General features: G+C 40.7%; 3 protein-coding genes across 5 annotated transcripts in view; all 3 read right to left on the bottom strand.

The window, feature by feature from the left end:
- LOC139752045 (adenosine deaminase-like) overlaps nt 1-14,231 on the bottom strand; it is a 96,681-nt gene extending 82,450 nt beyond the window's left edge. Inside the window, exon 1 of the mRNA XM_071667860.1 lies at nt 14,112-14,231. Coding sequence (XP_071523961.1) covers nt 14,112-14,156 — 45 coding nt within the window. The 5' untranslated portion in view covers nt 14,157-14,231. The remainder of the gene's footprint in view (nt 1-14,111) is intronic.
- Nucleotides 14,232-32,087: 17,856 nt separating this feature from the next.
- Nucleotides 32,088-34,193, bottom strand: LOC139752047 (uncharacterized). Its single transcript, XM_071667861.1, has one exon. The coding sequence runs from the start codon at nt 34,191-34,193 to the stop codon at nt 32,901-32,903; it is 1,293 nt and encodes a 430-aa protein (XP_071523962.1). The 3' UTR covers nt 32,088-32,900.
- Nucleotides 32,088-55,589, bottom strand: PIG-F (phosphatidylinositol glycan anchor biosynthesis class F). 3 transcript variants are annotated; one of them, XM_071667864.1, is made up of 6 exons: nt 55,513-55,589; nt 55,283-55,376; nt 50,242-50,333; nt 45,563-45,667; nt 41,434-41,536; nt 32,088-35,409 (listed from the first exon to the last, which is right to left on the bottom strand). In XM_071667864.1, the coding sequence occupies exons 1-6, from the start codon at nt 55,572-55,574 to the stop codon at nt 35,272-35,274; spliced, it is 594 nt and encodes a 197-aa protein (XP_071523965.1). In that variant the 5' UTR covers nt 55,575-55,589; the 3' UTR covers nt 32,088-35,271. The 3 variants fall into 3 exon arrangements, with proteins under 3 accessions (XP_071523965.1, XP_071523963.1, XP_071523964.1); XM_071667862.1 differs by having other exon boundaries at nt 55,283-55,587; XM_071667863.1 differs by having other exon boundaries at nt 32,088-35,391; nt 55,283-55,585.
- Between the last annotated feature and the right edge of the window lie 5,359 nt (nt 55,590-60,948).

Below are 60,948 nucleotides of genomic sequence, written 5' to 3' on the forward strand. Positions count from 1 at the left end.
GGTCTACCCCCACCCCCTTCCTCCTTCACTCCTTTTTTATTCTATTTTTTGTTTTGATTACAGTGTGGTTATAAGAGAAAAATAAATTGGGGAGAGGGTTGAAAGGGGAAGATACAGGAGAGAAATTTGCTGTGGCAGGCAAAGATGTATGATTGGAGTTTACTCAAGTGTGGGTGTTTTGCTGAACATGTAAATTGCGCGCGCGCGCGTGAAGGGGAAGGGGGTAATTATCCTTTATGTGTTACGGGGACAAGAGTTTTAGACTTGTGTCATTCGTCTCTTAACCTTGAAGGAATGTATCGTGTGTGTGTGTGTGTGTGTGTGTGTGTGTGTGTTGGGCTAGCAAAGAATGTAGCAGCTTAGGTCTCACTCTCCCACACTAACTTCAGTATTCTCACACTTTCATCCTTGGTGGGAGTCTACGTATCTACAGCAGGTATCCGTTTCCGTCAGGGCAAACCAGTCTCTACCCTCCCACTTTCTCTTGTATTGCTCCTGTAGAGAACAGGTGTCTGACACTCTGGAGCAGAAGGCAGCAGATGCTGCAAATCTTCCAGTAAAGGTCTAGTGGGCAGATGATAAGATGTGGTCTCACACTGCATGTGGGAAGAAAAAAAAATCATATTCTGCAGGTGGCCCTCTCCATCACACACACACACACACACACACACACACACACACACATAGTTTACGTGTTGTGTGTTCATACATCGAAGTAATGTGTGCAAATTCATACATTGGAGTAAGATGTTTGCATACATAAGTTGGTGTGGACATATCTCCCCACCCCCCCATACGTGATCATCGCCAGAAACAGACGAAAAAAGGCCGCGTCCGCTCACATCCATTCTGTAGCTGTCATTTGTCAAGCACCGAAACTACAGCTTCCTATCCACAGCCAGGCCCCACAAAACTGTCTATGGTTTACTCCGAACGCTTCACATGCCCTACTTCAATCCAGTGACAGCACGTCGACCCTTCTATAACAAATCATTCTAACACTATCCCGTGCACGTCTTTCACCATCCTGCACGATCAAAGTCTAGTTCGCTCGAAATCTTTTTTTCACTCCATCCTTCCGTCTCCAATTTGATCTCCCTGTTCTCATTTCCTCCACTTCTGACATATATATCCTCTATTGTCAACCTTGCCCCACTCATTCATTTCATATGTCGAGACCATTTCAGCACTCTCTCGTCTGCTCTCTCAACCACACTTTTTATTACAACACATTTCTCTTACCCTTTCATTACTTGCTCGATCAAACCACCTCACACCAATATTGTCCTCAAGCATTTAATTTCAAACACATCCATATATATATACATATATATATATATATATATATATATATATATATATATATATATATATATATATATATATATATATATATATATATATAATATATATATATATATATATATATATATATATATATATATATATATATATATATATATATATATATATATTTTTTTTTTTTGCCGCTGTCTCCCGCGTTTTGCGAGGTAGCGCAAGGAAACAGACGAAAGAAATGGCCCAACCCACCCCCATACACATGTATATACATACGTCCACACACGCAAATATACATACCTACACAGCTTTCCATGGCCCACCCCAGACGCTTCACATGCCCTGATTCAATCCACTGACAGCACGTCAACCCCGGTATACCACATCGATCCAACTCACTATATATATATATATATATATATATATATATACACATATATAAGGTTGAGGCGGGGCAAAACAAGGGTAAAACCCTCTCCACGTAACATATAGATAGTAATCACATACCAGCACAAGGAAAACCGCTTCTCTTGTTTCATTTTTTACAAGATTCTCGCTCAAGTCCACTTCCAAACACCATGGTCGCCTGTCCTCCATCGCTGAAAATATTGCTAGGACACAAACAGGATGTCTTACCTACCTCTAACACCTTCATGTGTATTACTAATCCATTTTCCACGTTCTACAAGTTTAATCTTATCTAAAATGTTTCCTTTAACACTTGGCTACGCAAGGGACTCTGGTTCGTGACTGGAGCCTTTCAAATGAATAAAAAAAAAAAAAGCACGTTGGCATCGATGAAGACTTCTGTCCGTGACTTGAACTTTTATCACTTAAAAAAAACATCATCTATTGACAATCACTGATTCTTTCAGCTCTACTCCAGCAGGTTCGTCACGTCTGACGGCTACCATGACGGGACCAAGCCATCAATACCAAATTGCCTTTATTCTCCATCAGTCCCAGCTTTTATAACTTCACTCACACACTGCATTGCGAATCCTTATATTCTCTCTCTCTCTCTCTCTCTCTCTCTCTCTCTCTCTCTCTCTCTCTCTCTCTCTCTCTCTCTCTCTCTCGGCTTTTATAATCCAACTATTCACTTGCATTAGGACAACGTATGCTTTAAACCACTAATAAGATATCATACTCCTGTTTCACTTAACAAAAATTAGACATATATAAAATTCTTCTCGTTACTCAGTTCATGTTTAACGGGCACACATTACTTCTATATTTCACCGTCAATATATATATATATATATATAAACACTTCGTCAGAAGCTCAACATCAATAAAAGTAAAACATAAAATTTATGAATGTCACAAAAGGAGAGATGATACGAGGAAAATCAAGCCTAAAACTACCTCACTTCTGGACCAACTTGTAAATGAAAATGGCTACAAACAACGTCCGCCGGGTCAGCTACAGGAAGCTGCAGATACAGCTGCAGTTAAGCAACACCCTCCAGATACAGCCATGGGAGAACCATAGGGGAAGAGAAGGTTGTGTAGTGCACCGGGCGATAAACACTACCCTCCGGCACAGCCACGGGAGAGCCACACGGGCGGTGAGGGAGGGATGGAGGGAGGCTGTTGCCGGGTGTTGGGGCGGCTGCTGGCGGGTCAAGCCATGATACGAATGCCATTAACGTTGACTCATCTCCAGGAAGGTCACAATGCCGCCGGCGGGATGTGTGTGGGTGGGTAGGTGGCGCAGGTGGGTTTGAGTGGGTGATAGGGAGTGTGGGCAGGTGGGTGGTAAAGGAAGGAAGGAGTGTGGTGCAAGGTGGGGGGGGGGGGTGTGTGGTATGTGGATGGTGCAAGGAGTGACATAGGCAGACGGATGGCGTAGGGATTAGAGGGTGAGGGGAGACAGACAGTAAAGTAATAATACGACACAAGATGATGATAGGAATTTACTTTTCAACGTTTCGATAGTTGTCTTCTCTTCTTTTAAGAAGAGAACTGCTGAAACGTTGAGAAGCAATTCACAATTAACAGCTCTTGTCACACTGCACTTCACTATCCGACAAAATGAACAACATTCAGTATGGGCAAGTGGGCAGTGTAGGAAGTGGGGAGTATGGGTATACAGAGGGGGATGGTACAGGGAGTGTGGGTAGGTGGGTGGCGCAGGGAGTGTGTGGTAGGGAGGTGGTGCATGCCTTGTATGGGTGGCGTTGTTGAGTGTGTGGGCTGGCTCATAAGACAGGACGCAGACCATTAATAATGAATAACCGGGCCTAGGGTGATGTGCATACACACTCACACCCATCCACCACAATCCCTACAACTCACTCACTCCACCTCCGCCAACCCTCCACCTCCATGCCCCACCACTGACACATACATACCCACTTGCACCTAATGCCCACCCATAATCCTCCCTACCCTCCCTAGTGGGTTTTTGCTCTTTCCGTTGGTAGAGTGCGTGGGTAACTACGGATGACGCAAGTGGTGGGGTGTGCTGGTGGCTGTGGGGTATCTTAATTGGTCATGCGGGGTTGGGCGTTACCTGTCTCCACCGAGGACCTCCGGTCTGCCCATACAGCCCGAGCGCTCCCTCCCTGTACTAGATCTCCTCATGACACAGAGGCTGGGGCTTCTACAGGCCTTTTAAAGTACTCTGTATCTGTTGCTGAAGGTTTGTCTAGTCCACTGACGTGAAACTGGCAAGTCTACCACTTGTTTGTACCAGAAGGCTGGGCCAGGAAATTCCCGTGCATGGTCGGAATAAGAGTGCAAAACTGAAAATTGCATGATCTCTCTCTCTCTCTCTCTCTCTCTCTCTCTCTCTCTCTCTCTCTCTCTCTCTCTCTCTCTCTCAATAAGTTTCGTATCAACATCTTTCAGTACTCACTTTCCAGTATCCAGTAGTACCTGTTAATGAAAGCAGCTCCCGGACTACTCTCCTAGTATTTCACTTTTTGTTTGACGTTCCGATGTAAAGCGTTTTGACCGTCTTTCATCACTCTAAGTTTCGATGCTTAAGTTTCCTGTCTCGGAATTTCACTGGTCTTTTTTACGGTAAACAGAAATTTCCATTACAAAGTACTCTGATGCCGTCATCGGCTTCACCCCTTCTAAAGATCCCTCCTGTTACCATCTTCAAGGACACCATCATCGCTTTACATTAACTACCGGATGTCGTACACATTTCTCCGGCGATACCTACATATTACTATGTCTTACTTAGAAGCTTAATTCTAAGATTTTACGTGAGCAATGGATATGGCATTTCCGTAGAACATCATCATTTACGACAGTCTACTCATATCAACTCACTGCATTTTTATCTATGCCAAGGCGAGGAGTGTGAAACGTGCATGTATAGACGAAGTCATATTTTACGTGTGATACGTGTGTGCTGGTGAATGTGTCTGGGTGAGTGTTGGAGCGAGTAGAGATGAGGATGGAGGAGGGTGGGTGTAGGTGGTTTGATGTATATCTCGGTAGTGGAAATGGTAGGGGAGTGGTGGAGATGGATGTGGTTGCTTAGAAAAGGACCTTCCACCTATGACGTATGACTACTCATGTACATACACAAACTGTTGGACACGGGGATGCCATAATAACCTAAGAAACATCAATGAATGACACTTTCAAACGGTACATGATCGAAGAAATGGCGATGGAATGGAAGAGTGTAGCGTTGCTGTTAGTCTAAAACCATCCAAGGAACTGCAGTGAGCATGACCCACAGCACATATACATTAAGAACAATGAAAGAACGATCAAGATAGTGAGGGATGCGGCGAGACACTTCCTCCTCGGGGATGGGAACGTCCTGATAATGGTTGGATTTCAATTATGAGGGAGATAATTTAGGTTCTTATGTAAGGAAAAGGTCAGAAAGACGCGAGTTCCTAGAATGTATAGAGAAGAATTTCCTCTATCAGCACGTCTTGGATCGCACGAGAACTACGGGGAAAATGAACCACACCTGCAGCCAACCAGCATATGAAAGAAAAGAATGCACGAAACAAGTATTGCACGGTAAGGAATGAGGAGCAGAGGGAATTTGAGAAGAATACTGTGAACAAGGCAAGGCAATCCAAAAGCTTCCACCAGCTCATCTACGACAAATTATTGGTTAAAGCGAACCTAATGAGGCTAATACGATAACTTTTAAGGGTTTTCACAGTGATGGATAATTCTCCGGGGGAAGGAGTCTTGAAACGTATACAAAATGAATAAAAGTGACATAATCAGGCTATTATAAAACTGGACCCATATAAGGCTCATGGTCCAAATCAAGTCTCCCCATTTGCACTGAAGTAATAAGAGGAGGTTCTTGCTATGCCACTCAAAATATTGCTCTGCAGATTAAAAGAGGAAGGTGTAGTTCCAATAATATGGAAGAGGAGAAAAGTTCATTTATCAATGAGAGATGGTCAAGAAATCGCGCCGAATGACACATCAGTCTTACTGACTGTAAAACACTGAAAAAAATCATAATACAAACAGTAAAGGACATAATACCTAGATGGAAGAAAACGAGGATTGAGAGAGAGGCGGTAATGCAGTAAGAATTTCCTGGACTTCTATGACAAGGTGAGTTCCGTCATAGATCAAAGGCATTAAAAGACAGACTGTGTTACAAATAGTTTTCTGCATCGGTCGCATCACATCGACAGTGAACAGCTCTTTATAAGGTACAGTACCAGTCACCAGAAGCCCCGGTGAGAAGCTGGGCAAGAAGCCGGTCAGTGAGGATGTAGAGATGCAGTGAATGTCGTGCATGGTATGAGGGGATTAAACAAGAAAACGGTGAATCAGGGAAGTTTACAGATGTTTAAAAAGCACCTTAGTGAGATTAAAAGTTCAGATGTGGCCCCTCCCAGTAGTGTACAAATAGGCTGTTACAAATAATAATCACGTCTTATCATCCACACACACACACACACACACACATCACCACCATCCCTACACACAACCCACCTACACACGGACACACACTCACACACACATTGCCTCACCCATTAGACGCTTGCTCTGGAGGAAACCAGATAGGCAGTAAATTTATGACTAAATGGGCCGTGTTAGCTCAGTGGGCCGACCTGTATATGTTGCTCCTGAACAGACTCTCTCTGCTGGTTGGCGTCGCCTTTTCTCTACACTTCTCACTGTCCACAGTAACGCCTCAGGCATAGATTCTAACCATAACAAGGGAAAGCTGTCGAGCTCATGTTGGGTAAGATCGCCCGGGAATAACTTTCAAGTGTTCTGACTGGGTTCTAGTGGACCTGTTTATGATACGATCCTTTGGTATGATAGCCAGCCCATCATACCTGTGTTCAAGGGTCGTACAGTCGTGCTTATGGTGTTAAAAGGGAAACTCTTGGTGTTACATTGGCTACAGTGAGTTTGAACTAGGGTAACGGAGCAATACGAAGTTGAACTACGCTAACATAGTAATACAATGTTGAACTAGGCTAAAATAGTAAAACGAGGTTGAACTAAGCTAACATAGTAATACGAGGGTGAACTAAGCTAACATAGTAAGTAATATGATGATGTCCAGTTTGTGACTACGCAAACATAGTAATATGATGATGGCCAGTATGTGACTTGGCTAACATAGTTGGCTAACATGGCCAGTTTGTTGCTACTGAGGTTAGCTACTGGCTGGACATTGCCTTACTAATACTTAAACCCTTGGAATCAAGGAAAGTGAAAATACATAACTGCCACGAGCCTTACGTGCAGGACCTTCAACTGCAAATTGGACATCTGAGGAAAAGAGTACGGGATATGGAGTCTGCACGGAAAAAACACAAGAACAAGCATGGAAGAAGCATAAGAACTGTAAAAATTCATGAAGGAGGCATAAAAACTATGTAAACACGATGGAAGCATAAGAACTATGTAAGCATGGAGGAAGTATTAAGACCTGTGTAGGCATAAAGGAGCCACAAGAACTGTGTAAGCATGAAGGACAAGAAAGAAGCATAAGAATTGAGGAACGACCCTGAAAGATGGAAGTGCATCCAGTGACTTTCGAAACGGAGTACAACAGGCAAAATACCCTCCCAGCAATGTACGGAGATTGCACACACACACACACACACACACACACACACACACAATGACCAGTGTTAACATACTAGTATTTCGATTTTTATTACCGTCATCTGCCCGTCATGCCTCACGACAGGGTAATCACAGCCTACGCCTCCAGGGTCCCAGCTCTCTCTCGCAAGTTTTCGACATACCCTGAAAACAGCCCCTACAACACGAGAGTTACGCAGCGTCGTGATCAGAGGTTGTATCTAAATTTTCTCATGGGCCGTAGCGTCGTGCACAGGGGTTGTATGTGTATGCTCAAGGGTCATAGCGTCGTGTTCAGAGGTTGTATGTACATGCTCAATGGTCGCAGCGTCGTCCTCTGGGGTTATGTATATGCTCAACGGTCGTAGCGTCGTACTCAGGGGTTGTATGTACATATGCTCAAGCGTCGTAGCGTCTTGCTCAGGGTTTGTATGTATATATGCTCAAGGGTCGTAGGGTCGTGCTCAGGGGTTATATGTATATGCTCAAGAGCCGTAGCATCCTACTCTGGAGTTGTATGTTCTGGGGTTGTATCTATATGCTCAAGGATTGCACGAACACCCACAAGGGTTAAATCGGAGCATCTTTTTAATCATCTATTCCATCCCTGACGGATTTAAGTTAAATATATATATATATATATATATATATATATATATATATATATATATATATATATATATATATATATATATATATATATATTCATTTATTATACTTTGTCGCTGTCTCCCGCGTTAGCGAGGTAGCGCAAGGAAACAGACGAAAGAATGGCCCAACCCACCCACATACACATGTATATACATACATACACATCTACACACAGAACATATACATACCTATACATCTCAACGCATATATATATATATATATATATATATATATATATATATATATATATATATATATATATATATATATATACACACAGACATATACATAAATACACATGTACATAATTCATACTGTCTGCCCTTATTCATTCCCGTCGCCAACCCGCCACACATGAAATGACAACCCCCTCCTCCCGCATGTGCGCGAGGTAGCGCTAGGAAAAGACAACAAAGGCCACATTCGTTCACACTCAGTCTCTAGCTGTCATGTATAATGCACCGAAACCACAGCTCCCTTTCCACATCCAGGCCCCACTAAACTTTCCATGGTTTACCCCAGACGCTTCACATGCCCTGGTTCAATCCACTGACAGCAACGTCGATCCCGGTATACCACATCGTTCCAATTCACTCTATTCCTTGCACGCCTTTTACCCTCCTGCATGTTCACGCCCCGATCACTTAAAATCTTTTTCACTCCATCTTTCCACCTAAAATTTGGTCTCCCACTTCTCCTCGTTCCCTCCACCTCTGACACATATATCCTCTTGGTCAATCTTTCCTCACTCATTCTCTCCATGTGACCAGACCATTTCAGAACACCCTCTTCTGCTCTCTCAACCACACTCTTTTTATTACCACACATCTCCCTTACCCTTTCATTACTTACTCGATCAAACCGACTCACACTACATACTGTCCTCAAACATCTCATTTCCAGCACATCCACCCTCCTCCGCAAAACTCTATTTATAGCCCACACCTCCCAACCATATAACATTGTTAGAACCACTATTCCAGTGACGTTGAGAACGTAAATCATTATATCATTTTGTGGACAACTAATTATAAGAATGTCCCTGCACCTTTAGACGTAACGACAGGTTTCCCCGGTAACTTGAAACCCGCAAGACTTTTTTATAATCATTCGTCCACACACATGCGAATTACTGATTGAATCTTCAAATACTTACTTAACCTGAGTAAAACATTTTTACCGAGTGTTGACAGTCAAACTGGTTGCGTTTCGAGTTCTTCCTATTCTTTTGAAAAGGGGTTTCCAATTCTGTAATATGAATGGGTCAGTGACACAAGGGTAGGAACTGGTTTTGTACTCCCGCTTATTAACCCAGTCCAGTCCAGTCCAGCCTTGGACTGACAGCTGTATAAATGGATATATACATTACATTCGTAATAAAACGTAACGAAGATAATAAACGCAAAAACTTTAACACAATCTACTGTTGCAAATTCTAACTGATGAGATGACAGATGTTTCAACATTTTACCTCCAAACAGATGAAGGATATATGAAGGAGGAAAGAAACGCAATGAGGAAGGGGAGTCCCCACAGACGAGGTGAGGTCAGTGAACGCTAAAGGAGAGGAGGAGGAGGATGTTCGCCTATAATGAGTTCCAACAATGGACCCGAGACAAGAAGTGGAACTGTGAGTTGCTCGTCTGGATAAAAACACATGAATTTATATAACGCGATGAATATCCTCGGAGAACTGAGCGTGAGGGACATGACGTAGCGTCATATTCAGCAACTGAATTAATCACACCCACGGTTTAGTGCAATCGAGTTTTCATTTAATCAAAAGATATCAGTTCCGGGAACGATAATATTTCGTGCATGCATTTCGTCTGGTCGAGGCATGGGGGAGGGGGGGCTTTCTGCACTGGGACCTCGTGTCACATTAAGCCATATGGGACAGAGCATTTTTTTTCTTACGTCGCTAGTTCCATGTGATTTCATTAAGTCAGTAAAGCAATGCGACCGAAATACTTCCACTCCGATATATATCATCGGAATGTTTTCTAAGCCTGCTTACAGTGTTCGAGAAAGTGCACATGAGGATCTGTAACTGTCAAGGCTGTCCTGACCTGATGACAGTCCTCAATTCGCGGCCAGAACTGTATTGGGAGACGTGACTGTTACATAATACAGAGATGACATATACTGTTGCTGCTGTATATTTAAAGAAAATATATACAGCAGCCATTGTTAGTGGAGAGGTTAGTATTCTCGACAGAATTCTTACACCAGATCACTGGTGGAGAATACAATGGCGTATCATGCGTGTGCACACCTGGGGGCCAGTTATGAGGAGGCATCGGCGTGGTCTTGAGTAGATCCTAAACTATCATTGGCTACTCTAGATCTCCTGCTACGTTGCTGTCATGTGAATTCAAACACGGATACCGGAGAGAGGCTTGACGTAAGGGTATAGAAGGTCATTATTTAACCAAAGTGCTCAAGGTCTTTGCAAACTCCCTCACAGAGTGGATTTGTCGAATAGCGGTACTATAATGTCAAAAACTGACCAAGAACTCGTGGTATGTAAGATCACGTACGTGAATAAACTAACGTTGCGTAATGACCGTCGCTGACTATGTTCCTCTCCAATTCGAACGGAGAAGTTTGTGGTTATCTCTAAATACACATCGGCCGAGTGATGGAGTTATGACTTCCGGATGGTTGTAACTTAGACCTTGAAACATAGCGTGCTAAGGGGGAACTCTGCGACACGAGGTGTGAGGGTCGTCCTTGGCGAACAGCGCAGTTTCGTGACATTCCTCTCTCTTGTTGTGTGCAGCCTTGTGACGTTCCTCCTTGGTACGGCGCGAAACTAGCCAGGTGATATTCTTGAATACGTGTGGTATAATCATAGTTCCTGAGTTCTGCGTACTAGCTACGTGGCAAGTGAGGCCAAATACAATTTGCGTGTGACCATAATGAGAATGGTAGATTCAGGTTCTCATTTTTAAACCCCTTCCTTGACCAGGGCGATTCGACCCTTAGATATGATGGCCTGGCTTTTGCCCTGACACCTTAAGGGCCAGGTCAAAGGTCACACTTCTGCACGGGAAAATGTATAGTACTAAGCAACTGTTATAATATCCTTCGACGCAAGGGATAATACACAAGAATATACGTAACCAGCTCATATCAATCAAGCCATCAGTGATGTAATGCTTTGTTTGTGTTCATTGACTTTCCTTCAAAACCTCTGAAATACATATACCAAATACCGATGTAGGCTACTGCAGGACATCACAGTGTTTACATTTCTAAAAGATACCGTAAAGCCATGTTCAGTTCTACTGTTACTGTGACTATTTTACATGATGATTATTATATTGCGGGTGATAAATTTATACCAACAACTGCGACACACACACACACACACACACACACACACACACACACACGTACGCACACAGTGTAGTGGTTAGCGTTACTGACAATGAGTCACGGCCAATGAGAGGGAGGAGGTGAAGGGGTACATCGTACCCGGGCCTGGGGGTCTAATGGAGAACCCGGGAATTTCCTGGGATCTCAGAACATGTTTGCATATAATGAAGTCTACTAATCCACCCATTGCTCTCTCGTCTTCCATACCCTTTTTGGCCTAAGAGCTCATGGCATAAACCGTAATGGGTAAAAACAGGATGAATAATGGACAAGGGAAGGGGACCCGAAAGAAACTTTGTACCCCCTGATTAAGTTCCTCTCAGAGGCCTTGCCTGGAGCCACCAAGGGCCAGACGAGGGTGGGACTGGGTTCAAATCCTGGGCACGGCACTCGGCCTACACCCAAACCAGGTGGTCATCCTCTCCTCGGAACTGGTCAATAAACGAGTGACTGGTCTAGGTTGGTGTGTGTGTGTGTGTGTGTGTGTGTGTGTGTGTGTGTGTGTGTGTGTGCAACACGAAGGTAAATTTCTCTCCTCGTAACACACAAATAGTAACCACACACTGGAAACACAGACATTAGGAAGCATCTACCCAGTAGCCTTGCTCAGTCATATGCTATACTTGGTAAATTCTTCCTGGGCATCTACACGCTACAGACCATGGAACAACTCACCGAGCAAAGCCTCGGGAAAACCTCCTTTCTGAAGAGAGAGAAAAAAACTTTCCTAGAATTCCTTCAGCTACTGGCCGGGGCAGCTCTCAAGACCGGGGAGCATCAGTGAGGATGGGCAAAACTTTACAAGAGAGGTGAGCAGCATAGATTTGGCTAAAATGGAACGTATATGTTGTGTGGAATGGTGAGAAGGGTGCAACTTATGGGTTGTGTGAAGGATGTAGTTTGTTACGTGGTTAGAAAGATACAACTTGCCCGGTGGTGGGAAAGGTTGCAGATGTGTGGTAGCGAGGGAGTAAGTAAACTTTGGAGGAGAGTGGTTGTTGTGTACATACAGTGTTAACTTTTCCCTATAGAAATTAAAAACAAAAGTTCGAAATGTTCGCTGGCGAGATAACAGATGAAACACGACACATATTCCCAAAGCTTTATATTCCATTCAAAAAACAAGTAAAATTCTAAGTATAATACTTCCTGTTTAAATATGTGCCATTAACAAGCAAGTGACCATTAAGGATAATAGAAAATGTACACACACAGACACACACACACACAAGTACTTGGTGTAGTTTTTTAAAGTTACTGACCTTGAGTCGGCACAGGTCCCCATCCCCCATGGATCCGAATCCTGAGCGCGGCAGGCGACCCATACACAACCCAGGTGTTCATCCTTCCCTTAAGACTGGTAGATAAATGTGTACCTGGCTTAGGCTGGAGTGTGTGTGTGTGTGTGTGTGTGTGTGTGTGTGTGTGTGTGTGTGTGTGTACATACATGAGTAAAGCTGTAATTAGACAAAAGGTTGAGACATGTAAAACTCTCTTCCCATAACACAAATAGTAGGTACCTAATATACAAATAGCTTATCAACTTACAAGGTAAAGGTCAAGAGAAAAGATTATAATCTTTGAGTCCCTAATAAATTCAATGAAACAGGTATCGAAAAATTCATTGAAACAAGTATTAACAGTTGAACTAGGACACACGAAAAACTCGACAAGTGTATGGTCACTCAATATGACACAACACTTCTGGAGTACTGACAAACAAGAAAGAGAAAAATGTAGATTTAAAAAAAAAGGGATTAAAAAGTATCGTTAAAATGAGACAAAATGGGCCCCACGAGGGTAAAACACACATTGTTCAGATATCTGTAATCACAAATAAGTATTTATGCACACAAGTGTACTTATGTACATTTTCTGTAATGTGTTACAACTTGCCCAGCCCTTAGGAACAAATATGAAACTGGATCCTACACACTAACCTCGACCGCTTCTTGATCACTTAAAAATATATTCCATTTCAATGAAGTGGCTGAATGGATGGTATTCATACCAATATAATATATATATATATATATATATATATATATATATATATATATATATATATATATATACATATATATATATATATATATATGTGTATATATATATATATATATATATATATATATATGTGTGTGTGTGTGTGTGTGTATATATATATATATATATATATATATATATATATATATATAAAAGTTCTAAAACACGCTATCTGTTCCTTTGGTGTTCCTATGCATTTTGTAATTTATGAACCTCTGATACATCCTGACATACGCTACGCACACATAATAATCCCATTATCAACCATACAGAACTTCCTTATCACAAAGAATTAAAGGTAAACTATCCATGGGTAGACAGCAAGGATGGAGTAGGATATCCCCAGCCCTGTTGAGGGTAAAGGTACTGCCCCATGCCCTCAACCCTCCACCGCTGGGAAGACCCCTGCTCATCCATCCGCCCGCGACCAACCACGCTCTACTCCATGTCACTCTTAAGGCAATATCACACGTCAGCTTTTATTCAATACCCAGTGATAATCTGCCAAGTTGTTTTCCTCATCAGTTTCGTACTATGCTTTTCAAAAACTTGAAATATTCACAGGAATGCTTGTTTAGGCCCAGGTAGCAACCAAATTCCTCGTGTGCATTTCAAGTATATTCAAGGTTACTCTTCCATGGCACAATATGGCAAATTTAAGTTTGAAACGTACAATAACTTACCCGGCATTTGGGTCGGAATTTGAGAGGTTCCTGGAGAACAAACATCCTTCTAAAACAACTGTTCCAGCCACACTGACTGTTCGCTGATCGTATGTATTTACAGTATGCTCAGTCAGGGGTCCTCTATGCTCCGTGCAGGGCCTCATACACCAGCGACTACAGCGACCTTGAAGACGGCGACCATTGTGGGCGCGACAGTATGTCTTTCGTCTTCACTTATTCTTTGTTCACCCTTTCCACGCTCCGACAGATTTCCTTAATCAATTCTGATATGCGATGAATTGACTAGATGAAATTCGTCACATTATGCTACGTAAACTTTTATCTACATTGGTATACGGACAGCATTATTTCTAACAAACTCAAACTACGTATAATAGGGAAAATTGGGTACGGCAGTCACTTACTCAATGAGCATGGCTTGTACTATAAATTTGCCGGAGTTACCGGCACAAATCACATATCAATTACTGATCAAACACATTCGACATCTCTGACATTACGTGTGGTTAATTACGTTCAGCCCCTACAGCTCCTTTCAAGAACATTAGTTTATTGTCTGATCATTCATAAGTAGAATATCCTTTGCGTGAATACGATCATAGGAAATGACTGCAAAACGGCAAGTAGGCGGGATATCCTAAAAGTTGAAACGTCTCAAGGGTGTCGAAGTTAATTACATTCCTCGTGTGCTGGCGAGGTACTTAAGATTGCCGTAGCTTTTTTTTTTTTCCTTTTTTTTTTGGGTGGGGTTGATTCTGTAAGATAATAAACGTCTTTACTATAAATGTACATATCTAAAAGTAATCAATCCACGCAGTTAATACAAGTAAATTTTACACCACCTTTTTATTCAAACCTGTACAGTTTGCCGTATTAGGAATTAGCGACATTAACAAATGAAGAAATGGTTTCCTTCGTTCACTTCCATACCCTAACTATCATGTACAGTACACTGAAACCAGAATCCACTATCCACAACTAGGTCCCACAGACCTTTCTGTGGTTTCCATCGACTACTTCATATGCCCTATTTCAGCACACTGACAGCGTCGTCCCCTCCATACTACATAGCTCCAATTATCTCTATCTCCTCTACGCCTCCCACCCTCAAGCATGTTTAGGCCCCAAACTTTCAAAGTATCTTTCACGCCATTCTTCCACTTCCTCCCTGGTTTCCCCTTTTTCCTTGTCCCTTCTTCTGCTGACATGTATACCATTTAGTCATTGGACTCTCCATATGTCCAAACCATGTCAACACTTTCCAACTCTCTTGTACATATTCCTCTTACTACCACATCTATCTCTTACCAATAATTTTTTATCCTCTCAAGCCTCCTTACGCTATGAATTGCCCTCAAACATCTCATTTCCAACACATCTACCCTTCTCATAAATTTTTGCCTATGGCCCACGCCTAGCATCCATACAATACCGACGGCACTACTGTCCATCAAACATACCCATCTTTGCTATTATGGACAGTGACTTCTCTTGCCAAACATTCCTTAATGAACCCATGACCTTTGCTCCTTCACCCACATTACGACACTTCAGCTCCGGTAGGTCCATTCGCTGCCATATTCACTTCCAGTTATCTAAAACACTTCCTTGTTTACTGTGTTTGCAAGGTGATGTCAGGAAGAGACGAAGAAAGGGCTCAATTCGCTGACGTCTATTTTCTAGCTGTCATATGTAATGCACCGAAACCAAAGCCATTCTATCCATAAACTGGTCCCATAGTCCTCTCCGTGGTTTCATCCCACTGCTTCATATACCCAGGTTCAGTCCATTGACCCTATGTCGTCTCTTTGCGAACCACATCGCTCCAGTTCAAACTATCCTGTACACGCATTTCATCATCCTTTGTATACCTTGCAAAGAATCATGGTTTTTCTTATTAGATGCGTTTAAATTTCTCAGACACCTGTTTAAGCACTTCATACACGCTCGCATTCGAATCTCAGGCAATGAATAACTTGAGACGCATAAGCTTTAATTGACTCAGGCAAGATACTCACACCCCTCGTTCACATTTTATATATATATATATATATATCCCTGAGGATAGGGAGAAAGAATATTTCCTACCTATTCCCTGCGTGTCGTAGATGGCGACTAAAAGGGAAGGGAGCGGGAGGCTGGAAATCCTCCCCTCTCGATTTTAGATTTTCCAAAAGTAGGAACAAACAGGGGGGCCAAGTGAGGATATTCCCTGAAAGGCTCAGTCCTCTGTTCTTTACGCTACCTCGCTAATGCGGAAAATGAACAGTATGAAAAAAAAATCCTCTCGTTTTTAGATTTTCCAAAAGAAGGAACAGAGGGGGGGGGGGGGGGTGAGGATATTCCCTCAAAGGCTCAGTCCTCTGTTCTTAACGCTATGTCGCTAATGCGGGAAATGAAGGGTATGGAAAAAAAATATTATTTCTTTTTTTTTTTTTTTGCTTTGTCGCTGTCTCCCGCGTTTGCGAGGTAGCGCAAGGAAACAGACGAAAGAAATGGCCCAACCCACCCCCATACACATGTATGTACATACGTCCACACACGCAAATATACATACCTACACAGCTTTCCATGGTTTACCCCAGACGCTTCACATGCCCTGATTCAATCCACTGACAGCACGTCAACCCCGGTATACCACCTCGATCCAATTCACTCTATTTCTTGCCCTCCTTTCACCCTCCTGCATGTTCAGGCCCCGATCACACAAAATCTTTTTCACTCCATCTTTCCACCTCCAATTTGGTCTCCCACTTCTCCTCGTTCCCTCCACCTCCGACACATATATCCTCTTGATCAATCTTTCCTCACTCATTCTCTCCATGTGACCAAACCACTTCAAAACACCCTCTTCTGCTCTCTCAACCACGCTCTTTTTATTTCCACACATCTCTCTTACCCTACGTTACTTACTCGATCCAACCACCTCACACCACACATTGTCCTCAAACATCTCATTTCCAGCACATCCATCCTCCTGCGCACAACTCTATCCATAGCCCACGCCTCGCAACCATACAACATTGTTGGAACCACTATTCCTTCAAACATACCAATTTTTGCTTTCCGAGATAATGTTCTCGACTTCCACACATTCTTCAAGGCTCCCAGAATTTTCGCCCCCTCCCCCACCCTATGATCCACTTCCGCTTCCATGGTTCCATCCGCTGCCAGATCCACTCCCAGATATCTAAAACACTTTACTTCCTCCAGTTTTTCTCTATTCAAACTTACCTCCCAATTGACTTGACCCTCAACCCTACTGTACCTAATAACCTTGCTCTTATTCACATTTACTCTTAACTTTCTTCTTTCACACACTTTACCAAACTCAGTCACCAGCTTCTGCAGTTTCTCACATGAATCAGCCACCAGCGCTGTATCATCAGCGAACAACAACTGACTCACTTCCCAAGCTCTCTCATCCCCAACAGACTTCATACTTGCCCCTCTTTCCAAAACTCTTGCATTCACCTCCCTAACAACCCCATCCATAAACAAATTAAACAACCATGGAGACATCACACACCCCTGCCGCAAACCTACATTCACTGAGAACCAATCACTTTCCTCTCTTCCTACACGTACACATGCCTTACATCCTCGATAAAAACTTTTCACTGCTTCTAACAACTTGCCTCCCACACCATATATTCTTAATACCTTCCACAGAGCATCTCTATCAACTCTATCATATGCCTTCTCCAGATCCATAAATGCTACATACAAATCCATTTGCTTTTCTAAGTATTTCTCACATACATTCTTCAAAGCAAACACCTGATCCACACATCCTCTACCACTTCTGAAACCACACTGCTCTTCCCCAATCTGATGCTTTGTACATGCCTTCACCCTCTCAATCAATACCCTCCCATATAATTTACCAGGAATACTCAACAAACTTATACCTCTGTAATTTGAGCACTCACTCTTATCCCCTTTGCCTTTGTACAATGGCACTATGCACGCATTCCGCCAATCCTCAGGCACCTCACCATGAGTCATACATACATTAAATAACCTTACCAACCAGTCAATAATACAGTCACCCCCTTTTTTAATAAATTCCACTGCAATACCATCCAAACCTGCTGCTTTGCCGGCTTTCATATACATACATACATATATATATATATATATATATATATATATATATATATATATATATATATATATATATATATATATATATATATATATATATATATATTATACTTTGTCGCTGTCTCCCGCGTTTGCGAGGTAGCGCAAGGAAACAGACGAAAGAAATGGCCCAACCCCCTCCCATACACATGTATATACATACGTCCACACACGCAAATATACATACCTACACAGCTTTCCATGGTTTACCCCAGACGCTTCACATGCCTTGATTCAATCCACTGACAGCACGTCAACCCCGGTATACCACATCGATCCAATTCACTCTATTCCTTGCCCTCCTTTCACCCTCCTGCATGTTCAGGCCCCGATCACACAAAATCTTTTTCACTCCATCTTTCCACCTCCAATTTGGTCTCCCTCTTCTCCTCGTTCCCTCCATCTCCGACACATATATCCTCTTGGTCAATCTTTCCTCACTCATTCTCTCCATGTGCCCAAACCACTTCAAAACACCCTCTTCTGCTCTCTCAACCACGCTCTTTTTATCTCCACACATCTCTCTTACCCTTACGTTACTCACTCGATCCAACCACCTCACACCACACATTGTCCTCAAACATCTCATTTCCAGCACATCCATCCTCCTGCGCACAACTCTATCCATAGCCCACGCCTCGCAACCATACAACATTGTTGGAACCAATATTCCTTCAAACATACCAGTTTTTGCTTTCCGAGATAATGTTCTCGACTTCCACACATTCTTCAAGGCCCCCAAAATTTTCGCCCCCTCCCCCACCCTATGATCCACTTCCGCTTCCATGGTTCCATCCGCTGCCAGATCCACTCCCAGATATCTAAAACACTTCACTTCCTCCAGTTTTTCTCCATTCAAACTCACCTCCCAATTGACTTGACCCTCAACCCTACTGTACCTAATAACCTTGCTCTTATTCACATTTACTCTTAACTTTCTTCTTCCACACACTTTACCAAACTCAGTCACCAGCTTCTGCAGTTTCTCACATGAATCAGCCACCAGCGCTGTATCATCAGCGAACAACAACTGACTCACTTCCCAAGCTCTCTCATCCCCAACAGACTTCATACTTGCCCCTCTTTCCAAAACTCTTGCATTTACCTCCCTAACAACCCCATCCATAAACAAATTAAACAACCATGGAGACATCACACACCCCTGCCGCAAACCTACATTCACTGAGAACCAATCACTTTCCTCTCTTCCTACACGTACACATGCCTTATATCCTCGATAAAAACTTTTCACTGCTTCTAACAACTTGCCTCCCACACCATATATTCTTAATACCTTCCACAGAGCATCTCTATCAACTCTATCATATGCCTTCTCCAGATCCATAAATGCTACATACAAATCCATTTGCTTTTCTAAGTATTTCTCACATACATTCTTCAAAGCAAACACCTGATCCACACATCCTCTACCACTTCTGAAACCACACTGCTCTTCCCCAATCTGATGCTCTGTACATGCCTTCACCCTCTCAATCAATACCCTCCCATATAATTTACCAGGAATACCCAACAAACTTATACCTCTGTAATTTGAGCACTCACTCTTATCCCCTTTGCCTTTGTACAATGGCACTATGCACGCATTCCGCCAATCCTCAGGCACCTCACCATGAGTCATACATACATTAAATAACCTTACCAACCAGTCAACAATACAGTCACCCCCTTTTTTAATAAATTCCACTGCAATACCATCCAAACCTGCTGCCTTGCCGGCTTTCATCTTCCGCAAAGCTTTCACTACCTCTTCTCTGTTTACCAAATCATTTTCCCTAACCCTCTCACTTTGCACACCACCTCGACCAAAACACCCTATATCTGCCACTCTATCATCAAACACATTCAACAAACCTTCAAAATACTCACTCCATCTCCTTCTCACATCACCACTACTTGTTATCACCTCCCCATTTGCGCCCTTCACTGAAGTTCCCATTTGCTCCCTTGTCTTACGCACTTTATTTACCTCCTTCCAGAACATCTTTTTATTCTCCCTAAAATTTAATGATACTCTCTCACCCCAACTCTCATTTGCCCTTTTTTTCACCTCTTGCACCTTTCTCTTGACCTCCTGTCTCTTTCTTTTATACATCTCCCACTCAATTGCATTTTTTCCCTGCAAAAATCGTCCAAATGCCTCTCTCTTCTCTTTCACTAATACTCTCACTTCTTCATCCCACCACTCACTACCCTTTCTAATCAACCCACCTCCCACTCTTCTCATGCCACAAGCATCTTTTGCGTAATCCATCACTGATTCCCTAAATACATCCCATTCCTCCCCCACTCCCCTTACTTCCATTGTTCTCACCTTTTTCCATTCTGTACTCAGTCTCTCCTGGTACTTCCTCACACAGGTCTCCTTCCCAAGCTCACTTACTCTCACCACCCTCTTCACCCCAACATTCACTCTTCTTTTCTGAAAACCCATACAAATCTTCACCTTAGCCTCCACAAGATAATGATCAGACATCCCTCCAGTTGCACCTCTCAGCACATTAACATCCAAAAGTCTCTCTTTCGCACGCCTGTCAATTAACACGTAATCCAATAACGCTCTCTGGCCATCTCTCCTACTTACATAAGTATACTTATGTATATCTCGCTTTTTAAACCAGGTATTCCCAATCATCAGTCCTTTTTCAGCACATAAATCTACAAGCTCTTCACCATTTCCATTTACAACACTGAACACCCCATGTATACCAATTATTCCCTCAACTGCCACATTACTCACCTTTGCATTCAAATCACCCATCACTATAACCCGGTCTCGTGCATCAAAACCACTAACACACTCATTCAGCTGCTCCCAGAACACTTGCCTCTCATGATCTTTCTTCTCATGCCCGGGTGCATATGCACCAATAATCACCCACCTCTCTCCATCAACTTTCAGTTTTACCCATATTAATCGAGAATTTACTTTCTTACATTCTATCACATACTCCCACAACTCCTGTTTCAGGAGTATTGCTACTCCTTCCCTTGCTCTTGTCCTCTCACTAACCCCTGACTTTACTCCCCAGACAGTCCCAAACCACTCTTCCCCTTTACCCTTGAGCTTCGTTTCACTCAGAGCCAAAACGTCCAGGTTCCTTTCCTCAAACATACTACCTATCTCTCCTTTTTTCACATCTTGGTTACATCCACACACATTTAGGCACCCCACTCTGAGCCTTCGAAGAGGATGAGCACTCCCCGCGTGACTCCTTCTTCTGTTTCCCATTTTAGAAAGTTAATACAAGGAGGGGAGGATTTCTGGCCCCCCGCTCCCGTCCCCTCTAGTCGCTTTCTACGACACGCGAGGAATATGTGGGAAGTATTCTTTCACCCCTATCCCCAGGGATAATATACATATATATATACATATACACATACACACACATACACATACATACATACATACGCACATATACACACACACACACACACACACACACACATACATATATATACATATGAAAAATGTAAGAAACAATTTAGAAAACTGAAACTTCTAGCTTGAAATGAATGAAAAAATGAATGTCACATAATGGTTCAACCTCTGGCTATGGAAAAAGGAAATGTATAATTTATTTACACAAACGTCAATAGCAGTTCTCATCAATTTAACCACTGTATCAATAAGCTTCAATGTCTAAGCTACATTTTTCTCCAATTTCACTATTTTCTTGTCAAAACACCATGTATGAAAACTATCACTCCAGTAACACAACTATAAACATATATATATATATATATATATATATATATATATATATATATATATATATATATATATATATATATATACAACGGCTAGACTGGTCTTGTTGCGGCGGCAGCAATGAAATGAGTAAAATACCTAACATCCATTCTCGACCCCACCGTGCCCTACAGGAAACAGCATCGCCTCCCCTCGCGTCAGCAAGGTAGCGCCAGGAAAGCAGACATAACAGGCCACATTTGCTCACACAGTCTCTAGCTGTCATGTGTAATGCACCGAAACCACAGATCCCTATCCACATCCAGGCCCCGCAGACCTTTTCATAGTTTACCTCAGACGTTTCACACACGAATATATATATATATATATATATATATATATATATATATATATATATATATATATATATATATATATATATATATATACGTATATATTAATTATACTTTGTCGGTCTCCCGCGTTAGCGAAGTAGAGCAAGGAAACATGAAAGAATGGCCCAACCCGCCCACATACATATGTATATACATACATGTCCACACACGCACATATACATACCTATACATTTCAACGTATATAAATATATATATATATATATATATATATATATATATATATATATATATATATATATATATATATATATATATATGTACATAATTTGTACTTGCTTCCTTTATTCATTTACGTCGCCACCCCACCACACATGGAATGACAACCCCCTCCCCTCGCACGCGAGCGAGGTAGCGCCAGGAAAAGACAACAAAGGCCATATTCGTTCACCATCAGTTTCTAACTGTCACGTATAATGCACCGAAACCACAGCTCCCTTTCCACATCCAGGCCCCACAAAACTTTCCACGGTTTACCCCAGACACTTCACATGCCCTGGTTCAATCCATTGACAGCACTTCCATCCCGGTATACCACATCGTTCCAATTCACTCTATTCGTTGCACGTCGTTCATCCTCCTGCATGTTCAGGCCCCATCACTCAAAATCTTTTTCACTCCATCCTTCCACCTCCAATTTGGTCTCCCACCTCTCCTCGTTCCCCCATTTCTCCGACACATATATCTTCTGTCAATCTTTCCTCGCTCATTCTCTCCATGTAACCAAACCATTTCAATACACCCTCTTCTGCTCTCTCAACCACGCTCTTTTTATTACCACACATCTCTCTTACCCTTTCATTACTTACTCGATCAAAACACCTTAGACCATATATTGTCCTCAAACATCTCATTTCTAACACATCCACCCTCCTCTGCACAAGCCTATCTATAGCCCATGCCGCGCAACTATATAACATTGTTGGAACCTACTATTACTTCAAACATACCTAATTTTGCTTTCTGAGATAATGTTCTCACCTTCCACACATTTTTCAACGCTCCAAGAACTTTCGACCCCCTCCCCCACCTTGTGACTCACTTCCGCTTCGATGGTTCCATCTGCTGACAAATCAACTCCCAGATATCTAAAACACTTCACTTCCTTCAGTTTTTCTCCATTCAAACTTACCTTCCAATTGACTTGTCCCTCAACCCTACTGAGCCTTATAACCTTGCTCTTACTCACATTTACTCTCAGCTTTCTTCTTTCACACACTTCACCAAACTCAAAGTCACCAGCTTCAGCAGTTTCTCACCTGAATCAACAACCAGCGCCGTATCATCAGCGAACAATAACTGACTCACTTCCCAAGTCCTCTCATCCACAACAGACTGCATTTTTGCCCCTCTCTCCAAAACTCTTGCATTCACCTCCCTAACAACCCAATCCATAAACAAATTAAACAACCATGTAGACATCACACACCCCTGCCGCAAACCAACATTCACTGAGAACCAATCACTTTCCTCTCTTGCTACTCGTACACATGCCTTACATCCTCGATAAAAACTTTTCACTGCTTCTAGCAACTTGCCTTCCATATATATATATATATATATATATATATATATATATATATATATATATATATATATATATATATATATATATACATATATATATATATATATATATATATATATATATATATATATATATGACTCATGGTGAGGTGCCTGAGGATTGGCGGAATGCGCGCATTGTGCCATTGTACAAAGGCAAAGGGGATAAGAGTGAGTGCTCAAATTACAGAGGTATAACTTTGTTGAGTATTCCTGGTAAATCATATGGGAGGGTATTGATTGAGAGGGTGAAGGCATGTACAGAGCATCAGATTGGGGAAGAGCAGTGTGGTTTCAGAAGTGGTAGAGGATGTGTGGATCAGGTGTTTGCTTTGAAGAATGTATGTGAGAAATACTTAGAAAAGTAAATAGATTTGTATGTAGCATTTATGGATCTGGAGAAGGCATATGATAGAGTTGATAGAGATACTCTGTGGAAGGTATTAAGAATATATGGTGTGGGAGGAAAGTTGTTAGAAGCAGTGAAAAGTTTTTATCGAGGATGTAAGGCATGTGTACGTGTAGGAAGAGAGGAAAGTGATTGGTTCTCAGTGAATGTAGGTTTGCGGCAGGGGTATGTGATGTCTCCATGGTTGTTTAATTTGTTTATGGATGGGGTTGTTAGGGAGGTGAATGCAAGAGTTTTGGAAAGAGGGGCAAGTATGAAGTCTGTTGTGGATGAGAGAGCTTGGGAAGTGAGTCAGAGGTTGTTTGCTGATGATAAAGCGTTGGTGGCTGATTCATGTGAGAAACTGCAGAAGCTGGTGACTGAGTTTGGTAAAGTGTGTGAAAGAAGAAAGTTAAGAGTAAATGTGAATAAGAGCAAGGTTATTAGGTACAGTAGGGTTGAGGGTCAAGTCAATTGGGAGGTAAGTTTGAATGGAGAAAAACTGGAGGAAGTAAAGTGTTTTAGATATCTGGGAGTGGATCTGGCAGCGGATGGAACCATGGAAGCGGAAGTGAATCATAGGGTGGGGGAGGGGGCGAAAATCCTGGGAGCCTTGAAGAATGTGTGGAAGTCGAGAACATTATCTCGGAAAGCAAAAATTGGTATGTTTGAAGGAATAGTGGTTCCAACAATGTTGTATGGTTGCGAGGCGTGGGCTATGGATAGAGTTGTGCGCAGGAGGGTGGATGTGCTGGAAATGAGATGTTTGAGGACAATGTGTGGTGTGAGGTGGTTTGATCGAGTAAGTAACGTAAGGGTAAGAGAGATGTGTGGAAATAAAAAGAGCGTGGTTGAGAGAGCAGAAGAGGGTGTTTTGAAATGGTTTGGGCACATGGAGAGAATGAGTGAGGAAAGATTGACCAAGAGGATATATGTGTCGGAGGTGGAGGGAACGAGGAAGTGGGAGACCAAATTGGAGGTGGAAAGATGGAGTGAAAAAGATTTTGTGCGATCGGGGCCTGAACATGCAGGAGGGTGAAAGGAGGGCAAGGAATAGAGTGCATTGGATCGATGTGGTATACCGGGGTTGATGTGCTGTCAGTGGATTGGATCAGGGAATGTGAAGCGTCTGGGGTAAACCATGGAAAGCTGTGTAGGTATGTATATTTGCGTGTGTGGACGTGTATGTATATACATGTGTATGGGGGTGGGTTGGGCCATTTCTTTTGTCTGCTTCCTTGCGCTACCTCGCAAACGCGGGATACAGCGACAAAGCAAAAAAAAAAAAAAAAAAATATATATATATATATATATATATATATATATATATATATATATATATATATATATATACATATACATATATATATATTTTGGTCGAGATGGTGTGCAAAGTGAGAGGGTTAGGGAAAATGATTTGGTAAACAGAGAAGAGGTAGTAAAAGCTTTGCAGAAGATGAAAGCCGCCAAGGCAGCAGGTTTGGATGGCATTGCAGTGGAATTTATTAAAAAAGGGGGTGACTGTATTATTGACTGGTTGGTAAGGTTATTTAATGTATGTATGACTCATGATGAGGTGCCTGAGGATTGGCGGAATGCGTGCATAGTGCCATTGTACAAAGGCAAAGGGGATAAGAGTGAGTGCTCAAATTACAGAGGTATAAGTTTGTTGAGTATTCCTGGTAAATTATATGGGAGGGTATTGATTGAGAGGGTGAAGGCATGTACAAAGCATCAGATTGGGGAAGAGCAGTGTGGTTTCAGAAGTGGTAGAGGCTGTGTGGATCAGATGTTTGCTTTGAAGAATGTACGTGAGAAATACTTAGAAAAGCAAATGGATTTGTATGTAGCATTTATGGATCTGGAGAAGGCATATGACAGAGTTGAGAGGGATGCTCTGTGGAAGGTATCAAGAATATATGGTGTGGGAGGCAAGTTGTTAGAAGCAGTGAAAAGTTTTTATCGAGGATGTAAGGCATGTGTACGTGTAGGAATAGAGGAAAGTGATTGGTTCTCAGTGAATGTAGGTTTGCGGCAGGGGTGTGTGATGTCTCCATGGTTGTTTAATTTGTTTATGGATAGGGTTGTTAGGGAGGTGAATGCAAGAGTTTTGGAAAGAGGGGCAAGTATGAAGTCTGTTGGGGATGAGAGAGCTTGGGAAGTGAGTCAGTTGTTTGCTGATGATACAGCGCTGGTGGCTGATTCATGTGAGAAACTGCAGAAGCTGGTGAGTGAGTTTGATAAAGTGTGTGAAAGAAGAAAGTTAAGAGTAAATGTGAATAAGAGCAAGGTTATTAGGTACAGTAGGGTTGAGGGTCAAGTCAATTGGGAGGTAAGTTTGAATGGAGAAAAACTGGAGGAAGTAAAGTGTTTTAGATATCTGGGAGTGGATCTGGCAGCGGATGGAACCATGGAAGCAGAAGTGGATCATAGGGTGGGGGAGGGGGCGAAAATTCTGGGAGCCTTGAAGAATGTGTGGAAGTCGAGAACATTATCTTGGAAAGCAAAAATGGGTATGTTTGAAGGAATAGTGGTTCCAACAATGTTGTATGGTTGCGAGGCATGGGCTATGGATAGAGTTGTGCGCAGGAGGATGGATGTGCTGGAAATGAGATGTTTGAGGACAATGTGTGGTGTGAGGTGGTTTGATCGAGTAAGTAACATAAGGGTAAGAGAGATGTATGGAAATAAAAAGAGCGTGGTTGAGAGAGCAGAAGAGGGTGTTTTGAAATGGTTTGGGCACATGGAGAGAATGAGTGAGGAAAGATTGACCAAGAGGATATATGTGTCGGAGGTGGAGAGAACGAGGAGAAGTGGGAGACCAAATTGGAGGTGGAAAGACGGAGTGAAAACGATTTTGTGTGATCTGGGCCTGAACATGCAGGAGGGTGAAAGGAGGGCAAGGAATAGAGTGAATTGGATCGAGGTGGTATACCGGGGTTGACGTGCTGTCAGTGGATTGAATCAGGGCATGTGAAGCGTCTGGGGTAAACCATGGAAAGGTGTGTAGGTATGTATATTTGCTTGTGTGGACGTATGTATATACATGTGTATGGGGGTGGGTTGGGCCATTTCTTTCGTCTGTTTCCTTGCGCTACCTCGCAAACGCGGGAGACAGCGACAAAGCAAAAAAAAAAAAAAAAAAAAAAAAAAAAAATATATATATATATAAATATATATATATATATATATATATATATATATATATATATATATATATATATATATATATATATATATGACATGGTTTGGGCACATGGAGAGAATGAGTGAGGAAAGATTGACCAAGAGGATATATGTGTCGGAGGTGGAGGGAACGAGGAGAAGTGGGAGACCAAATTGGAGGTGGAAAGATGGAGTGAAAAAGATTTTGAGTGATCGGGCCTGAACATGCAGGAGGGTGAAAGGTGGGCAAGGAATAGAGTGAATTGGATATGTGGTATACCGGGGTCGACGTGCTGTCAATGGATTGAATCAGGGCATGTGAAGCGTCTGGGGTAAACCATGGAAAGTTCTGTGGGGCCTGGATGCGTAAAGGGAGCTGTGGTTTCGGGCATTATTACATGACAGCTAGAGACAGTGTGAACAAATGGGGCCTTTGTTGTCTTTTCCTAGCACTACCTCGCACACATGAGGGGGGAGGGGCATTTGGACGATTTTTGCAGGGAAAAAATGCAAATGAGTGGGAGATGTATAAAAGAAAGAGACAGGAGGTCACGAGAAAGGTGCAAGAGGTGAAAAAGAGGGGAAATGAGAGTTGGGGTGAGAGAGTATCATTAAATTTTAGGGAGAATAAAAAGATGTTCTGGAAGGGGGTAAATAAAGTGCGTAAGACAAGGGAGCAAATGGGAACTTCAGTGAAGGGGCTAATGGGGAGGTGATGACAAGTAGTGGTGATGTGAGAGGGAGATGGAGTGAGTATTTTGAAGGTTTGTTGAATGTGTTTGATGATTGAGTGGCAGATATAGGGTGTTTTGGTCGAGGTGCTGTGCAAAGTGAGAGGGTTAGGGAAAATGATTTGGTAAACAGAGAAAAGGTAGTAAAAGCGTTGCGGAAGATGAAAGCCGGCAAGGCAGCAGGGTTTGGATGGTATTGCAGTGGAATTTATTAAAAAAGGGGGTGACTGTATTGTTGACTGGTTGGTAAGGTTATTCAATGTATGTATGATTCATGGTGAGGTGCCTGAGGATTGGCGGAATGCTTGCATAGTGCCATTGTACAAAGGCAAAGGGGATAAGAGTGAGTGCTCAAATTACAGAGGTATAAGTTTGTTGAGTATTCCTGGTAAATTATATGGGAGGGTATTGATTGAGAGGGTGAAGGCATGTACAGAGCATCAGATTGGGGAAGAGCAGTGTGGTTTCAGAAGTGGTAGAGGATGTGTGGATCAGGTGTTTGCTTTGAAGAGTGTATGTGAGAAATACTTAGAAAAGCAAATGGATTTGTATGTAGCATTTATGGATCTGGAGAAGGCATATGATAGAGTTGATAGAGATGCTCTGTGGAAGGTACTAAGAATATATGGTGTGGGAGGCAAGTTGTTAGAAGCAGTGAAAAATTTTCATTGAGGATGTAAGGCATGTGTACGTGTAGGAAGAGAGGAAAGTGATTGGTTCTCAGTGAATGTAGGTTTGCGGCAGGGGTGTGTGATGTCTCCATGGTTGTTTAATTTGTTTATGGATGGGGTTGTTAGGGAGGTGAATGCAAGAGTTTTGGAAAGAGAGGCAAGTATGCAGTCTGTTGGGGATGAGAGAGCTGAGGAAGTGAGTCAGTTGTTGTTCGCTGATAATACAGCGCTGGTGGCTGATTCATGTGAGAAACTGCAGAAGCTGGTGACTGAGTTTGGTAAAGTGTGTGAAAGAAGAAAGTTAAGAGTAAATGTGAATAAGAGCAAGGTTATTAGGTACAGTAGGGTTGAGGGTCAAGTCAATTGGGAGGTAAGTTTGAATGGAGAAAAACTGGAGGAAGTAAAGTGTTTTAGATATCTGGGAGTGGATCTGGCAGCGGATGGAACCATGGAAGCGGAAGTAAATCATAGGGTGGGGGAGGGGGCGAAAATCCTGGGAGCCTTGAAGAATGTGTGGAAGTCGAGAACATTATCTCGGAAAGCAAAAATGGATATGTTTGAAGGAATAGTGGTTCCAACAATGTTGTATGGTTGCGAGGCGTGGGCTATGGATATATATATATATATATCTATCTATGAGTCCACGGGGAAAATAAAACACGATAAGTTCCGAAGTGCACTTTCGTGTAATAATGATATTATCAGGGGAGACACAAGAGAGAAATATAAGTCAGTTGATATACATCAAAGAGACGAAGCTAGGACGCCATTTGGTAAACATGCGGTTTACGAAATGGCTCGGTGGCTGTCTAACAGATAATACTTACCTGAGAGAGGTTACATGCATATCAGCCTGCAAGTACCTATGAGGAGATGTTGCAAGAATATTAGGGATATAGCCTATGAATCACTGCTTCCAGCTTGTTGAATTATATTGTTTTTCTTGGTCACTATTACTTTTCCGTATGTATTTCGGAACCCATCCAAACTGGCTTTTTTCAATTTTTTCTGTTGTCACTTCATGCAAGTAACTTATTTCTGGCAATATAGTAAATAGCATTATAAGTTTTTGCATGACATATTTTCATCTGTTTCTCACCCGAATCAGCCACCAGCACTGTATCATCAGCGAACAACAACTAACTCGCTTCCCAAGCACTCTCATCCACAACAGACTGCATCTTGCCCCTCTCTCCAAAACTCTTGCATTCACTTTCCTAACAACCCCATCCATAAACAAATTAAACAACCATGGAGACATCACACACCCCTGCCGCAAACCAACATTCACTGAAAACCAATCACTTTCCTCTCTTCTTACTCATACACATGCCTTACATCCTTGATTAAAACTTTTCACTGCTTCTGGCAACTTACCTCCCACTCCATATACTCTTAATACCTTCCACAGAGCATCTCTATCAACTCTATCATATGCCTTTTTCAGATCCATAAATGCTACATACAAATCCATCTGTCTTTCTACGTATTTCTCACATACATTCTTCAAAGCAAACACCTGATCCACACATTCTCTACCATTTCTGAAGCCACACTACTCTTCCCCAGTCTGATGCTCTGTATATGCCTTTACCCTCTCAATCAATACCCTCCCATATAATTTCCCAGGAATACTCAACAAACTTATACCTCTGTAATTTAAGCACTCTCTTTATCCCCTTTGCCTTTGTACAATGGCACTATGCAAGCATTCTGCCAAACCACTGCATTTTACACTCATACTTTTACAATTTTTCAACATACACTGATACAGTGATGGTACCTGCGACTGCAGGATACTAACAACCTCAAAGTCTCATGCTTGATGTTCTAAATATGGTAGTGAACTCAAATCATAGCTGGATAGCCTGCAACTCTACAATTTACACAAGACTTGCCAATTTTTGTTTTTACAAACATTAGCGATCTTGAAACGTTCCCACCAAATATCTCCCTCATCTTACAGGAGCCCTAGCTGTCCTTCCTCTCTGGTCTCTAGCTACAGCTTGCTGCCCCATTTCTACCGTAAGGGTTGAATATGTGTACTGTAATATAAACAAACTTGTTGCAATCTTTGTGGACTTAAGATCTACCTTCATTGCTCTCAGGCTCAATTCTTGTTGAATTGTGTTACTTTCCTTTCTTTCATCTCCTTTTCTTCTAACCTTATTTCTTTGGAAAGTTTCACCTTCTAGAACAAGGCTGTGCTATCCTCTCACCTACTTGCTGTGGATTTCTACACAGGGAACTATGGGATACACCAGAGTAACTGCATTCCTTCTACACTGATTATGAGGGTAATGTAGGTAATCCATTTTCTGTCCTGTGATCTTGAGCAACTAATCATCCCACATTCCCATGTATGATGATCAAGCTTTCATTGCTTTAGTGATCTTTTCACTTATAACCCTCTTTGCTATTGCCACATAATTTCACCCTACTGGAATCCTCTGATCAAACCTTTGTAAAAGTCCTACCTTTTCATATTCCTAAAATTTCCCTTCTATATGCTAATGATTGTGCTTTAGGAATATTCACTGGAATAATAAAAATTCTGTCATCTTTCTCCTCAAATTTTACCACTCATTCATCCTCACTCTTCATACATTCTCCAAAAACCATTCAACTATCTAAAAACAAGGAAAGCTCATCAATCTGATGGTATCCCTCCTCATAATCTCAAGGAACATCACTTTAAAGTGGTGCCTGCTTTTGCTTATCTGTCTTACATTCCACTCCAGTTAGTATTGTACTAGCTCAGCCCATCCTGAAGAGGAAAGGCTGTTCTGACACCTCTGGTCAACATCCAGCTGCTTTTATTTCAAAGGCAGTGATCTTCTCACTGAATCTTTACTAATCATCATAATTTGTATCATACTGTTACTTCAAGATGGAGTATCAGCCGACTGTAATACAAACATGTCACATATAACTTGTGTACCTTAGATATCATTATGTATCATGTTTGAAACTATCAAAAAATTTCTACAAGACTTGTATCTAACTACTCGTAAACAGCACCTCCAATTCTGCTTCATGAGTGGAGAATCTGTCTACCGCAACATAAATACATCTTTAGCATGCCTCGTGAACCATCTGAATAATATTCATCTGTTAAATATGATACTCCAGTTCTGTGTAGATCATAAAATTTGGGAAATTATTCTCTGATAAAACAAAATCAGAATCATGAGAAGTTTATTTGTAAAATCTAAAAACTAGGACATAATACATAACATCTACAATGAAATCAAATACATGTATCAGTGGAACAACAATAGTACAACTTGAAAGGTCAAATGCAAAGATAATGTAATACCAATAAAAGAGGATGTAATGCTCACAAAATCATTTTAAAGTTTGCATTAACAAGTAAAATATGCAGGCTACTGAAGTAGCCATTCAAATGTACTTTTGCTAGTCACAAGCAGTGCTACCATTCAGTGATACATGATACCATTTCTCTTGTTATTGCACATCATCTGTGCTTTGAGATTTTTTTTACTATAGTATATCTACCTATTCAAATTACCAAATTACATCTTTTATTCCTTTTTGATAATCATTTGCTTTGAAAAAAGTGAACAGCATCTTAAATTTCAGTAAATGATGAACTGAACCAAACTCAATTCCAAATCCTAGCTTAGAATTATTTCTTCTAAACAAAAGCTGTACAATCTAAGATTTCTTTCTTTTTGGGTTGCTTTTCACTACTTGGCCCTCCCTAGCAGAGGAGTATATATGAGGCTCCGACTTTCATATGTTTTCCCTTCTTTTTCGTAAACATTTCTCCATACCATCAGATTTTATCACTGCTTTCTTAACTGATTTTCACATACTTCCAGACATGCCAGACGATAATTGCCATCAACAACAAAGAATATACTACTAGACTTCAAAGCACTTAGGGTACCACAAGACACTTCCATTTCATGTTTCTTGATTTCTCTTTAAACCTAGTACATTAATCATTTAATCTAAGCTAAAGCTGTACAATCTAAGATTTTTTCCTGTTTGGGTTGCTTTTCACCCTCTTGGCCTTAGCAGAAATGTAAGTAACAGACTTTGACTTTTTAAGCTTTCCCTTCTTTTTCTCTGAACACTTTCCCATTCCATCTGCATTCGCTACTGCTAAACCACTGCTTTTGCGTTTAAGATTTTTCTCCCCCTCCAAACATTTTCCCATACCATCTGCATTCACTATTGTTAAACCACTGCTTTCATGCTTAAGATTTTCCTCCCCCTCCAAATACACCTGATCATTACTTTTAACATCAATAAAGAATACAGTTCCAGACTCCATTGCATCCAAGGTGCCACAAGACTCTTTCTCTTCAGCTGCATTTTTCACATTTTTGTTAAACAACTTGGGTTTTCTATCTAACTGCTGCTTCTCTGTGTAAGGAGATACTTCCTTTTCTGTAGGTTCAAAACCAATAAAGTCTGATCCAAAGCCCATAACATCAACATTCTTTTCCTTTCTTTCCCCTGGAATGAATGCTCGTTTACCTTTATGAGTTCGTGTCAAATGGTATGACTGAATTTGCTCAAAAGTCAATTGACTACAAGTTGTAAGCATCTTGTTTTCCTTGTTATCCTTGACAGAAAAATGCTCTACAAAATCTTCACCTGAATCTTCTTCAGTTTCAAGATGAACAGCTTCACACATCTTAGTAAATAAAGAATAAAACCTATTTGTCTCATCCTTAACAGATGGTTTTAATCCAAGCACCATGCATGCATGGGGCAATGCAAGTGTTTCCTCACTTTTCAACAAACCATCAAGGTCATATAATGGAACCAAAGGAATACACTTGTTGGCACAAACAGGAAGGAATGCTTTAACAACAATTGATGGATTTACATTCTTCTTCACTAAAACTCCAACGATACATCCTTTTTCTAATGCCCTCATAACAGCATTATACCCAAAAAGTAAATGAGACAATGAATCTTCCCTCTCTTTGTTTTGTTCTACATCACTAGGACTTAAGTTTTCGAAAAACTTTTTCTGATATTCTTTCAGAAATGCTTTCCTATCTGCACCCTTTAATTTAACTACCTCTTTCCAAGGTGCCTTCCAAGTGAGTTTCTTTAAACCAGAACAGCTCTTTTGCAAAAGTGACCTAATCTCTCCTTCATGCCCTGAACTGATGACTGGCCAATCAAGAACAAATGGGTTTTCCAGAGTATTTTTTACAGCACTTTTCTTGGTTTTCTGGATTCCCTTTATTGATTTCTTCTGTTCACCTTTAGTCAAAGTTCTAGCAAGCTTAGGATGGGAAGCCATGATACAAAGTAAAAAAAAACAGATCTATTACAGAGATATATCTAGTTCACAATTCCTAATTTTCTATGATATTCTTTTCCATATGATATATAAAGTATATAACTAAAGTAAAAGCACTGCAAAATATGCTTTTTGGTAAACTTAAAGACTGAGCAAGATCACTTACTTCAAAAAGCCACTCTAATCAAAAAGGAAACTATTTCATACTATGAACTTAGACCTGATATACAGCAAGGCTATTTCTCAACATCGATGATACCAAAGAAGGCCAGCATTGTGGAAGTGTAATGGGGCAAGTAAACATATGAAGAATAAGTAATGAGACCAAAAATTGTGAGGAAGAAAGCATTCATAGCAATCTTCTCTTTAGGATCAAGCATATAGATAGCCGTGTTTAATTCATATTGGCGGTAATAGTGGGCTACAGATTTGCAAATTGTTGCAAACATTTTGGTAAGTGAATACTGCTTTACTTATTCTTAAAAATAATGCTTATACATCAAAAATTTGAAAGGGGATAACTATACTTTTTCAGCTTACAATGCAATGCCGATACAGTATTTACATAGAACCAAAAAATCTTAAACATAGGCAGAGAAATAACAGCAAATCTATAACATTCAAATAAGTATATACATATATATATATATATGATGGACTATATATGATCAGTGAATGTCTTCATTCCTTGGGCTTGTCATCAGATGAAATACCTTCTATTTTTGGAATCTCAATTTTAAGTTTCTTAAGAGCTTCCTTTACACACTGCTGGTACTGGTTATATAAAGGTTCACAGGTTTTGTCATCTGTCTGCCCATTTAAAAATTTTTCACTATACCACTGGTTAAAGCAAGAGTCGTACAAAGATTTCAGTTCCTGGCACTCACTGCTGACGCTGTTCATTCAGTTGAATACAGAGGGCAATGAAAAATATGTGTAATATAAGTGACAGTTGTACACACAGTCTACCTACAAGCAACCTCGCACTATATCAAATTGCATTCAAGTATTTTGGCTATATCAGAATGAGGCAAAATGAAAAATACAATGAAAAGAGTTTATAATAATTATACAACTTCTAGGTAGCCTTGTTCTTCTTACTATCTAAATCTCCCAATGTCCAAAGTTTTGCAAGAAAGCACAAAGTAGCTACCATTTCTCCAAGCACTGCTCCAATGCTGCAGGTGAACGGCCAAACCTGAAGTGTGAAAAGAATCTAGCAACACAAATACAGAAATTCTTTATACTTTAAAATAGTACAGCAATATCCTTAAAAAGACATTATTTTATTCATACACTGATTAACTTTATAAGTAGAAAAATCTTTATCCTTCTGTTACCATAAAATTCTTGTGAACACATAGTAATAGCATCTCTGGTTGTTGAATTATCTTGAATATCTGAAGAGAGTGTTCAAGATTTTTGCCAGGCACTTATAACATAAGATTGATGGCCATCATGACCCAGGCAATCAATAGGCCTTAAAGCCCAAACATCCAACCAAACTTGCAAAAAACATCAAAAACTTTACCATTTCTATTCAATTCATCAAGATGTATACCCAGCTTAACAACAACTCATTCACAGGAAATTCTTATGAACAGAACTAATAAATTGGGGAACCAATTCACTTACTGTAAAGCTAAATCTTCCCTTACTGTTATTTATAAATTTCTCTCTCTATTTATACAGTATGTAAAAAATGAAAATATTTAAACCTCACTGGACCTGCGAAGGATAATTCCCACAACATACTGTAGGAGGTGCTGTGAAAAAAAAAATGCACAACAGCTGTGGGCCATAGCTTCCTGCCCACTTATGAATTCCTTGCTGATGTATCATTCCAACTCTTACCCTTAGATATCAAAGACAAGCTGATAACACAATTGGAAAAAATATCACGCATCACAGTTGCCCATAAATTGTCAGAGTATGTCATTGCATTATCATGGCAGGAAGCTAGATTCAAATACCACCATACAGTAGGCATTTTGATATTAAAAGAAATAATCTATCTTTTCTAGGTGTGCATATTCTAATGGAAATAAGATTATTTTTCATTTATTCATGTAAATATATAAATAATGTGCATAATAGATATAAAATTCATATTTTATCTATTCATTTTGCTTTGTCGCTGTCTCTCGCGTTAACGAGGTAGCACAAGGAAACAGACGAAAGAATGGCCTAACCCACCCACATACACATGTATATACATACACACCTATACATCTCAACTTATACATATGTATACACACACAGACATATACATATATACACATATACATAATTCATAATGTCTGCTTTTATTCATTCCCATCGCCACCCTGTCACACATGAAATAACAACCCCCTCCCCCCTCATGTGTGCGAGGTAGTGCTAGGAAGACAACAAAGGCCCCATTCATTCACATTCAGTCTCTAGCTGTCATGTAATAAATGCACCAAAACCACAGCTCCCTTTCCACATCCAGGCCCCACAGAACTTTCCATGGTTTACCCCAGACACTTCACATGTCCTGGTTCAATCCATTGACAGCACGTCAACCCCAGTATACCACATCGTTCCAATTCACTCTATTCCTTGCACGCCTTTCACCCTCCTGCATGTTCAGGCCCCAATCACTCAAAATCTTTTTCACTCCATCTTTCCACCTCCACTTTGGTCTCCCACTTCTCCTCGTTCCCTCCACCTCCGACACATATATCCTCTTGGTCAATCTTTCCTCACTCATTCTCTCCATGTGACCAGACCATTTCAAAACACCCTCTTCTGCTCTCTCAACCACACTCTTTTTTTTTTTTTTTTTTTTTTTTTTTTTTTTATACTTTGTCGCCGTCTCCCGCGTTTGCGAGGTAGCGCAAGGAAACAGACGAAAGAAATGGCCCAACCCCCCCCCCCCCCATACACATGTACATACACACGTCCACACACGCAAATATACATACCTACACAGCTTTCCATGGTTTACCCCAGACGCTTCACATGCCTTGCTTCAATCCACTGACAGCACGTCAACCCCTGTATACCACATGACTCCAATTCACTCTATTTCTTGCCCTCCTTTCACCCTCCTGCATGTTCAGGCCCCGATCACACAAAATCTTTTTCACTCCATCTTTCCACCTCCAATTTGGTCTCCCTCTTCTCCTTGTTCCCTCCACCTCCGACACATATATCCTCTTGGTCAATCTCTCCTCACTCATTCTCTCCATGTGCCCAAACCATTTCAAAACACCCTCTTCTGCTCTCTCAACCACGCTCTTTTTATTTCCACACATCTCTCTTACCCTTACGTTACTTACTCGATCAAACCACCTCACACCACACATTGTCCTCAAACATCTCATTTCCAGCACATCCATCCTCCTGCGCACATCTCTATCCATAGCCCACGCCTCGCAACCATACAACATTGTTGGAACCACTATTCCCTCAAACATACCCATTTTTGCTTTCCGAGATAGTGTTCTCGACTTCCACACATTTTTCAAGGCTCCCAAAATTTTCGCCCCCTCCCCCACCCTATGATCCACTTCCGCTTCCATGGTTCCATCCGCTGACAGATCCACTCCCAGATATCTAAAACACTTCACTTCCTCCAGTTTTTCTCCATTCAAACTCACCTCCCAATTGACTTGACCCTCACCCCTACTGTACCTAATAACCTTGCTCTTATTCACATTTACTCTCAACTTTCTTCTTCCACACACTTTACCAAACTCAGTCACCAGCTTCTGCAGTTTCTCACATGAATCAGCCACCAGCGCTGTATCATCAGCGAACAACAACTGACTCACTTCCCAAGCTCTCTCATCCCCAACAGACTTCATACTTGCCCCTCTTTCCAGGACTCTTGCATTTACCTCCCTTACAACCCCATCCATAAACAAATTAAACAACCATGGAGACATCACACACCCCTGCCGCAAACCTACATTCACTGAGAACCAATCACTTTCCTCTCTTCCTACACGTACACATGCCTTACATCCTCTTTTTATTACCACATATCTCTTACCCTATTATTACGTACGCGATCAAACCACCTCACACCACATATTGTCCTCAAACATCTCATTTCCAGCACATCCACCCTCCTGCACACAACTCTATCCATAGCCCACACCTCACAACCATACAACATTGTTGGAACCACTATTCCTTCAAACATACCCATTTTTGCTTTCCGAGTTATGTTCTCGACTTCCACACATTCTTCAAGGCTCCCAGAATTTTCGCCCCCTACCCCACCCAATGATTCACTTCCGCTTCCATGGTTCCATCCGCTGCCAGATCCACTCCCAGATATCTAAAACACTTCACTTCCTCCAGTTTTTCTCCATTCAAACTTACCTCCTAACTGACTTGACCCTCAACCCTACTGTACCTAATAACCTTGCTCTTATTCACATTTACTCTCAACTTTCTTCTTTCACACACTTTACCAAACTCAGTCACCAGCTTCTGCAGTTTCTCACATGAATCAGCCACCAGTGTTGTATCATCAGCGAACAACTGACTCACTTCCCAAGCTCTCTCATCCACAACAGACTGCATACTTGCCCCTCTTTCCAAAACCCTTGCATTCACCTCCCTAACAACCTCATCCATAAACAAATCAAACAACCATAGAGACATTACACACCCCTGCCGCAAACCTACCTTCACTGAGAACCAATCACTTTCCTCTCTTCCTACACGCACACATGCCTTACATCTTCGATAAAAACTTTTCAATGCTTCTAACAACTTGCCTCCCACACCATATATTCTTAATACCTTCCACAGAGCATCTCTATCAACTCTATCATATGCCCTCTCCAGCTCCATAAATGCTCCATACAAATCCATTTGCTTTTCTAAGTATTTCTCACATACATTCTTCAAAGCAAACACCTGATCCACACATCCTCTACCACTTCTGAAACCACACTGCTCTTCCCCAATCTGATGTTCTGTACATACCTTCACCCTCTCAATCAATACCCTCCCATATAATTTCCCAGGAATATTCAACAAACTTATACCTCTGGAATTTGAGCACTCACCTTTGTCCCCTTTGCCTTTGTACAATGGCACTATGCAAACATTCCGCCAATCCTCAGGCACCTCACCAAGAATCATACATATATTATATAAACTTACCAACCAGTCAACAATACAGTCACCCTCTTTTTTAATAAATTCCACTGCAATGCCATCCAAACCTGCTGTCTTGCCGGCTTTCATCTTCTGCAAAGCTTTTACTACCTCTTCTCTGTTTACCAAATCATCCTCCCTAACCCTCTCACTTGGCACACCACCTTGACCAAAAGACCCTATATCTGCCACTCTATCATCAAGCACATTCAACAAACCTTCAAAATACTCACTCCATCTCCTTCTCACATCACCACTACTTATTATCACCTCCCCATTAGCCCCCTTCACTGAAGTTCCCATTTGTTCCCTTGTCTTACACACTTTATTTACCTCCTTCCAAAACATCTTTTTATTCTCCCTAAAATTTAATGATACTCTCTCACCCCAACTCTCATTTGCCCTCTTTTTCACCTCTTGCACCTTTCTCTTGACCTCCTGTCTCTTTCTTTTATACATCTCCCACTCATTTGCATTATTTCCCTGCAAAAATCGTCCAAATGCCTCTCTCCTCTCTTTCACTAATAATCTTACTTCTTCATCCCACCACTCACTACCCTTTCTAATCTGCCCACCTCCCACGCTTCTCATGCCACAAGCATCTTTTGCGCAAGCCATCCCTGCTTCCCTAAATACATCCCATTCCTCCCCCACTCCCCTTACCTCCTTTGTTCTCACCTTTTTCCATTCTGCACTCAGTCTCTCCTGGTACTTCCTCACACAAGTCTCCTTCCCAAGCTCACTTACTCTCACCACTCTCTTCACCCCAACATTCTCTCTTCTTTTCTGAAAACCTCTACAAATCTTCACCTTCGCCTCCACAAGATAATGATCAGACATCCCTCCAGTTGCACCTCTCAGCACAATAACATCCAAAAGTCTCTCTTTCGCGCGCCTATCAATTAACACATAATCCAATAACACTCTCTGGCCAACTCTCCTACTTACATATGTATACTTATGTATATCTCTCTTTTTAAACCAGGTATTCCCAATCACCAGTCCTTTTTCAGCACATAAATCTACAAGCTCTTCACCATTTCCATTTACAACACTGAACACCCCATGTATACCAACTATTCCCTCAACTGCCACATTATTCACCTTTGCATTCAAATCACCCATCACTATAACCTGGTCTTGTGCATTAAAACCACTAACACACTCATTCAGCTGTTCCCAAAACACTTGCCTCTCATGATCTTTCTTCTCATGCCCAGGTGCATATGCACCAATAATCACCCATCTCTCTCCATCAACTTTCAGTTTTACCCATATCAGTCTAGAGTTTACTTTCTTACACTCTATCACATACTCCCAAAGATTTACCAAAAAGAAAAAGTAGCATTCAAAAGAACTGCCTCTATCTATTCATTTTTTCTGAGGAAGAAGTCTTTTCTTTAAACTGGCCAAGGCAAAGAGTACTTACTGCCTGTAGCAGAAAAATCTGACTCATCAGGTGAGGCAAATGATTATACTGCTCCTCCCTCTCCCTCCAAATAACTCCAACATATAACTCTTCAATGCACCCTTAAGCAGATATAACCACAGTCTCTGGCATGTGTTTAAAACAATTTAAAACAGTCAAAATTTTTGTGTCTTATTATTAGTATAATCATTATTCTATTGAAACATCAACATCCTGATCGATAATAAACATACACCTACAAAATATTCTTCACATTTTCAATGTCATTTTATCATATTTTGAAGTTCTGCAGAAAAATAAGACTCAGAGAGGGGCAAATGATTATACTGCTCTTCCATCTCCTTCCCAGGAACCCATACACACATCTCTTCAAAGCATCAATAAGCAGTGATAGCCATTGTCTCTGGCAAGTGATGTAAACAGTGTCTTTATTTTTGAGTCTTCTTGTTATAACTATCATTATTTTCTTAAAACATCATGTCAATAATCAACATGCACCTATAAAAAGTTATCTGTCTTTTCAATATTGTTTTTCATCATATTTTCATGTTACAATTTATTATGTGGGAAATTCACTCAACAGACAACTTTTCATAATGTCAATTTCATTAGGCGATGAGAACTTGTATACTGGTAATCATACACCCCAAAATATGCAATGAGCCTTACCTGCCAGGGAGTATCCCAATCCAGTGGAATAGGTATGGCCCCCAACCATGCACCAAACAACACAGAACAACACTTCACATCAGACTCCTCCTCCAAGCTTAACCTGAAAATATATAAAAAATCAAGATTTACTTTCTTGATTTATTTTAATACATATGCACCATTTCTTGCATTAGTGAGGTATTGTCAAGAACAGGGGACTGTGCCTTAAAAGGAAAATCCTCACTTGGCCCTCTTCTCTGTTCCTTCTATTGGAAAAGCAAAAACTGGAGAAGAGGATTTCCAGCACCCTGCTTTCTCCATACACAGCATAAATATAGAAAGTAATTGCAGTTTGGAACCAAAAAGGGTCAAGGCCTATTCAAATTCACCTTAGATGGTTTGCCTAAAATTTATCCAGTAGTAAATGGGTATGTGGTCCACATGTCTGTGGAATCAAAAACAGCTAAAAGCAATGTCAGATACTTTACTCTGATGTGGTATGTCAGCTTTGAAACTAGTGTGCTCTAAACATCTCAGCCCCTTGCCCAATACTGGTATAAAAGGGAGGGAGAAAACAAATGATTTCCAAAAGTCCATCTCAAAGATGAGATAACTAAACCTATAAAACAGTTATGAAAGATTGGAGGACTTCAGTTACCCATAGAAGCACTATTCTTTTTTCTTATTACACTTTGTCACTGTCTCCCGCGTTAGCGAGGTAGCACAAGGAAACAGACGAAAGAATGGCTCAACCCACCCACATACACATGTATATACATACACGTCCACACACGCACATATACATACCTATACATCTCAACGTGTACATATATATATACATACATAGACATATACGTATATACACATGTACATAATTCATACTTGCTGCCTTTATTCATTCCCATCGCCACCCCACCAAACATGAAATGACAACCCCCTCCCCCCACACGCATGTGAGGTAGTGCTAGGAAAAGGCCACATTCGTTCACACTCAGTCTCTAGCTGTTATGTATAATGCCCCGAAACCACAGCTCCCTTTCCACATCCATGCCACACAAAACTTTCCATGGTTTACCCCAGACACTTCACATGCCATTGGTCCAATCCACTGACAGCACATCCACCCTGGTATACCACATCATTCCAATTCACTCTATTCCTTGCACGCCTTTCACCCTCCTGCATGTTTAGGCCCCGATCACTAAGAATCTTTATCACTTCATCTTTCCACCTCCAATTTGGTCTCCCACTTCTTCTTGTTCCCTCCATCTCTAACACATGTATCCTCTTGGTCAATCTTTCCTCACTCATTCTCTCCATGTGACCAAACCATTTCAAAACACCCTCTTCTGCTCTCTCAACAACACTCTTTTTATTACCACACATCTCTCTTACCCTTTCATCACTTACTCTATCAAACCACCTCACACCACATATTGTCCTCAAACATCTCATTTCCAGCACATCCACCCTCCTCTTCACAACTCTACAGCCCACATCTCACAACCATATAACATTGTTGGAACCACTATTCCTTCAAACATACCCATTTTTGCTTTCCAAGATAACGTTCTCGACTTCCATACATTTTTCAACATTCCCAGAACTTTCGCCCCCTCCCCCACCCTATGATTCACTTCCGCTTCCATGGTTCCATCCGCTGCCAAATCCACTCCAAGATATCTAAAACACTTCACTTCCTCCAGTTTTTCTCCATTCAAACTTACCTCCCAATTGAACTGTCCCTCAACCCTACTTTACCTAATAACCTTGCTCTCATTCACATTTACTCTCAACTTTCTTCTTTTACACACTTTACCAGCTGGTGTCCTTATCAATATTGAAGGAACGTCAAGGTGTTGATAGAGGTGAAAAAGTTGCAATGGAGAGATTAAGATTAGAATCTGAGCTTAAGAAAATACAAATAGAGGTAGGAAAAGAGAGAATACTGGCTGATAAAGAAGTATGGCTTACGCAATTAGAAATTTAGGGTACACGGAGGAAATTTGAAGATAAAGATAAAAGAGTACGTCAGTTACCTGAGTTTATTGAAGCTGAGGACTTCTTTATTCAGTTTAAAAAAGTTGCAACTATTAAAGAATGGGATGAAATTGACTGGGCTATGTTGGTGCAGAGTAAATCTAAGGGCAAGGCTAGAGAGGTGTATGCATGTCTTAGTTTAATGGAATCAGTAGATTATAAGGCTGTTAAGGAAGCAGTATTAAAACTGTGGAATTGAATGCCGAAGCATACAGGAGAAGGTTTAGGGACGTCAAGAAAATTAGCCGACAAACTCATCTGGAGATGGCTAGAGAATATGGAATGGAATTTGATAGATGGTGTAAGTCAGAAAAAGTAGAAACAATGGAGGACCAGAGGCAACTAATCTTAATGGAACAGTTCAAAAGTGGCTTACAACCTGAAATATATGAAATATGCCAGAGAAGAGTGAAAAATATGACAGAAGCAGCCAGGATGGCTGACCAGTTAGAAGTAGCTAACAAATATTGTAAGAAAGAAATAACCTGGAACCAGGGTAATAGCAAGAGTTTCGGAGTGATGCAAGTATGTAGTCTGTTGTGGATGGGAAGGCTTGGGAAGTAAGTCAGTTGTTGTTCGCTGATGATACAGCACTGGTGGCTGAGTCAGGTGAGAAACTGCAGAAGTTGGTAAAAGCTGAGAGTAAATGTGAATAAGAGCAAGGTTACTAGAGTCAGTAGGGTTGAGACACAAGTAAACTGGGAGGTAAGTTTGAATGGAGAAAAACTGGAGGAAGTGAAGTCTTTTAGATATCTGGAAGTGGATTTGGCAGCAGATTGAACTATGGAAGCCATGGGTATGTCTGAAGGAATAGTGGTTCCAACAATGTTATATGGTTGTGAGGCATGGGCGATAGAAAGGGTTGGGTGGAGAGGATCGATGAGTTGGAAATAAGATGTTTGAGGACAATATGTGGTGTGAGGTGGTTTGATCGAGTAGGCAATGAAAGGGTATGACAGATGTGTGGTAATAAAAAGAGTGTGGTTTAGAGAGCAAAAGAGGGTGTATTGAAATGGTTTGGTCACATGGAGAGAATGAGCAAGGAAAGATTGACAAAGAGGATATATGTGTCAAGAGGTGGAGGGAACGAGAAGTGGGAGACCAAATTGGAGGTGGAAGGATGGAGTGGAAAACATTTTGAGCGATCAGGGCCTGAACATGCAAGAGGTTCAAAGGCGTGCAAGGAAAAGAGTGAACTGGAACGATGTGGTATACTAGGGTCGACATGTCGTCAATGGATCGAACCACGGCATGTGAAGTGTCTGAGGTAAACCATGGAAAGTTTTATGTATATGTATATGTATATGTATGTAAACATTGAAATGTATAGGTATGTATATGTGCGTGTGTGGCCACATATGTATATACATGTGTACGTGGGTGGGTTGGGCCATTCTTTCGCCTGTTTCTTTGTGCTACCTCACTAACGTGGGAGACAGCGACGAAGTATAATAAAATATAAATAAATATATATGAGCATATATGTATATATATATATGTGTATGAGAGTGGAGAGGTCTTTCCTCATCTGTGTCGTAGAGCTATCTTACTAATGCAGGAAACAGTGATCAAGTACAACAAAAATAATAATAATCATCCTAATCTCAATTTCCTTTTGATCTTCCAAAATGGATTTTTAAAGCAGAGTATACAGATAAAAGTGGAACAATAAGTATGATAAGCTAACTGACAATAAAAGAGATAAAAAGATAAAAGTAGAAACTAAAAATAAAGAAAAAAATTTTTTGAGGAATTTCTCAACATAGATACTGAGAACTGGGAGTGGTGGGCTGGAAATCCTCCCCTCACGTTTTATTTCTAATACAAATCATACTTGGCATTTTCCATGAATCCTTTTGTAGCATTACTATAGCCTTATTAGATTCTTTATCCAGTTCATTTTCACCAATTCAAAGATATTCCAAAAGAAGGAACATAAAAGGGGGCTTAGTGAGGATATTCCCTCTAAGGTTCAGTCCTCTGTTCTTAATGCTACCTCGCCAATGCGAGAAATGGTGAATATGAATGAAAAGAAAAAAAAATGATACTAAGAATATGGGATCCACTGAAAAGTAACTTTGCTTCTCATCATTTGTTGATGGCTTACCTTTCAAGGATTATAATGAAAGCAGAGGGTCCTAGGGTAACGAGTGGTCTGATAAAGGCTAAAGATGCAACAAGAATACTGAAAGTAAATGTCTCCTCAACATTCCTGAAAAAGAAGAAAAAAGTTTGTACACACACATACATATATTTTATTTCTTTTCACTAGACTTTGTCGCTGTCTCCCACATTAGTGAGGGAGCGCAAGGAAACAGATGAAAGAATGGCCCAACCCGCCAACATACACATGTAAGTACATACATGTCCACACACGCACATATACATACCTATACATTTCAACGTATACATATACATACGTACACATATAAACACATGTACATAATTCATACTTGCTGCCTTTATTCATTTCCGTCGCCACCCTGCCACACATGAAATGACGTCCCCTCCCCCACATGTGCACGAGGTAGCGCTAGGAAAAGACAACAAAGGCCACATTCGTTCAAACTCAGTCTCAAGATGTTATGTATAATGCACTGAAACCACAGCTCCCTTTCCACATCCAAGACCAACAAATCTTTCCATGACACTTCACATGCCCTGGTTGAAACCACTGACAGCACTTCAACCCCGGTATACCACATCGTTCCAATTCACTCTTTTCCTTGCACGCCTTTCAACCTCCTACATGTTCAGGCCCCAATCACTCAAAATCTTTTTCACTCCATCCTCCCACCTCCAATTTCGTCTCCCACTTCTAGTTCCCTCCACCTCTGACACATATATCCTCTTGGTCAATCTTTCCTCACTCATTCTCTCCATGTGACCAAATCATTTCAATACACCCTCTTCTGCCCTTTCAACCACATTCTTTTTATTAATACACATCTCTCTTACCCTTTCATTACTTACTTGATCAAACCACCTCACACCACATTTTGTCCTCAAACATCTCATCTCCAACACATCCACCCTCCTCCGCACAACCCTATCTATACCCATGCCTCACAACCATATAACACTGTTGGAACCACTATTCTTTCGAACATACCCAATCTTTGCTTTCCAAGATAATGTTCTCGCCTTCCACACATTCTTCAATGCTCCCAGAACTTTCACCCACTCCCCCACCCTGTGACTCACTTCCGCTTCCATGGTTCCATCTGCTGCAATATCCGCTCCTAGATATCTAAAACACTTCACTTCCTCCAGTCTTCCTCCATTCAAACTTACCTCCCAATTGACTTCTCCCTCAATCCTACTATACCTAATAACCTTGCTCTTATTCACATTCACTCTAAGCTTTCTTTCACACACTTTACCAAACTCAGTCACTCAGCTTCTGCAGTTTCTCACATGAATCAGCCACCAGCACTGTATCATCAGCCAACAACAACTGAATCACTTCCCAAGCCCTCTCATCCACAACAGACAGCATACTTGCCCCTCTCTCCAAAACTCTTGCATTCATCTCCCTAACAACCCCATCCATAAACAAATTAAACAACCATGGAGACATCACGCACCCCTGCCGCAAACCAACATTCACTGAGAACCAATCACTTTCCTCTCTTCCTGGTCATGCACATGCCTTACATCCTCGATAAAAACTTTTCACTGCTTCTAGCAACTTGCCTCCCACACCATATACTCTTAATACCTTCCACAGAGCATCTCTATCAACTCTATCATATGCCTTCTCCAGATCCATAAATGCTACGTACAAATCCATTTGTTTTTCTAAGTATTTCTCACATACATTCTTCAAAGCAAACCACTTCTGAAACCACATTGCTCTTCCACAATCTGATGCTCTGTACATACCTTCAACCTCTCAATCAATACCCTCCCATATAATTTCCCAGGAATACTTAACAAACTTATACCTCTGTAATTAGAAAACTCGCCTTCATCACCATTGCCCTTGTACAATGGCACTATGCATGCATTCCGCCAATCCTTAGGCACTTTACCATGAGCCATACATACACTGAATATCCTCATCAACCAGTCAACAACACAGTCACCCCCTTTTTAATAAATTCCACTGCAATACCATTCAAACCCACCGCCTTGCCAGCTTTCATCTTCCGCAAAGCTTTCACTACCTCTTCTCTGTTTGCCAAATCATTCTCCCTGACCCTCTCACTTCACACACCACCTTGACCAAAACACCCTATATCTGCCATTCTATCACACCATCTCGACCAAAACACCCTATATCTGCCACTCTATCAGCTAACACATTCAACAAGCCTCCATCTCCTTCTCACATCACCACTACTTGTTATTACCTCCCCATCAGCCCCCTTAACCAATGTTCCCATATGTTCTCTTGTCTGACGCACTTTATTTACCTCCTTCCAAAACATCTTTTTATTCTCCCTAAAATCTAATGATACTCTCTCACCCCAACTCTCATTTGCCCTCTTTTCCATCTCTTGCACCTTTCTCTTGACCTCCTGCCCCTTTCTTTAATACATCTCCCAATCATTTGCACTATTTCCCTGCAAAAATCTTCCAAATGCCCCTCTCTCCTCTTTCACTAATAATCTTACTTCTTCATCCCACCACTCACAACCCTTTCTAACCTGCCCACCTCTAAGGCTTCTCAGGCCATAAGCATTTTTTGCGCAAGACATCACTGCTTCCCTAAATACATTCCATTCCTTCCCCCACTCCCCTTATGTCTTTCGCTCTCACCTTTTTCCATTCTGTACTCAGTCTCTCCTGGTACTTCCTCACACAAGTCTCCTTCCCAAGCTCATTTACTCTCACCACTCTCTTCATCCCACCATTCTCTTCTTTTCTGAAAACCTCTACAAATATATAAATATACATATACGTGTAGGAAGAGAGGAAAGTGATTGGTTCTTAGTGAATTGTAGGTTTGCGGCAGGGGTGTGTGATGTCTCCATGGTTGTTTAATTTGTTTATGGATGGGGTTGTTAGGGAGGTGAATGCAAGAGTTTTGGAAAGAGGGGCAAGTATGAAGTCTGTTGTGGATGAGAGAGCTTGGGAAGTGAGTCAGTTGTTGTTCGCTGTTGATACAGTGCTGGTGGCTGATTCATGTGAGAAACTGCAGAAGCTGGTGACTGAGTTTGGTAAAGTGTGTGAAAGAAGAAAGTTAAGAGTAAATGTGAATAAGAGCAAGGTTATTAGGTACAGTAGGGTTGAGGGTCAAGTCAATTGGGAGGTAAGTTTGAATGGAGAAAAACTGGAGGAAGTAAAGTGTTTTAGATATCTGGGAGTGGATCTGGCAGCGGATGGAACCATGGAAGCGGAAGTGGATCATAGGGTGGGGGAGGGGGCAAAAATCCTGGGAGCCTTGAAGAATGTGTGGAAGTCGAGAACATTATCTCGGAAAGCAAAAATGGGTATGTTTGAAGGAATAGTGGTTCCAACAATGTTGTATGGTTGCGAGGCGTGGGCTATGGATAGAGTTGTGCGCAGGAGGATGGATGTGCTGGAAATGAGATGTTTGAGGACAATGTGTGGTGTGAGGTGGTTTGATCGAGTAAGTAATGTAAGGGTAAGAGAGATGTGTGGAAATACAAAGATCGTGGTTGAGAGAGCAGAAGAGGGTGTTTTGAAATGGTTTGGGCACATGGAGAGAATGAGTGAGGAAAGATTGACCAAGAGGATATATGTGTCGGAGGTGGAGGGAACGAGGAGAAGTGGGAGACCAAATTGGAGGTGGAAAGATGGAGTGAAAAAGATTTTGTGTGATCGGGGCCTGAACATGCAGGAGGGTGAAAGGAGGGCAAGGAATAGAGTGAATTGGATCGAGGTGGTATACCGGGGTTGACGTGCTGTCAATGGATTGAATCAGGGCATGTGAAGCGTCTGGGGTAAACCATGGAAAGCTGTGTAGGTATGTATATTTGCGTGTGTGGACGTATGTATGTACATGTGTATGGGGGTGGGTTGGGCCATTTCTTTCGTCTGTTTCCTTGCGCTACCTCGCAAATGCGGGAGACAGCAGCAAAAAAAAAAAAAAAAAAAAAATATATATATATATATATATATATATATATATATATATATATATATGTGTGTGTGTGTGTGTGTATGAGTGTATATGAGTGGATGGGCCATACTTCATCTGTTTCCTGCACTAACTTGCTGATGTGGGAACTGGAGATCAGGTATAATAAATCTATCTCAATATGTAGATGATCATCAATTTATTCATAACAACCTTTTGAAGAAAACTATGTAAAAAAAATATTTGAAAAATATAATATACAATATACATTAATCAATTATAATTTGGCTGTTTTAACATAAACATGATCAACAATGGGAGGATGTAAGCCCCCCAACTATTTCACCTATTTCAGCAAATAATTTTCTGTAAATGTAAATGACTATCAATTTATGCATTAGGAAAGTACCAAGTGAAAAGAGCTGTGCACAAAAATTATTTGAAAAATGTGATTTACTATATCATTTTATTGTTTGTATGTTAACTGTTATGAACTGAAGCAGTGCAAACAATCCAGGCTGATCTAGAAAAACATGAGAAAAACATGGAGGTTACTTTAAATTCAAATTCTGGAAGTTTAACTTGTACTAATGATGAACCTATGAATCAGTTACCAGAGATTTGAGTGAAACATATTTACCCAATCATTTTGTTTATCATTCTTTTTATCAATCCTTTTATTCACCCAACTAACCTTCCTATCTACTTTCTAAAAACAACAAAAATCTTGTACTTACTCAATCACATATGCACCAAAAAGAACGGTGACAACATGTGTAAAGATTATGCTGCATATACTTAGGAGGGCAACCACGACTACCTCAACAACCTGCAACAAATTTATAATGAGAACTTCTAATGACATTCTCTCTTTATGAACCATATAAATTGTATGTACTTCTTTGCATTACAGACATCTAAAACTGGAAATCACTAATAAACATCTTCCCTAATCTTATCTCCAAAGACTACACTTCCAGTATCAGACAATATGCATCATATATCAAAGGTAACTGAATGTTGGGCCTAAACTGGTTCTTTACAACTTTGCTCTCTACATATCACAACCTTACCCTAAACCAAAGAGTAATTTCTCATTTCATGGATGCAAGTGTTTTAGTATATGGATTTAGATGAAAACGGCACCAATGGATTCCTTATGCTATGTAAACTTGATCTAATGGATTCCTTATACTTTGAAGAATTGTTACACTGAGCTGTTTTTACATGGAGCTCCTCTTACTCCTTCAAGGTAAAATCCCTAAAGAGAGGACAAAAATTTGAAGCAGAGTGAAAATGTGCAGTAAAAGTAACCTACAATATATAACCTGTAGAGTGTAATGAATTAAGTGGTACCACTTTTTTTCAAAATCCATCACTTAGAATACATACTGGAGGGACACCAATATCACCATCCCAAAAGTAAAAAACTGCTTTACCAAATTACAGATACTGCAAATGGCTGACAAGAAACATCCACCAAGCATTTTGTTTATATTCTACTGAGCTTCATTCAAGTTTGTAAATTGATATAACAACCAAATAAAGCTCTAAGAAATTTGAGCAAAGTGCCAAGCTTCACCCTTATGTCTGAACAAATTACTTCTGAGGCCCTGTTAGGTGTCAAGCATCCCTTCTGTGGTCTTCAGAATGCAACATCCACCAAATAACAAAATATATATTATACACCTTACCTTATGTTCCTCAAATAAAGCAAATTTATTCAGTGGTAAAATGGAACAAGTGATAAATCACAGGTATTTCATATAAATCTATAGCATATAAACATTGATTAAGTGACAATAACAAGTGTCTCAAATTTATATTTCCTTCAAAAAAAGACTCAAAATCCTAAGGGATATCCCTGCCCTTAAAAAGAAAATTGTTGATCCATCTGGGTCAAAGAACAAAACAGCACAAAGTACAGGTGTGATATTGTATGTGAAACACACAAGGTGTATTTATGGACACACAAATTCAGTAAACTATCAGTTTACCACCACAACGAAACTATCACTGTAAGATGATGACTTATCAATATGCTTCAGCTACTTCATAGACTTCATTGTGATTACAAACATACCTGTGGAGTGTGATTTAGTGCATTACATCTCACTAAACTACATAAAATGAGGCAACAGCAGTACCTTTGGAAAAATAAGGGGTTAACTAAAGTAAAGATAGCTCATTAACACTGTCTACAGCCAACAGAACCCTTTGAAAACCTCAACCTACACCACCAGAAGTCAAGAATTATCTTGATTTTCAATAATCTTGAAATATACCATTCACACATGAAAATGCATCACCAACATGGTATCGAATGTAAACAAACTGACGAAGCCCAGCAGACAGATATAATGTCGATGTTTCTATATTAATTTCAGCTGCTAGGTAAGATCTTTATAGGTTCTCTTCATATTCTACAAGTGTATTACCAATTTTAAACCATAACATCACTGACACATAATTGTAATTGCCTTGATTAACACTGATCAATACAATATTTTCTAAATCATGTGCTACAAATTGTCACTGTATTTTCTAAACATTACAATAAGAATGCAGAAAAATTAACTGAATATTCAAAGCTAATAACAATGTAGAGCTAAACTGGTAAACAAGATCAATCCATCATATGTTTTTGAAAAACAGTTTTCCAAACTAGTCTCAACCTTTATTTACACCTGGAATCTTATGATCCGTGGTGCCATCCATAGAATTCAACAATAAATGTGCATCTCCTCCAGAGGAAGGGAAATATTGCCAATACCAAATAGGAGGTGGAAAGATGGAGGAAAAAGATTTTGAGCGATCAGGGCCAGTACATACAGGAGGATGAAAGGCATGCAAGGAATTTAGTGAATTGAAACAATGTGGTATACTCGGGTTGACGTGCTGTCAATGGACTGAACCATGGCATGTGAAGCGTCTGGGGTAAACCATGGAAAGTTTTGTGGGGCCTGGATGTGGAAAGGGAGCTGTGGTTTTGGTGCATTACACATGACTGCTAGAGACTGAGTGTGAACAAATGTGGCCTTTGTTGTCTTTTCCTAGTGCTACCTCACACGCGTGCAGGGGGAGGGGGGTGCCATTTCATGTGTGGTGGGGTGGCTACAGGAATGGATGAAGGCAGCAATTATGAATATGTACATGTGTACGTATGTATGTCTGTGTATGTATATGTATGTATACATTGAAATGTATAGGTATGTATATGTGCGTGTGTGGGAGTTTATGTGTATACATGTGTATGTGGGTGGGTTGGGTCATTCTTTCATCTGTATCCTTGCGCTACCTCGCTATCGAAGGAGACAGCAACGAACTATAATAAAATAAATAATCAAACATCCTGGGATAGGGAAGAAAGAACACTTCCCACGTATTCCTTGCATGCTGTGGAAGGCAACTAAAAGGAGAGGGAGCGGGGGGGCTGGAAATCCTCCCCTCCCTTTTTACTTTTCCAAAAGAAGAAACTGAGAGGGGGGCCAAGTGAAGATATTCCCTCAATGGCTCAGTCCTCTATTCTTAACGCTACCTCGCTAATGCAGGAAATGGAAAATATGCATAAAAAACAAACATTTTATCTAGGGCTATTTTTAAGGTTGCTTTTCAATGTTACACTATAATTTACATTACCTGATTATCATTTGACTCAATAACTTATCAGCTTAACTTTGCAATGAAATTAGCAACTGGAAATAGCTACTGATGTCTTTAAGTGCTTTATATAGTTAATTGTGATTAGAGAGGTATATACCAGTGGAGTATGATTTGGAGCATCTTGTATTACTGAACTATATCAAATAAGTTGACAGTACATATGGCACATATGGAGCTACTAAATGTAAATACATTTGTAAATATTCAAGAAAATCTCACCTAGCATACCTAGTAGTCATGAAATATCTTAATTTTCAATATTCTGTACCAGTCACACTCATGAAAATGCAATGCAAATGTTGTGCACTATGTAAACACACATGATACAATATGATCCTCAACAGATGAACATAATGCAAGTATATTTCTACTATCATTATGGCTATTAGATGTGGACAGATGAGCTTTTCATAAGTTTTACTGATATCATACATGTACGGTATTACCTACTTTTCCATCAAACACACATTTTCTCTGATATGAATAACATTTATCATCTTATCTAATAACAATCAATATCATACAATGCTTCAAATCTAGCTCCACAGACACTTCTGAAATATAACAAATCATAAAGCACCTAAAACAAAAGTAGCCATTTCCAAAAGCTAGTTTCAATGCTGAACTAAACTAATAAATTTCCTTTCAATGCACATTTTCCCTCTCCTTCATAACTCTCCTTATTATCTGGTGATTATCTTACAGTAAGGAATAACAATGCTAATGATAAAAGTACTGTTTAAAAAAAGACAAGTTATTTGTGGTATTCTTACAAGAGTGGTACCACTAAAATCCTAACAATATGTAAATTTAATAAAACAGGTGGAACTTTTGGTGCAGCACCTCCTGTGCTAAATAAATACTGAGTAAATCTCAGGCCCTATGTGAGATTAGGCAAAGTCATAGTTTCTGCCTACTGTTGAGTTCACATGTCTACACAGGTATGGGGACTGAATTACTGCATTCGGGAGTCAGTTCCAAAATAAAGTCCAAATTCTCATACTTCAATAAACATCTAAACTCAAAGCTTACCAGTCAAACCAGAGAATCTCCCTCATAACCTTACCACAAACAAGTTATTCAAAATCTGAAGACATGTTATGCGAGTTGAATTGACAATCCACCTATTAAATACCGTCTTTGGGGTGTCTTCATCCACAGCCCAGGGTCAGTTCAGTATGTTGGGTTGTGTCATTAGTTGGCCAATCTGTTGGAAGCTGCAGCTGACAGGCCCACATAGCCCTCAGCCTACCTAACTGTGGTACACTTTATGGGTACTTGTCCAGAACACTCTTAAAACTTTCCCACTGTGCATCCCATAATGTTTCTGATGATTGCTGATAAGATACTGAAGAGTCTTGAGCCCTAGATGTTTAAGGCATTCTCCTTTAGTGCACACTGCATTACTGGATTTCAGAGGCTGCATTAAACAAAGTAAGATCCTTCTTCTGAATGTAAATTGTGGGCCATGTCTTCTAGGATTTTGCAGGTACAGATAATGACATACATGTCTTATCTGCAGTGTGATAACATTCATTCCCCAAATTAAAATGGGCTGTGAAAGATCTCTGAATGTTTTCTCCCTTTCAAATAATTATTTATAATGGCATGAACAATTCCATAAAAGCTGAACAGAGATCATATACGTAGGACACATGCATCCACTTCGTTCATATTACCATGAATAATCCACATTATCTTTATACCAAGCAATTCCATAACGGAAGAATGAGAATCCTGAACCTATACAACCTGCATCCTTAAACAAATCTATTACCAAAAAATGCATCTCTGTGCTAGACTAAATGTCATTCTATAGATGACATCGCTCTATACAACCATACTCAAAACTGGCCGAGGTGCTACCTGCGTCTTAGAAGACGGTTGTCACACAGGACAGTTTTCCCGTAAAGCAATGTGTAGACACAGCAATCCAGAACAATGTTCAACTCAATTCATACCTTAACTAACCCACAAATTTTGGTGTGAACATTGGCCGGGGCTACTCTTTACACCAAGCGGCGTATTCCCGGTGGCTTAAATCCAACTAGTTTGTTTTGAGTAAAGATATGAATACCATACTGAACCTTTCCACTAATATACATAATACCTTACCTTCGATGATTTTTTCGTCTTCCCTTTTGGTAATCCACAAATGTATCCGTCAGAGGGACCACTCCTTCCAGGAACCGCCCGCTCCTGAAGCAACCTGGAGATGAATCCAATCCCAATCACAGATAGACTATATATTCTTAAAGCATGGAGACACACATCACGTTGGTATCCTGATTGCACAAGAAAGCAGAGTAACCCAGCTGCAAGGATGAAATTCACAGCATGCTTACAAGTAAGAAATATTGGCGGCGATTGTTCTCGTGACACCATTGCCCACCAGGAATGTAAACATACAATTCAAAAATCAACATAAAATATCTATGAAATTGGTAATCTTAAAAAAAGTCCATAAAATTATTCATGTATCAGAATAATTAAAATTAATAAAGTTTTGAATACCAGATATATTTCTATATTTTCGAATGCAGAGAAAATTTATGATGCAATAAGCACGTGCTCGTTTGGGTTCGCCGCAGTTTGTTTGACTGTCAACTTTATGCGCTAAACTTTTACTAAAAGTAGTTACGCTTAACAGTTAGAATATAATTTTTCTATTAGTTTAATATCTAGAAAAAAATGTCTTCCAAATGCCTTCCAAAAACTTTTCCAGTTTCGATTTGACCTCCAAACATAGACCATTACACTTATAAAACTATTGCTTTTATAGTTGCACTGCATGTGAAAATAATAGATACCTTTACCTCGATACTTGCTTCCTCAGGACTAATTGATTATGCAAACTGGCTTATAGTTGTCATGTAATGCTATATTCAATCTTGATATATGTATAACATCCTGTATATAATAACACTTGGTAAGTAGCGGTGTGATATAATTTAATGAAATATGTTTTGTTAATTTCTTTATTTTCATAACATACAAAATTACCGCTTAGCCTACCTAATATACGTATAAAATGTATCATTTCAGTTTTGTACCTTTGACCGCAGATAATGTTATCATTGTGTGAACGTTAGTTTGCACCGAAATGTTATTTTACCTCTATGGGTTTAATGTACCTACTTCGTAAAAGTCTCCTCGCCACATTTAAACATGATGGGGTCAGCAATGAAAGAAACGTATATACAATAATGATTGTTGAAAATGTTGATTTGCAGTTCCAGTATTTAAGTAAACTTAATGGGCATTTGTTCACGTATCTTCTTTCGTAATGGTGAGGATCCGACAGAGCACAGAAATAGGTTAACACAATGCCATATCGACATGGCGCTACATTTAAGGGTCGATGCAGGATTAGGGAGAAACGGAAGTAAAGTAGACTGCTATAGGAGAGTCATAAACTGTTCTATTGGTACTTACATAAACAAGAAGCATGTCATGATCTCGTCCAGTGTGGTCACTTAACAAAGCCGTTAAATACGATTAGAGATTGCAGAATGCGGTCACTTGATTGGCTTATACATATTCCAGATGTTATCAATGCCTTTAACGGGAAGCCCATTCTTTTTTCTCGTAACTCTCGTCTACAGACCCAACGTATTTTTTAACCTTCGCGATATACTCATAAAGAAACGAGATATTTGTATGTCGCATTTGTGGGACTTCACTGCCACCTAAAATTCTGCACAGCAGTTTGTTTTGTTATACTTCACATGCAACTTAATTCGGTCCCAATTCTGGCCAAATTTATCGGTCTAACTGCCTCTTTCCAACTTCGAAGTCGAGTGAATTCTGAGTAATGTCAAGCTATTGTTGTGTATAAGGGAGAAGCTGCTTCCCATGCCTATACCACTGGAACTGCAGAAAGGCCAAGGACATTTCGAGCGAGTTTTCCCAAACAGAAATACAGTTTAATTATAGAAATTCACGGGGAATGCTGCATAGAATCACAAAATGCTCAATATCTTAACATATCCACTTTATTTCTCCCACAGAGTGACCTCTTTCCACACGTATCTCAGTGCTCCCCAAAACCTTCGTCCCCTCACCCATGGTTCCATTCGCTGCAAATGTCCGCACCCATATATATAAAGCACCTTACTTCCAATTTTCTCCATCCAAAATCACACTCCAACTATCTCTGCTGTGCTAACCTTACTAACCATGCTTTAATTCACATTAAACTGTCTCCTTTCACAAATTAGTAACATCCTTTTAAGTATCCAAACCGATGATGATACTCCTATCTATATCTCATGGCCGTATCCTACAGTAACTCCCAAAATGGGTTGGTCACGGCAAAAGTGTCCATAACTGGTGAGCTCCAGTGCTGCTTCTTAGCCTTTATGCCTCACCCTTAACAGGCTACTGGCAAAGGGCAACCCTAGCACATTGTTTCAAGAGGCTCCAACTTAATGTTCCTACCAACTACTACTTGATGTTCCAACCAACAGCTACCTAATGTTCCTACCTACTACTACTACTACTAACTAATGATTCTGTCTAATATTTCTATATTTTGCTAAAAGGTAGGGTTAGTGCATAGTGCTCTGCAGGAAAAATTAAGATTTATGAAGAATGAGTTGTGTGAGTTAAGTGTTATGTGTGAAAAGGAGAGATTTATATGTTTATGGACAGGACAGAATGACTGCAGTCCATGTCTTGGTGAAGCAAAGGGAAAAGACAGCTACCTGGGCAAGAGTTGTGCAACTTTACAATCACTGAAGTGCTGGCTCACTATTTACCCAAGCAGGTAGCACTGGTTATTAATATACCTCCCTGGTCAGTGGTTGCTGGTAATACCAGCTACTTTCTGACACTTCATGGACTAATAACAGAAACATTTTATACATAAGAAAATGCCCAAAAAAGATTGTAGGATTGGAATACAGCCCAGACTCTTTCAGTGTGGAAAACAAAAAAAACATCAGTTGGATATTTTTTAATAAAACATTTCTCAATCTTCAATATGGTATAAGTCTAATCAGGTTCAAAGGTTGGGCATAATGATATATTAAAGTAGTTGGTAGCATCCTTTTTAGTATCCACAACTGACAATGACACTGCTACATTTCCTAATAATCTTAACATTATATACACCTCATATGAGAATGCCTAAAACTTATTTTAGGAATAGTATAAAGCCTTATTTAATGTTATTTAATGTATGTATGACTCATGGTGAGGTGCCTGAGGATTGGCGGAATGTGTGCAAAGTGCCATTGTACAAAGGCAAAGGGGATAAGAGTGAGTGCTCAAATTACAGAGGTATAAGTTTGTTGAGTATTCCTGGTAAATTATATGGGAGCATATTGATTGAGAGGGTGAAGGCATGTACAGAGCATCAGATTGGGGAAGAGCAGTGTGGTTTCAGAAGTGGTAGAGGATGTGTGGATGAGGTGTTTGCTTTGAAGAATGTATGTGAGAAATACTTGGAAAAGGAAATGGATTTGTATGTAGCATTTATGGATCTGGAGGAGGCATATGATAGAGTTGATAGAGATGCTCTTTGGAAGGTATTAAGAATATATGGTGTGGGAGGCAAGTTGTTAGAAGCAGTGAAAAGTTTTTATCGAGGATGTAAGGCATGTGTACGTGTAGGAAGAGAGTAAAGTGATTGGTTCTCAGTGAATGTAGGTTTGCGGCAGGGGTGTGTGATGTCTCCATGGTTGTTTAATTTGTTTATGGATGGGGTTGTTAGGGAGGTGAATGCAAGAGTTTTGGAAAGAGGGGCAAGTATGAAGTCTGTTGGGGATGAAAGAGCTCGGGAAGTGAGTCAGTTGTTGTTCGCTGATGATACAGCGCTGGTGGCTGATTCATGTGAGAAACTACAGAAGCTGGTGACTGAGTTTGGTAAAGTGTGTGAAAGAAGAAAGTTAAGAGTAAATGTGAATAAGAGCAAGGTTATTAGGTACAGTAGGGTTGAGGGTCAAGTCAATTGGGAGGTGAGTTTGAATGGTGAAAAACTGGAGGAAGTGAAGTGTTTTAGATATCTGGGAGTGGATCTGGCAGCGGATGGAACCATGGAAGCGGAAGTGGATCATAGGGTGGGGGAGGGGGCGAAAATTCTGGGAGCCTTGAAGAATGTGTAGAAGTCGAGAACATTATCCTGGAAAGCAAAAATGGGTATGTTTGAAGGAATAGTAGGTTCCAACAATGTTGTATGGTTGCGAGGCGTGGGCTATGGATAGAGTTGTGCGCAGGAGGATGGATGTGCTGGAAACGAGATGTTTGAGGACAATGTGTGGTGTGAGGTGGTTTGATCGAGTAAGTAACGTAAGGGTAAGAGAGATGTGTGGAAATAAAAAGAGCGTGGTTGAGAGAGCAGAAGAGGGTGTTTTGAAATGGTTTGGGCACATGGAGAGAATGAGTGAGGAAAGATTGACCAAGAGGATATATGTGTCGGAGGTGGAGGGAACGAGAAGAGGGAGACCAAATTGGAGGTGGAAAGATGGAGTGAAAAGGATTTTGTGTGATCGGGGCCTGAACATGCAGGAGGGTGAAAGGAGGGCAAGGAATAGAGTGAATTGGAGCGATGTGGTATACAGGGGTTGACGTGCTGTCAGTGGATTGAATCAGGGCATGTGAAGCGTCTGGGGTAAACCATGGAAAGCTGTGTAGGTATGTATATTTGCGTGTGTGGACGTGTGTATGTACATGTGTATGGGGGGGGTTGGGCCATTTCTTTCGTCTGTATCCTTGCGCTACCTCGCAAACACGGGAGACAGCGACAAAGTATAAAAAAAAAAAAAAATATATATATATATATATATATATATATATATTCTTTTTCTTCTTTTCTTTCAAACTATTCGCCATTTCCCGCATTAGCGAGGTAGCGTTAAGAACAGAGGACTGAGCCTTTGAGGGACTACCCTCACCTGGCCCAATTCTCTGTTCCTTCTTTTGGAAAATTAAAAAAAAAAAACGAGAGGGGAGGATTTCCAGCCCCACGCTCCCTCCCCTTTTAGTCGCCTTCTACGACACGCAGGGAATACATGGGAAGTATTCTTGCTCCCCTATCCCCAGGGATATATATTTTTTTTTTTTTTTTTTTTTTTTTATACTTTGTCGCTGTCTCCCGCGTTTGCGAGGTAGCGCAAGGAAACAGACGAAAGAAATGGCCCAACCCCCCCCCATACACATGTACATACACACGTCCACACACGCAAATATACATACCTACACAGCTTTCCATGGTTTACCCCAGACGCTTCACATGCCTTGATTCAATCCACTGACAGCACGTCAACCCCTGTATACCACATCGCTCCAATTCACTCTATTCCTTGCCCTCCTTTCACCCTCCTGCATGTTCAGGCCCCGATCACACAAAATCTTTTTCACTCCATCTTTCCACCTCCAATTTGGTCTCCCTCTTCTCCTCGTTCCCTCCACCTCCGACACATATATCCTCTTGGTCAATCTCTCCTCACTCATTCTCTCCATGTGCCCAAACCATTTCAAAACACCCTCTTCTGCTCTCTCAACCACGCTCTTTTTATTTCCACACATCTCTCTTACCCTTACGTTACTTACTCGATCAAACCACCTCACACCACACATTGTCCTCAAACATCTCATTTCCAGCACATCCATCCTCCTGCGCACAACTCTATCCATAGCCCACGCCTCGCAACCATACAACATTGTTGGAACCACTATTCCTCAAACATACCCATTTTCGCTTTCCGAGATAATGTTCTCGACTTCCACACATTTTTCAAGGCTCCCAAAATTTTCGCCCCCTCCCCCACCCTATGATC

This window comes from Panulirus ornatus, chromosome 12 (genome assembly GCF_036320965.1).
Source record: "Panulirus ornatus isolate Po-2019 chromosome 12, ASM3632096v1, whole genome shotgun sequence".
NCBI lineage: Eukaryota > Metazoa > Arthropoda > Malacostraca > Decapoda > Palinuridae > Panulirus > Panulirus ornatus.

What these genes read in the sequence shown, in the direction of transcription:
- PIG-F (XM_071667862.1), bottom strand. Translation starts at nt 55,552, where the DNA reads ATGGTGTCACGAGAACAATCGCCGCCAATATTTCTTACTTGTAAGCAT. An exon ending in AGACGAAAAAATCATCGAAG is followed by an intron (nt 50,334 to 55,282) that starts GTAAGGTATTAT and finishes AATTTGTTGCAG; the next exon opens with GTTGTTGAGGTAGTCGTGGT. An exon ending in ATTGGGATACTCCCTGGCAG is followed by an intron (nt 35,410 to 41,433) that starts GTAAGGCTCATT and finishes TTGTGTTGCTAG; the next exon opens with ATTCTTTTCACACTTCAGGT.
- LOC139752047 (XM_071667861.1), bottom strand. Translation starts at nt 34,193, where the DNA reads ATGGCTTCCCATCCTAAGCTTGCTAGAACTTTGACTAAAGGTGAACAG.